Source organism: Teleopsis dalmanni, chromosome 2 (genome assembly GCF_002237135.1).
Source record: "Teleopsis dalmanni isolate 2A chromosome 2, ASM223713v2, whole genome shotgun sequence".
Lineage (NCBI taxonomy): Eukaryota > Metazoa > Arthropoda > Insecta > Diptera > Diopsidae > Teleopsis > Teleopsis dalmanni.
Window position 1 is genome coordinate 124,586,500 of NC_051847.1, and position 70,530 is coordinate 124,657,029.

The 70,530-nt window shown below is 29.2% G+C and overlaps 4 protein-coding genes across 4 annotated transcripts; all 4 read left to right on the plus strand.

The window, feature by feature from the left end:
* Window positions 1-41,756: 41,756 nt before the first annotated feature.
* LOC119684418 (probable serine/threonine-protein kinase nek3) lies at window positions 41,757-45,815 on the plus strand. The gene is made up of 3 exons (XM_038098460.1): window positions 41,757-41,809; window positions 41,871-42,131; window positions 42,214-45,815. The coding sequence occupies exons 1-3, from the start codon at window positions 41,780-41,782 to the stop codon at window positions 45,589-45,591; spliced, it is 3,669 nt and encodes a 1,222-aa protein (XP_037954388.1). The 5' UTR covers window positions 41,757-41,779; the 3' UTR covers window positions 45,592-45,815.
* A 10,864-nt stretch (window positions 45,816-56,679) lies between these two features.
* On the plus strand, window positions 56,680-58,517 carry LOC119681946. The gene is made up of 2 exons (XM_038095259.1): window positions 56,680-56,698; window positions 57,147-58,517. The coding sequence occupies exons 1-2, from the start codon at window positions 56,696-56,698 to the stop codon at window positions 58,263-58,265; spliced, it is 1,122 nt and encodes a 373-aa protein (XP_037951187.1). The 5' UTR covers window positions 56,680-56,695; the 3' UTR covers window positions 58,266-58,517.
* A 1,780-nt stretch (window positions 58,518-60,297) lies between these two features.
* On the plus strand, window positions 60,298-62,801 carry LOC119684607 (polycystic kidney disease 2-like 1 protein). The gene has a single exon (XM_038098684.1). It carries the CDS (start codon window positions 60,329-60,331, stop codon window positions 62,687-62,689), a length of 2,361 nt encoding a protein of 786 aa, XP_037954612.1. The 5' UTR covers window positions 60,298-60,328; the 3' UTR covers window positions 62,690-62,801.
* Window positions 62,802-67,963: 5,162 nt separating this feature from the next.
* On the plus strand, window positions 67,964-68,547 carry LOC119684721 (general odorant-binding protein 56h-like). Its single transcript, XM_038098822.1, has 2 exons — window positions 67,964-68,079; window positions 68,170-68,547. Exons 1-2 carry the CDS (start codon window positions 68,023-68,025, stop codon window positions 68,497-68,499), a joined length of 387 nt encoding a protein of 128 aa, XP_037954750.1. The 5' UTR covers window positions 67,964-68,022; the 3' UTR covers window positions 68,500-68,547.
* Window positions 68,548-70,530: the final 1,983 nt, after the last annotated feature.

The window sequence follows — 70,530 nt, forward strand, 5'->3', positions numbered from 1 at the left end:
TATTAATTAATATAACAAATTAATTAATTAACTATTAAAAATTAATTAATAAATTACCTAATATTGCACTGTTGAGCCAATTTTTAGGATTTGTCGAACTGCTTTTGAAAAATTGTTTCTTAGGTTTTTTTTTAACACACACGCTTTTTATATACAAACAGTCAATCCCAATTCATATATAATAAATTTGAACTTGCAAAATTCATCTAAAGAGGCAACAAGCAAAAACGAAGATCAATATTAAAATGTAAAAAAACAATATGGTTGAGAGAAAGAGCTTGATACAAATTAAAAACAAAAATTTAACCAGTCTTATCTAATTAATATCTTATCTAAATATAATGATAACACAATTTTATTTACCTACTATATATTATACAATAATGCTCATAAATATAACCTGACCCAAAAAAGTATATGAGCATCAATCACTTTATTGAATAATATGATTTAGTCGTACATTAACAATATTGTGTATATAATAATTGTTCTTCTAAATTAAGTCAATAATTATAACAAAATAAGCCACGTTACGGTATACGTTAATATATGGTAACAACACCAAAAAAAGTATTTAAATTTAAATTTAGAACTTAAAATTTAAATGTTCTGAAAAATAAAATGGTGCTAACTAACCTCACATGGTACATGGAATATATATGAAAAAAGGATCTGTGTAGAAAATCTCCTTGTAAACATTTTCAATGTTTAACAATATTGTGAACTTAATATTATATGTACTATATATAAAATCTGTTCAAAAGATATTTTAGAAGTTTTTAGATAATTTAATTAATGTTAATTTTAATAGAACATATTATTAATTAATCGCATCTAAAAGTTTGCACCCAGGTCTCTAGAAATGTTGGTAAAATTGCATTTGTATTTGGTACTGTAATTTATAATCGTTGTTGCTGTAATTAGACGGGTTTGACGAATAACTCGAGTTAGCGGAAATCAAATAGTAATCATATAAAAAATAATATCTCTTGTAGCGCTATACATTATTTAAATGATCCTGATTGTTGTTCTATTTATGTATCATCCGTTCTCTTATAACATGAATCATATCTTTTCCAAATTTTTTAAGTATTATTTAATTTCTCTTTTTTTAAAAGTTTTTATATCACAACTACACCCCTTCATCTAACCATTCGCTCACCTTATCTAATTAATCTTAAAAAATAAGTATTTCTAAACCTTAAATTATTTCTTTATGATCAATTATCTAATCGGCAATAAAAATTAAATCATTTGTGATTACAAAGAATGTGTGTAATTCGTCATACAACTTAACATTTTTCATATATTCAATATTTTTTTTTTTTCGAAGCTATGAAAAATATTGCAGAAGTGTGTAATTTCCGCTTCATTACAACATTACAACATTTTCCTCGTCGGACAGATTTACACTCAACTCACATGCCCCAAAAATATTGCATATTCATGAGGCACAAAGCACACAGTGCCTTTGCCAAAGAAAACTTCAAAAAATTAATAGAAAATTTTTATTTTAAAGCAAAACAAAACAAAATACAAGAAAAAAATTGCTTTCATTTTCTTTTGTAAAATTAAAAACTACAACAATAACATGATAAACTAAAAGAAAACAATAACAATACAAAGCTAATTCACAGGTTCATTTGCACTATTTGTGGCCCCGATGCGGTAATCAAGACGGCAAAGACCAGAAAATATAAAATGAAATACTAAAATACTAAATTAAACCAGTGCAATAGGTAAACACATATATTTTCCAAAAGGTTCATGACTCCACATTTACGTGTGTGAGTGTGTGAGTGTGTGTGTATAGAGTGATCGAGTCGTGTTGACAATCATATGAACATTATATATGTTTGTGTTTGTGGTGCAAAATTACGATGATTGCAGTGGAATAGGAAAATCTCTATAGACCAAATACACCATATTTGGAGCTACAATAGCATACAAAATCGTGTTTTCCAACACTGTTAAAGCCACTATTAATGCACATTTGGATATAATTAATTAGTGAAATGATTATTTAACCAAATGACACCTCCACAAACACTTTGTACTTAATAACCTCAACCAGTAAAATGTACAGTACAAATTGTGTATGCTGTTACAAAGCTTTGTGTACACTTGTAAACTGACACTTATTATATAGGCTATTGTTACAGTTAATTTATTTTCATATGAAATTATGTCGGTCACAATTTTATATATAATTGTAATAACAGCATGAAAATTATATTTAATAATGTAATACCATACATAATAATTAATATTGTTCCAAATGCGCACACTTTTTGTTTCATAGAGTGATTGTTACGTGCAGCAGCTATACATGCGCCGTGATCTTAAATTTATTAGTTGATTTATAATATAATATATAAATATAATTAATATAAATAATAAAATAAAACATAAATATTATAAATGAGTTTGGTTTGTTATTACATTTACCCTGTGACCTGTATGACCGTAAAAAATTAGACTTTAGTGAACAAGTGTTAAGCGAGAAGGATTAGTATGTCAGCATAAGAATATATGCATATCTTCCTTCTGTTAAAGGGTTACTCTACGAGGGGTTTAATGCCAGTCTATTTTCTTAAAAAAACCTTTTCGGAACCTTTTAGGATTTATTGTTGTAAATTTGTAATTGTTTAATTGTAGAAATATTATATGTGCTTTGAATAAGCCACATTAATTGGGTTTAATGTTTTACTTATAGATCACCTTTTGTTTTCCATAAATAATTATAAAATTATAATGCCAGATTATAAAAAGAGAAACAATCGCTATTTTTTGTATGTTCCTATATTTTTTTTAGGAATTTAACTTTCATTAAAAAAATCAATAAATTTGCCTCATGTTCATAGAAAAGCTTTAATATTTTTTATACTCTTCATATAATTAAATTTGTCAAGATTTTTGAAATTCTGTAAAGACTACATTATCTACGCATATTCCTTACCAATCTTAACGAATTTAGCAAATGATTGTTATAGTTTTAGGTATTGATTTTCACTAGATCAGCCTAGATTTTTTGCCATGCAACTCACTATAACCGAACAAAAAAAACACTCAGTCCTTTGAATAAATCTCAAAATATCTCTTGCTGAGTTTTTCATAATTCAGTGAACATTCTATCAGCTTAGAAAGAATCATTTGGTTAACAGTTATTAACACAATTAAATAAACCTATTAGTATACAGTGAACGCAAGTAGATAATCTGCCTATAAATTATTAGTCAACTATGTGATTACTCTAGCTAGTGGTTTCTATAATATAAGCAATCTTTTACATTGAACTAATTAATTCATCTCAACTTATATCATAAATAATAATCTATAATAATTTTTTTCTTTCTAGGTAAGTGATATATCATAAGTTAAGCTGCAATAATAATGGTAAATAAAATAAATAATTATAAAAATATTCATTTTAATTTTACTGTCTTAATCATCACAATAGTACAGTACTGCTATATTCTAAATTTTCTTATGTTTTGAATTCTTACTAACTTTAGAGTTTAATTGGAAAGCACAATCCAGTGTAATAAAGTATTTTATTAAGAGAGGAGTTTCGTAAGGATGACCTAAAAAATCTATTGTGCCCCTTAGTCGGATTGGTGTGTTTTTTCCAAGTCCGATTTCTTTAATAAAGAACAGTATAGAGCCAATCTATCTTAGTCTTAAATCTTTGAAATATACTCGTAGGTGTTTCTTCCGGTTGTGCATCAGTGCCGGATATTTCCTAAGTACATGATATGTAGCTTCTCTCTCTTCTCTACAGTACCAACTCACACTGGTTAGATTAAATTCCTAGCTTCGTTAGGTTATTATTCAATCTATAGTGACAGGTAAATAATCGCAGTCTGGATGATAATTGTAATAATTTATTTTGAATGCCAAATATCAACAATATCAAAACAAGTTAAAAATTAAATTCTAATTATTATGGTTTATAAAAATGTTTCTAGCCACAAAAAATGAAATATTTTCATATGCCTATGTCTATTAAAGGCTTGAACTTTTTAAAAATTAAAAATAGTATGACTTTAAAATCTTTCAAAACATATATTCAAGGTTTTTCTGATTTTAAAATTTACTAAATTACAAATAAAAAAGAATATTGGCAGCTGCAATTTTATAATTTTTATTAACCTTTTAAGATATCAATTGAAATATTATTTTTTTTTTAAAACAAAGTCATAGGTAATTAATTTTAATAGAAATTATGAATTCTTCTATGAGTAATTCTTTAACTTTAGTAAATAAATTTAAACTTTGTATTTGCCATGTAAAAAATAATAATATAATATACAATAATATTGCCTTCAGCATTTTTATTCTTTAAAATTTTTTTTACAAACCGTCATACTAAACAAAAAAATTATTTAGCTGTGAAGTGATGAATATCTTTGCGTTCTTCCACTTAAAATCTTAATAAAACAGCTGAAATTATGCAATTTATAAAGTATTTAAGCTACAAAGTTCAATACCTGAACTTGTGATTTTCATGTCGGCAGTTGTCCTCTGTACGTGATTGGTTTTGATTACCCAATAACAATTTGTATTGATTAAATATTCTTGTGCCATAAATAACTTCACAATATATTGCAAAATATATAAAATCTTAAATAATAACTATTATTGATGAAATAATTATTTTATAAGCATTATTTTATGAGACGGTAGCTTAGTGGTGAGTCCGAAAATGACTCACCTAACTAAAAATGCACAATACAAAATACTACCACTGAAAATCATTAGATAATACACGACTATCAGTTAATCAATAATGTTTTTGGTTGAGTGATCAATTTTGAAGAATAAACTGAAATATTGAAAATAATTTAAATTTAATGAGCTATATAAATATACTAAGTAATTCAGTTATTTGTATTTGTATGAAAGTACATTTAATATTTATACATACACATCCCTTCGTTCAAAGTAAAATCTAAATTAAATTTAAAGTCATACTTTTAAGATGGAATTGAAGTCAATTCCTTAAATTCAATGAGCACAAATACTTGGAAAAAAATTCTCAACCTCACGTACTGAAGTAATTAATTTAGACATGCATTCTTTATTAAGCGTAAGTAGGTATAACCCATCATCGACATGAACTAGTCTTTGACAAGTTTTTTAAGACTCTCACTTTTTCGCTACCAAACACAAATATTTGTTTAAAGACAAAATTCAAAAATAATACTTATTATTTGGTTAAAGAAAAAAAAAACTTGTCAAAGTTTAACCAGTATAGACGCCCAGTTAATGGTGACATTACTTACTTGTATGGAGAACATACCGTTCATACAAACAGTTATATTGCAAATTATTATTTAATTCGAAAATTTGAGTTTTAAGTAAATTATTTGCAACGGAGATTATTTACCATTTCGTACTATCAACTAAATTAATATTTTAAAAGCTTTTTTACTACAAAAGACAACATCGCTGTTGTTGCAAATGTGTTGCTTGTTTTTTGAACCTAATTTTTGCATTTGCTTTGTAGTTTCTTTTTGTCGCATGTTCCTTACAAATGCCAATACTTAATTCAACTTTATTGTATAAATTAAGAAATGAAAAAGAAAATATTAATTAAATTTGATTAATTTTATTTTAATAAGCAGAGAATAAGACTGCCATTATACATAATAGAAATTTTCTATAGAAACCCTCTTTTTATAAACATACATTTTCATTGTTAAAAACAAAATATATAATAAATCGCAGTGTTCCAATATTTAATATTTTTTTTTTTTTTTGCAAATTTGAAAAAATTACTTTAATCAGAGTTAGAAAATTATTTTTAAAAAATTGTTGCAATGATTTTCTAGATGCAATGGCTATATAGATGGGAGATATTTGATTTTTTAATAATTATGTTTGGTCTATAATTGAATATATTGGTAAAATAATTTATTGGCTAATAAAACCTATTTAAATATCAGACAAGTGATTTGGAATGTGCAATAAAGTAATGTACTTAGAGGAAACACAAATATAATTTAATGTTTCTAATTAAAGGGGATTTAAAAACATACAAATTTAAGTATAGAAAAAAATGAATAATATATTAAAAACTAATGCTTGCTAAGAGAGTATGAAGAGGGAGTAGGTCTTATGATGTTACCACATAATAAAAGATGAAAAATTGTGAAAGAATGGAAATACAATAAACAGTAGACATCACCATAGTTTACTGGGTCTAATTGAAACTTGATTAGTTTCAATAGGAAATGAGAAACGTTTTCCTTAAGTTTGTGTTAAAAGTTCACTTTCTCGTGAGATACAACAACTATAGTTTTATTCCATTATTTCTACCATCCTCTTTGTCATCCACCTTACTTGTTTCCTTTTTTTAAGTTGAAGAAGTTAAATTTTAATTTTAGCTGATAAATGTTTTGTTAAATTAAAACCAATATTACTAAAGTTCTATTAGGGTTTTACTCACTTCTTGATATTATTCTTAGAGCATAATAATCTGAATGATGTTTTGCATAACAGCATATGTAAAAACTTCTAATGAAAAGTTATTGAGGGAAAAAAACTTGATCACTGTAAGTAACGCATGTTAGCTACTAAATGAACTAACAAGCAAAATCTGCCAATATCTTGGATAATAAGACAACACCAAGATAGACAAATAAAAGATCTAATGTAAAGCTAAACAATACTTCAGGGTAAAATAATGTTAATAACATAGGCAGTACTTGATTTAAGTTACTTCACAGTTTTCTGACATTAATTGCTGGTCAAGAAACCGCCAAAAACAAATTTTTTGGTTAAAAACTCGACTTTATGTTGCATTTTTGTTCTTGTTATTGTTTTTTCTTCAATAGTGTTATTTTTTCTATTTTTGTTGGAACATGCAACATGCTCTTAAGCCTAAGGTCATAGACGAAGACTGATCTGCTTTGTAATACAAGTGAGCTTATATGTTAGCTTCGGTACAGACAAGCCAATAGATTTTGAGGTCAATTGCAATTCAAAATGTGAAATATCTACAAATGTATAAATTTTATTTAATTTTTGGGGATTTCTTTGTTGCAAGAATTGCTGCACTTCCGCAGTTTGTTTTTAGTACACGAATTGCTTGAAGAGATTTTTGTTATTTCGGACTTGTTTTTAGTTTCGTTTTGCTATTATGGAAATTTTTTTTTAATATATATATTTTTTTAAATAAAATAGAAGCTCCATGGCAACTGTAAGATATGTTTTATCATATTTAATAAGAATAAATTATTTATTTATTCTAAATAAAAATATTATTAAAAATCAAAAATAATATAAACAATTATAAACACGCAGCTTCATTTTAAGAAAAAAAATTATCTCAAATTTTAACCTTTAATCTAATATATGCTAAATGCCATGCAATAGCTTTTGGGTTAAAGCAAAAATTATAAAATAAAAAACTCTTCAAAAGGTTTTAGTACTTATTACATATATTTGTTATATATGCTTACACATATTATAAAAAAATAATTTAAACATTGAAAATATATTGAAAATATATTTAGATTCAAAAAAGAAGAAATCGAATGTGTCAAATACTGAGCTATTAACACACTAAAAATTAAATATAATATGTTATTTTAACGCACTTATGATCTTTTTCTTAAGATTATTCCAATCTTAGTAATTACTTTAATTAATTTGATGGAGTAAGAATTGATTGCTTCACAATTAGCAAAATAAGTACAAAAATTCGTAGCATACTCTAGTAACTTAATGTTTATATGCTAGCTTTAGTATAACTTAGCCCTAATCCCGCAGGCTATGTCTTAAGGAGACAAAAAGTTATATTAGTCTACATAATACACTAGTTTCTCCCTCCAAACTAGTCGTCAGTGCTCCTCATAATCAATGATGTCCTTTTTTCGTGATGTCCTTTTCATGTGCTGTTGTAGACAGCACATTTGGTGTTTGAACTTTGTGTGTGTAGAATATACTCCCAACTTAGCCATTCAGTTCTTGCCTTAGAATTTTATGATAACGTCAATGTTATGATACTTTTAATGAAATAGTTTCACCAACTTAAACTATATTCTAACACTTTATACGTGTTTCATATTCCTAGTAATGCCTAAACGCGCTTCACTTTCGAAGTGGTTTATTAAGGTATAGCTGCAATACATTCCAACTACTAACAGTAAAAAACATATTACATATATGAAGATGTTCGGCGAAAACCATATAAATCACACATTGCTCAATTAATTCGAAAAGACTAATTGCTTTAGCAATATTCGTCGGGCTATGTCTCTCGATATTTGCTTTAGGCTAATGGAATGATTCGTAACATAAGAACGTAGTGCCAATGTGAAGATATTGTCGAAAAAAAATTTATATTTATAAAAATTTATATACAGACTTACGAATATCGCGTTATCGAATCTCCGAATGGTTACAGGCCTCTCAGTTCAGTTATTGCTTAGTCTGATGAAATTTTTTTTTTTAATTTGAATTTTGCTTTTAATTGGATCTTCTAGTAATCAACTTAGAACTAACAATAAATTATCGCTGCTAATTGCTGTATTAGAAGAGATGAAAAAATAGATAATTAATTGTCCTTGACCAAAGCTTCGTCCAATTTCGTTTACATGTCGGGCATTATTCTTGAATAGCCGCATTTATATAGTTTCGTTTGTGTCGCATCTACACTGTTTTTTATGTATCTATAAATTGGTACATAAACAAAGAAATTTATAGGATTACATCGAAGTTTTAGTGCATAACTTTTTTTAAGGGTGATCAATAATTTTAAATCTACTGTAATATTCCTCTGAAACGAAATTCCTCTAATAAGCAAATGTGGTCTATCATGGGCATGTGGTAATCATTTCCTAAAAGAATTCTTAATATTTTTCATCGCAGAAAATTGTACGTCAATATTTTGGCTAGTAGTATAGTCAAAATTGTAAGGAGACACAATTTCGAAAATTTAGTAGATGCATCAATCTTTTATGCCATAGTTTATAAAGTATATAAGTCGTAGTTTAAATGTTTTGCAATACAACCAAAATAAAACATTTTTCATGAAAATGGATTATAAAATATTACTATCAAACAAACAATAAATATGTAAGTTATATAAATATATTGAATTATAGATATTATAAATTAAATTATTTAATAATCTATGTACTGTAATTATAAAAGAGCTAAACAAAGTCTGTAACTAAAGCTCTTTTTAAAATAACCTAAGCTATATGTATTGTTTTCGTGAATGAAAATATCATCAAATTAAATGAATTCCTACTCCAAAAATAATTCAGTTGACGTGTTGTAACGATTGATTCATAAATTGTGTCAATTAAATTTATGCTTACAGCACAATCACGAATGAAATTTTTATTACTTGTTGCAGACAAATTATGTTCACAGGGCAGACACCCGAAAAGGTGTTAAAGTGACGTGCTGTTCACAAGCAGTTTATTTGCATTACAACGCCTCTTTATTGCAACCAATAAACTCGAACTACTTGAATGAACGTATTTCAGCACATCACATAAACACAAAAGAAATTTAAATAGATTGATGTAATAATAGCTATTGTAGCAGAGATGTCTTTTACACCTATACATGTAGCCCTCGAGATAGCAAACTAGATTTTAAGATATTTATTGCATGTGCAACACTACGAGCAGTGTTGCACACGCTATATTGACTGTAATGAATGTAATTTCATTTTTATATCATATATTAATTAAAATATAATAACACAAAATTGTTAATACTAAAAAGTCTAAAAACTCATGAAGTTAATCTTTTTTATTAGCAAAATAAAAAATAAATAAAGCCGTTCCCAACGAAAAGCTGACATCATCTGCTTTGATGAATGTTGCAACTACAGCTGCATTTACCTCCTGGCTACAGTATTAATTATACTTGTAATAGCTTGTAATTAGTTAATTTATATTGCATTTCATATTTTACTATATACTGATATTTTTATCTTATTTCGGTCGTGTGCCTTAAAAGAACGTATTCCTGCTGTGCGTTATTTGTGCAAATGCTTGTGCAATCGTCACAACATTATTATGTTTTTTTTTCGGTATTAGCATTATATCGTAAAAACTCAAAATTACAACTTTATTACTTTTTATGTTTATTTTTCTAACTAATTTAGGGTAACCGTATAATTCAAGTTTATTGTTTTATTGTTTGCTTTTAATTGAGTTTTTCTGGTTTCTTAAGTGCGTTGAAAAATGATTTGAAATTCACACACGCACAGCCAGTACAATGCAGTCTAATTACTGCCACTTCAAAGCACTTTAAATTTATTAGTTATAAGTACACATAGTAGTAGCAAAAAGTATTTAAGAGGGGTTTTTCTGTGTAAATGAGTTCAATCAAGCTTAAAATTCCTTTAAAGACGCGCTAGTAATCATAAGAACAACTGCCAAATTCTTACTTTTGACCTTATCACAATTTTCATACCCTTCGCTGGCAAATACTAACATCAAATTAATACGAGGGTATTACTAATATTTAATTTATAAACTAAACTAAAAATCCAAGTGTTAACTTTATTTTAATTTAATTCATATCTGTCATCAGATAAACTCCCTTACTTACTCATGCAATTAATCAGTGCCTAACTTAGTTTATGGATAGATTAAAAAACAGAGATGTGGAAGAAGATAAAAACAGTCAAGGTGACACAACTTAAGAAAAAAAATAGTGGTTTTCTACACCCAATATTTTCACTGTAATAAGAAAATATCTATAACATTATTTACTTATATAATTATATATTATTTACTTATGTAATTATATCCTACATTGAAAATACTATATAAGTTATATGGCGCAATTTGAATTTACCGAATGCCTTCGTTTGAAATCGGATTTTAGAAAAGGCTGCTATTTTAAGCAACATTATTTATAAAGCGTGGGCTAATGGTAACTTCTTCGGTTTTTAAATACAAATATTTAATTCCTACGTCAAGTCAGTGCGAATTTACCTCATCGAAACGTGGCACTTAAAACAAGAGACGATTTGTAAACTACTAACATTTGTAAATACATATTTATGACGTATAGTCGGTATTTGGTGGCTCCGTATGATAAACAATGCTCGCTTGTGGCAAATATCTAAATAAATCCCTATTGAAAAAGAAATACTGCGCACGAAATACAAGTGAATTGCACATACTTTTCGGAAGGATGCAAACGAAATAGTAAATGTAGCTCTACAATGAAACCCACAAGGTGCAAGAAACAGAGGATGCCATTTTTTAATTTGCAATCAGTTTAAAGAGTTGCAATTTTAATTGTCAACATATCGAATAGTATGTTATATCGGCATACAGCAAACTGAAAATAGTTACTAAAATTTGTTATCAAATTTTTGAACCCGAGAAACCATATTTTTGTATATCACCTTACGCATTTAAATTCATATCAATTATGACTTAAAAATTATTGAAAATATACATTTAAATAAAGAAAATTCAATGTGCCGTTTAAGAAAACCGACACCAAAGAATGCAAAAAACTGAATCAATTAGAAAATGAAATACAATATAGTATTAGCTAACTACAATAAAAAAAACGATAAAAGTTTTTGTACAGAATCAATATATAAACACTTTTTATGTCAAATTCTTATAAGAAGAAATGCTCTCGCAGTCCCCAATCAAAAATTAAGGTGTTGAAATTCCACTACCTATCTCTAACGAAGTGCATGTTGTGTGCAGCGACTAAATAACAATAAAGCGGCAGACGCAGATAGCTTACCTTCGGAATTGTTTAAGGCAGGTGGCGAAATGCTGATAGGGTGCATGCATCAGCGATTGGAGTCTCAGTACCCTTTGTACTGATGTTATCACAGAATGATGAAGGAGTGTTCAAAAGAAAAGTTCTTCATAAGATCTTCGATCCGCTACGAGTTGGCGACGACTACTGTATACGAATGAATCACGAGCTGTACGAGTTTTAGCAGGACATTGATATAATTCAGCGAATTAGCATCCAGCAGTTCGCTGCCTTGACCATGTCTTGAGAATGGATAAAGATGCTCCAGCGAAAAAGGTAACACAATGGGCCTAAGTAAATCCCTTGGGATCGCCGGTGTGACCTAACGTAACCTATATGAATCATATTATCACATTTAATTTATATCAATTATGACATAAACCTCTTCACTTTACGCAAGCATTTAATGATAAAGACAGTTCATTCAAATTGATTAAAATTGCAAAATTCTAAGTGTTAGGTTAAGCAAGTATCAAAATACAGTAACAATTGGACAAACATAGCACTTACAATAACCAACACACCACCACGAATAAGGGCAATAGCTAAATGCTTCAAAAAATAAAAAGAGTCTCGTTATGCTTCAAAATTTCTGCAGAAAATATCTACATAAAGTTATTAAAATAAACTTCACATCACACAAACAACATTATAAACATTACACAGGCATTCTTCACGGTACCATCAAGTCAATATTTACTTTAAAATACTTTACACTAAATTATCGATTTTGATGAAGTTGTGTGTCTAGAGCAACAAAAAACGAGAACTGCAATTTTTGTATGACAACATGACGAAAATTAAACTAAATGAGAATCATTTTTTATATATATGTGCATATATGTAATATTAAAAAAGCTATTAAAGTAAATTATCTAAATTAAAATACTCTTCACTCAGAATTCTTGAGTTTAATTTGAAAACAACTGTTTTTGGAAATGAAGAGCTATTTGAAATATCCCTTATTTTAAGCACTATTCATTACCTAAATAATAAATATTTAAAAAGTAATCTTATTGAGGATACATTCATAAGCACAAAAGTTCCAGTATTGGAAATTGAAGTTTTTTCAACAAACTGCAATCATTTTTAAGTGCGACTCTGCCAGATTTTTATATTTATAGCCTTTATGATATATATTGTGTGTATTGTTCATACTGCGCCTATTAAATGTAAACATTTTTTTAAAAAATTTAACAGCTTTTTAAAGAGCAATTAACATTAGTTCTTTCAGTTAATTAATCTTCTTCAACACATTTGACTAGCTTGTTTAGCCTTGCACAAATTAACTCTTTACCTTTATTAAACGAAAAAGAAGTGAATAAAAAATTTATTCCAAATTATAAGCAAAAAAAACAAAATTAAATCGATTTCTCGTTTTGTTTACATTACAAAAATAGTTTAATTTTATGGAAAAATAAATCCAAAAATAATTGACAAAAATGCTTAATATTACATGTGAGGAAATTTAAAATTTTTCAATGTTTTCCGAACAAAATCAACTGCAAAGGTCATTCTAGTAGAAAGACTTAAGCAACAACTTCATGAAAATAAAAGGAAAAATTAAGGTCGAAAAATATAAGAACTACATTTATTTCTTCAGGTAAATAAAAGCTATTTGTATACTTTAAGAATATTAAAATTTAAGCAATTAAAACTTAATAATTGTACACAATTTGCAATGGTGTCATAAATATAAATTAATTATATACATTAGTAAATTAAGTCATAAAGAGTTTTTATGAGTACTACATACCTTGAAAAATTGACTATAATGTATGGGAAGCAAAATATTAAACTCCTTCTAATGCTCCTCTTTAAGTTACTTATAGGAAAAAGATTACTTGCAAATTTTTAAAAGGTCTTGAGCACTTTGGACCATATTTTTGTTTAAATGTTTTAAAATTTTAATATTTTATATTAAACCTTGAAATCAATAGGCAGAACATAAACTATACATAATAAGAACAAAGGGCAAATAAAAACGTTAACTTTACCTGCCAAAACCTTTACTAATGTGCTAAATTTTTATATTTCTATATTAAAATATCATTACAAAATGTAATTCTTTGTCGTGTGTTATAACAAAATTCAATTATAATTCTCAAAAAAGAATCATATAAAGTAACAAATACTTAAACCACACCTCTTTTGGTTAATTAAAATATTCTTTTAATAATTTTTAATTTCTGCATACATCATTCTAACCATTAACATTTAAATTCTAAATTTTTCATCGAATTAATTATTCAAAAATACTCTTACTAAGAAATATCATTTCCCGGATATAAAAGATACATACAAAATATAAATAAATTTTAACGACTGCTTTGATTGAAATGAAATCACTGGAAAGGTTATAAAAATTATAAAACTAATTAATATTAACATTTTTTAAATATTTTTTAAATTTATCTTATTGGATTTCCTTTTCTTCAAACGCTCTGTTGAGCAAATTAATAATAAACTTAACACGTTTTTATGGTTCAAATATTTTAATAATTAAAAAATTTATCTACATATGTTTTTGTAATTTGATTAACAAACAGTAAAAGAAATACAATAAATTTTTAAATAAATATAGATATTTATTTACTATTATAAATTAAATTTAGTGCTAAGCACTTTTCTTTTGTATACGATATGGCATATATATACCTTATCATTGGTTCCTATATAGAAAGCCTGACTTCAAAGAACATCATTTATGTACGCATAACAAGTCTAGCTATTATGATCAATTACAACTACAATTTGATTTTTTTTTCATTTAAATAAGTTTTATAGACTAAACGTTAAATCGCTTAATAATATATGGTATATAATAATATATTAGTCTCACAGATCGTAGTGATATATTTACATAGTAACAGTAATATATTTTCAATTTTATTAGAACCCTTTACAAACTGAAAACATATTTGATGCATTGAGTTTATCGGATACGCTATTTTTAAAATACTTAAGATCCCTGAATTATATTGTAATGTCGCTCACTTCAAGATATATATCTTCTTTAAATTTAACTTTTTTCACATTAAATTATTATATTCGTTTCCTATCTATCTAAAACACGAATAAAGTATTATATGAATTTCTCTGTTGTACAAAATCTTCGACTCTGTGTTCTGTAGGTCCTAATCTTATCAATTATACTTTGGCAATTCTATATTCAATATTTATAATTCTATTATAATTATGCATATGAGAAGTCGAACGCAGTGGTTTGAACTAAAGATATATTGTCAGGTATATTTACACACACATTCCCATTCGTAACATAAGGGTCATCAACGATCACAACTTAAACACGTTACAGCCTCTTAAGCTCCTTCCACCAAATTAATCCAATAAATATATTTATATATATACATATATATATATATATATATATTCATTTTACTTGTTATTGCATCATTATAAACCTTTTTTTGGTTAATTATTGAAATGTTTCGCAACAAAATCCCAAGTATATTTTTGGCAACAGACTTCTTCCATTTCCCTAAGCAAAACTTAATATCTTTACACTTTGTTTGAATTTACGTACATATAGAATATAACAATTAAAACTATATATGTAAAATATTTATATTTTTTAACGGTTGTAATATATAATTGTTTGCTTTTGTAGATAATAAATTTAAAACTTGATAAATACTTGCTATTACTTTTCTAACATACAGGATGCTAGCAAACCATTCAATATACTTCTTGTTTAAATTACTGACATAAAGAAAATTTGTGCTTAATATAATTTATTTGGTAAATTCAGCCAAAAATTCAATTAATTAATAATATAAAAAATAATAATAATATAAAAAATAAAGTTTTTGTTGTTGTAGTTCACTACTGTTCGAAAAAAACCTCTTTATGAAATATAATAAGTTTCTATTAATATATAATAGTCACTTTCGTCTGCAAAATACGACGTTAAATTACAACTTATATTCACAAAATATTGGTCTCGCCCGTGCGTCTAGTAGAGTAACATTAGCATGGCTTTCTCAGCATTACGTTCCTAGATTAGGTTCTATACATAACAAAGAACAAATCATGCAAGAAATAATGCTTCTACGAACAGAATAGTATTGAAATTTAACAATTAAAAATAAAAATATAATTAATTTATTAATTCAATTATTCTACAACTGGTTCATGATTTCGTTCTAATATAAACATAGCAAGTGAAATTGTTAATAAAAACTCCAGAAAAATATGCGCACATAAAAAGTCAAGTACGGCTTTGGATCAGTTGGTTAAGGTGCGCTGATTCTGAGCTTCACTTTGGCAGGACCCGAGTTCGATTCCTGGTACTTGCAGTCTCAAAAAATAATTATTTACGAATAATTAAATTCAAGAATGATTTCCAAGACCACTGATGAAGGGTATTTGGCAATACTCGAAACAGATGTATGGTCAGCCAAAAATTAAATTAATTAAAATAATATAAAAAAAAAAATTTTTGTTATTATAGTTTACTACTGTTCGAAAAAACCTTTTTGTTAATTTCATGAAATTGTATTTTATTAAAACAACTTTCTTGGTATATAACCAATTTCACAAAAATTAAACCGCAAAAATTATTGCGAAAATTAATCAAATTTTTGTCGATGATAAAAACTGCAAAACTGAAATTATCAATTTTTTATAATCTTATTGACTAAAAACAAAGTTTCAAAATAAGTCTTACTGTTTTTTTAAGTAATCTTCAATAATCAATAGTAATCACTCGGATACTTAAGTACACCTACGAAGACGTGCTTCTCGACAATCAATCAAATTAAATTTCACATCAATTACGGCAACAGTATTTACAATTAATAATTAAGTTGAATATTGAACAATTTATTTTTATAATATTTTTTTAATAATATTTTATCAAGTAACCCACATAAATCGCATGCAACATCATAATTAGGCTAAATCAAAGTACGCGCAATATTTGTGCCTTTTTGGGTACCGCTTTGATAATTTCGTTATCTCATAATTTTAATTTATTTTCAAGTCTTTTTACTGGCAGCCTCTTCAGTTGTTGGCATTTCCAAAATAACAATTAGTAACGAAATTTTATATTTACTTAACAATTTTGTCAAAATAATGAAACTCTAACGAAACTTAATCAGTAGAAAGATACAAGCACGTCTTGGTTTTAAGTTTCAATTTCATTTGCAGCTCAAAATTTTGTAAAATATTTTTTCAGATTTTTTTTTAGTATTTACCAAACTATATACATTTTTTATTTATTGCTCATCTTTTAAACTGTAACCGTTCATTTAACCGTCTGTTTGAGGCTTGTTTGTCATTTATTCCTTGGAGCCCACGTCAAACCATTTTCGGTTTCGGGGAGTTTTTACGGTAATAAATCATCTTAAATACTGATCCCGCTCATCTTATATTTGCATAATAATTACGATTACATTTACAGGCATTTTGTATCAAAATTGCTTGGAAGAGGTGTTGCAAGCCATGTGAATTGGGTTACTGTGACAGTTAAAATTAAAGTCACCTTTTGCATGAATTTCAAATGTTTGCTTTTTTTTTTAAATTTGATTTTTTTAAAATAATAATTAGTTACGCTTTGAAGACATAAAAAATATATTTAAACTTTGTGTTTTGTGGTTTTAAGATGGAATTTTATATCTTTTAGAGATAATAAAGTTTTTAATTGCAATTTAAATTCAAAATAATTAATAATAGTTTAATCATGTTTTTATAATGTCATTGTTGTTATGATTGAGTCGAATCTTTGTATTTATATGCATATTAAAAAATATGTGTATTTTTTTTTATTCCAAAAGTTAAGGGTACATTTTGGATAATATGCAAAAGTATATAACATAATCAATGAACATAATTTTTAAAAATTTAATTTTTTTACAATACTGATTTACTTTGTGTATTCAAATTTACCATAGCTAAAACTAAAGTAATATTGTAAAAAAACAAAAGCAGTGTTTACAAAAGAGTTGCATAAATTTTATATCGAAAATAGTCTGATTATAAACAATACTCATATTCAGATACATTATGTTTCAATGCAATGCACTCCTATTAAGCTGCTGCAGTTTAACATATCACAAGAAAACATTACTTAAAAGAGGACCGTTAATAGTTTAAGACCTCTCAAAACTGTACTTGTTTCAGTTCAATAACAGGGAAAAAAGTAAAATTTTACAGATAATTTCAAATCATAAAATAATCAGACTCAATACTCTACTACACACATGCACATGCTTCGTAGGATGTTTGCCTAAGTAATTTTCAACTCTCTCTCTCTAGTTCACCTTAACTGTCCTTCCTTAAATAAGAATATCGTCGAAATATTTACAGATGTTTCGTATGGTGCTTGTTTAAGTAATTTTGGATTCACTCTCTAGTTCACCTAATCCCAGGCTCAAATTCCGAAGAGTCTTATGTCCTTAGCTTAAAATTTCCGAGTCTAGATTCCAAATCCACAAAAAGTAGCATGATAGCTAGTTAAATTCTGTGCAATTTAACTCATATTCACTTTATGCATAGTGAATTATCAATTATCATAAATTAATAAATTTAAGTAAGGATTATACCAAAAATATATATCGATGTTCACTTTTATAAGTACCAATACGTAATGGTATTGGTAGTACGTAGAACCAGACTACGTATTTGAAATAACAACAATAAGTTTATATTAATTAGAAACTAAATTCCTTCTCTTGTCTTAATTCACACAGTCATAGAGCCAATGACAAGTTTAACTCAAATGTAGAATACTAAAAATTCACATAATTTGAAACAATTACGCTGCCACAAAGTGCTAACCAAGCGTATTAAAATTCATCTTAACTCAACCACTGTTATAAGAAAATTTAAAAAAAAAAAATTTTTTAATACCTATATTAACATTTTCAGTTAAGAATTTAATATTTTAAAATAAAAAAATATATATTTAAACACTACTATTCGCCAGATAAAACTACACAAAGCCAAGTTCTGAGAAGACTTTTCAAGGTACCATGGTACATTAGGACGAATGACATCCTCAGAAACGTCAAGATTGATCCGATTAAAAAAAAAATAAAGGATAGAGCCCTGAAATTATTTACAAAAACTGACAGACTTACCAACACCGCGTTATCGAATCTGAGGTCATGCAGATCTGAGGTCAATTATTGCTTAGTCTGATGAAGTGATAAACAGTAATCCAATCAAGACGTAGAGAGGGGTTATAACCTCTCTCGCAGTTAATAGAGAGTAAAAGTGATCAAGTGCACTGACTCAACTATCCTCAATATAATATAATATACATATTTAAAACAGTAAGAATATTGATATGAATTCTTACATAGCAATGTTTTAATACATATATAGTTTTGTTACGAATCACTTCTTACGATTTAATTACTAAACAATTTTTTCAAATACATTTCAAATTTATTATTATAAACTCATTTAAGGCAATTATTTTATACGAACGGCAGATCATAAGATTAACCATGTTAGGTTAATCAAAGTATATGAAAGCTGGTTTTACAAAAAGTACTTAAACGAAGTTTTAATAATTTGTGTTTTGATAATAATTGTGTTATCCATAATTTATAGACAAACTAATATAAATAAAATTAAAAATGTTTAACATTTTATTGCAATAATTTTATTTCAGCAACAAATTCTAAAAATTCTTCATTTATGCAAAAATCAAGTTTGTTGCTTGAGTCTCTTATTTTAAATAACTTTTTAATACTGTACCACTTCAAATATTTTTTATAAAAATATTAATTTTTATTTTAATATTCGAATTATGATTAATATCTCACATACTTAAAAATCAAACTAATTCTATTTAAAAAAAGTTCTCCTTATACATAAATCAAAGTTATGTTCTAAACCACAAACTTTTTCTTAAGCGTCTTTAAACGCACCAATATTTTCTATAAATATATAAAATTTTTAAAAAATTAAAAAAATTATAAATAAATAAAAAAAACGATTAGAGAAAATATTTAGTTTTTCTGTACTGAAAATAAAACGTGGAATAAAACGTAGTATTAGTTCGTACATAGGCTAAAAGATCAATATACGACCAACTCCGAAAAACGTAACGTTTCCACCATTAGCTAAAAGTAAGCCAACCAGACAGTTTTATAAATGTGGCTTAGTCCCTAATATTGCTGGATGACAGCTCGATCAGGTTGATAAGAAAAGAGGCCCCGAAGATTTAGAAGGACACTGACACATAAGATAAAGAACAGTCTCCTCCTCATCCTTACAGCCATAGCAGCGACAAAATTCGTTATAGGGTAGACCCAGTTTCATAGTATTCCTTCCTATTATACAGTGGCCCGTTACATCACAGATACCGTAGTGCTGAGCAGGTTCAGATACCGTAGTGCTGCGCAGGTTTCGCAGTCGAAGTAGCTGCATATGATCAAAAGAAACAGAATGCATTAGTAATGGCAAGACTGTAAAGAAGAATAAGAAAAAACGCAACATACAAACATTATCAATCTGATCAATCTATGTCAAACTTTTCTAAATAACAATTGCAATTCGCATATCTAAGTGTGCAAGACTGATTATATATTTGAATTTACCTTCTGCTCAAAAAGTATTTGTTGTTTGTTAACTACTCCTTAAGTAATAAACCTTTTTCAAAATTTTTTTTTGTTATATTGGTACACCCTTTCTTGACATATGGTCATCTGAGCGCCATCTGTCAATTAGTTTGTTTACAGCAGCTGTTAATGTGAGACTACCTCAAGTGCATTTAGCGGTTTTTCCTATGGAAAATTCTTGTTGTACGCGATTTTTTGACCAAACACGGCACCACTGTCATCGCTCGGGCACCATATTCGCCAGATCTGGATCCGCGCAACTTTTTCCTGTTCCTGAAACTCAAATTGCCCCTTCGTGGTAAGCGTTTTGAGTCGATTGAATCGGTAAAAGAGAATTCGCCGAAGGAACAAAAATACCATACCTGCACGGGCCTACGAAAAGTGTATGGAAGATTGGGTTAAGCGTTGGTATATGTGTATCGCTTCAGAACGAGCTTATTTTGAAGGAGATAAAATAAATTTGGAATAAAATTTAAATTTGTGTGCTTCATTTACAAAATCCTTTTTGAGCAGAAGGTATTATGTCCAACTGCACTTTAAAAGCTGTTGTATTAATGGACAGTGTTTTGCAAGGCTATGTGAATTATTTACGACTTAAATATAAATTATATATACGTACTAGTACACATGTATATAAATATGTTAAACAAGACATAAATGCCTGCCCATTTGCAATATTTATCGCTATACAAGGTGTTCAGTTAAGAGACATCTACTCAAGATAATATGCAGTTAAAATGCGTGTAATATTTCCCAAGAGTTTCATCTAAGCAGTTTAAGTTAATTAACAATTTGTAAGTCATTATTTAATTTGATGTCTTTCCTGTCTTATCAAGACTTATTCAAAGTTATTTTCAATTCAATAACTATTCTAATATTTTACTTAATTATTGCTCTCACCCATAAGGATCTGTCTCACGTGATAGAACTTCGTCTTTGCTTGAAAGGGGATGAGGTTTTAGTCACATCCTTTCTGATTGTCCGTACTGATCTCAGCCAGCAGAAAATTATTACATCAAGTGTTATCGTCAATATTAGAAGCTCCTCAACTTCTCCAAATTTCATTTAAAAAGTGGAATATGTTCTGGCCTGTTATGGTCACTTGTTAGAAACTCCTTCATTTTCTTATTTACTTATTTTTCATATCTTATACCTTACTTAACATTTATTTCTAATCCTATTGTCTAACATTAGAAGCTCCTCAACTCCTCCAAACTTCATTTAAAAAGTTGAATATCTTCTGGTCTGTTAGGGCCAGTTGTTAACACAAAATATCTATTATAGCTGCAATGCTGCATTCCACTCTGTCAGCTCCACTCTGTCATTTTCTTTTTTATTCTATTCTTTAGACCTTATGCCATTTATTTCCAGTCATTTTGCTTTAAATTCATAAAATTCATAATGTCGTCTCCTTTTAAAGAAATATGTTTTTATTTCATTATTTAATATTATTTATAACATTTTCCAGATAAAAGATCTATGTAGTCAGTCTACATGAAATTATGTAAATTACACCAAAAAGCAAGACTTCTTATACAAGACGAACTAAACGTACTTACACAAAAGCTGAGCCTGTTGATGATGCAATTGAAAGGAAGTAAAACGACCGTCAAAATGAATTTGAATAGAAAAAATTTGAACTGTTTTTTTGTTGTTTTGCTAAAGTACATTGCATCTGCTTTTTCAGATTGTAAATTTATAAATGAGAAGCCATTACTTGCAGATACTCTAAGTGAAACGGACACACATACACCCAATGCCGACACATGTTTGATACAACTTGAATCATTTTGAGATGGTTTTTTGCCATTAATTTTTTTAAGCCAAAATACGTAAATATTTTTCTACATTTTCAGACAATAAAGTAAAGTGTGAAAATGTTAGATTTCAATTTGTTAGCTTTTTTCTCTCAACTTTGATGATTTTAAATACTTTTGAAGCACGTTTGGCTTCAAAGCGTGAATGTCGCTCAAGCAACTGTTGCCCGCTGTTTGTTGGCTGTTGGCTGTCGGCTGTCGGCTGTTGACTGTTGACTGTTCACTGTGCTGTTTGTTGTTCATGTTTCATGTTAATTTTTTATTTTGGAATGCAACAATAGCAATTTGTACTTCTCTGTTATTGTTTTTTGTGCTGCTGCTGCTGGTCTTGCCGATATTGCTGTTATTGTTGCTGTTGTTGTTATAATATTATTAATGTTAACAGACCTTTAGTGCAACATAAAATTTATCCGGTTCCGGTTAAAATCTTATGAAAAAATTTCGCCTAGGCTGGCTTAGACTGGTTGATCTAAAATATTGCTGCAATGGAGGAATTCTTTCATTGTGATTTGCTAGCATTTGTTAGTGAAATTTGAATATCTGATTATGCACAACTGTTATCACTGAAATTTGTTATGCCCAACTGAATGAAAACGTACGAATAAGGAAGCACTTTAGTGACTCGTTAGAAAAATAAATAAAAAATATTTTTGGCATTTTTAAATTGTCATGTAAACTTCACGACTACAGCAGCACCAATGCAACATTTTTTACAGCAACATTTGTTTGCTTCTTCGTTGGTGGTGTTGTTGTTATTACTATTGTCATGCTTGTCATATAATGTTGCTTGTGTTGTTAAGTTGCTAAAATAAATTTCTCCACAGTTATTTACAATGAGGTGCAGATTACCCATAACAACCAAAAAAAACTGCAACTGCTACATCTGCTTTATCTGCTTTATGCTTATTGTAAAATTACCACATTCAATTATTTTATTTACTAATATTTACTTTTTTGGTAATTTAATTGCATGTAATGTTATTGGTAATTTTTGAGAGTGCTGCATTACTTTTCCAAATGGTAATCCTTAATACAACTATTAAGGAAGTGTTTTACGTTGACTCAAAATTAGCACAACCAAATACGAAATACATGCATTGACGAATGATACGTGATATATTTTATGGCAAACATGATTAATCTATATGGCAGATCATCTCATGAAAAAGTTATGACTCACTTTAGCTGTGAAGAGGGCACTGTTTTAGGTACTTGCATACGTGTCTACTTGCATAAGTAGACTAGGCTAACTTAGGCTCTGTAAAATATTAGTCATTGTCATTTTTATTATTCAATGGAAATCTATCTTTCCAGAAAATTCTACTAAACTAATCTAAATAAAGTAAACCATTCGATTAGCATAACGATATTACTCAATACTGTAGACTTTAGTTAGTATATTGAAAGTTAGATGGATCTGTTAGATGGATAGACAGATGTTTCACTTAGCATTTGTTTAAATCTGTTGGCATCACTTCCTCTTATTTACTAGTTAAAAGATAATAGTTAACAGGAAAATTTATAGTTATTTGCTAGTTTTCGGTCCAAAAATAGTAGGAATTTAAAATTTTAAATCTAAATGATCTGTTAAATTGTTTTGGGTTTCGTCACAATCAACTAATTGTTATGCGTTGAGGACTGGTATAGCAGATTAATTGAATTAATGAATGTAACTAGTTACAAACTACTTTCTTTGCTAAACAAGTAATTTAATTAATTCCTTTAAATAAATTATCTATAAAATGTATGGCTTTGTTGAATAATTTAGGATAGACAGTTAAGGAAAAGATTAAATAAAATATGCAAGCAAATAGAAATGAAAGTCTACTGTCGAAGGGTGGGCAGTAAGATTTTGTTCCACTCTTGCCCGCAATTTCAAAAATAAACATTTGACAGAGTTCTTAATAGATCGACTTATATATATGCCCATAACTCATTACCATTTTAGTACAGCAATTATATTAAAGAATCACAGAAGCTCTAATCCAAAAAATTGCTTAGTTATGTAGTCATATGTAAGGACTCATATGAGTAACAGTCTCAAAATAATTATTTGATTAACTAAAAAATTATTTACTCTAATTAATAGAAATTAAATAATAATTAATAATAATTATATATGTAAATACAATAGATTAGAATAGATTTTTAGTAGATTTCTGAGCCTCCTGGCCAGTGTATTGACTTTGTAACTGTCTGGATCTGTACATCCATTATATATTTATTTGTTTGTTGGAAAATACACCGACGCCATAAGAATTAACGGTCTCGGATATAAACTTGCATATAAGCTTACTTTTGTTAAAAGGTAAAAAAGTTGAAGAAAATGATTATATCATTGTTTTAGACCAAGTTATATTAAACATATGAATCAAGTATATGTTTGATCAAACACTACTCTAGCTGTAAATTATACAAATAGAATGGAAAATTACAAATGGAAAAATTACGTATATATAAATTAGTTGATATTGACTTTAAAAGTTCAGTAAAAAACAATGTTGGTGATTATTTTAGTAATGGTTCTGATAGCATTTTACCTTCAAATACAAGTATACAGATATAAAAGCTGTTCAATGTTAAAAACAACATAAAATAATCTATCTTAAAACTATACTATGTATATATAATTAAGTCATTTCTTTCAAGTAAGAGACTCATTCAAATTCATTGACTAAATTGAACAACTAATTAAAATATAAATAAAACTTTAAATTTGAAATTTTTATGTTTAAATAAACATTAAATCAAAAAAAAAAAATTATACTCATATATAAAATTATAGTCGACAAGAGAATCACATTTGTTATTAACCATTTTAGCACAACTCGAAAATCCATTGTTAAAACAGACAAAACGATGATGCTCGATTCAAAACAATACCAATTTGCATTTATACAATAAAAAGATTAATTTCAATAAAACATAAAATATCAAATATAAAATAAAATAAAATATGCCATAAATTTTGTGTAATAATACTCAAATATTGATTATATTGTTAAATATATTTAATAACAAATTAAATTAGTCAATGCATCATCAGTTGAGTAATTAATGACACCATCCTATACGGTTACTATACCATATCATACGTTACCATACGTTGCCTGCATATATTGAATCTCTTGATTTCCTTCAACCATATCAGAAGATACTTTATATGTTAGGTTAATGTCGGAAAAATTTTTATAAATTATACTAGTTTCATAAAGTTAGTAAGTCTAATAGGTTGAGTTCTTACATCATAGCTATTAAATATGCAAATCTTGAATGTCTATAAGCCGGAACAGAAATTTCAGTTATTTATAAATATTAAATAACATTTATTTTAATTCTTTTAATTAATTTTATTCCTTACTTAACTGCTGTTGCAATAAAGCCGTAATACGAACATAATGAACAATACTTATACTTATACTTATACTTATACTTATACTTATACTTATACTTATACTTATACTTATACTTATACTTATACTTTGTAACGACACACTTTCTGTCGCTGATGATGCTGAGGTATACTCAGCCGTCGTCCAGGGGTCGTTGCAATAGAATTTTTATTTTGAAAGTCAAAGACAATGTGATGTAGTAATTCAATTATTTATTTAGGAGAATTTAAAATAAAATAAGGTTTTACAATCTAATATAATTATAATATAATATGGTTTGCTAATTTGATGACTACGATTATTTGGAATAATTGTGCTTCGATGATTGTTCCGATTGTTGTTTCCACGTGCCTGAAATGTTGCTGTCAGACGACACTACTTGTGCTAATCTTGGTGTTTTGTCAGAAGACGTCGTTATCTAAAGATTAGAAGTGTTATGCTGGGTTACAGCCTTGGTTAGCATTAATGTTAGGACGTATTACTACCCTAACTCAAACCTACAGAAAATTCTACTAGTCAAGATGTATCATGACTACCTTGGCTTGATTTACATATAAGACTACATATACAATCTACTTGTCAAGACGTATATACTACCTTGACACTATAGTTCTACTGACTTGTTTCGCAAAGACGTATTACTACCTTTGAGAGTTTCCCAACAAGTGCCCTTGCTTGTACAATGTGCGCTTATTTATACTCAAACGACCGAAGCTTTTCCTGTAGCGCATCGGTACATTTGCCGTTGGTATTTTTGATACTTGTTGTCTTTTGCTGCTGTTGTTCGCCTGGGTGTAATTTCTGTGCTTTGTGTTTTCGTGTGTTCTTAAATTCGCCGTGCTTTGTATTTAATTCAACCAAAGCTTTCATGCTTTGACATTTCTTGTTTTGTTTACAGACGTGTTTATGCCGGTGTTTGTGATTTATTATTTATTAATAAATTTATTTATTTATAAATATTTTTTATTATTAAATATTTATATTAAATAAATATTACAAATATTAAAGGTGAGTGTATTATTTATTTGTTTAAATATATTTTATATTACTTGCATTTTCAATGTAATCTCAGGTTTGTTCATTTGGTGCAATTACGTGCATGCGGGGGTGGGTTTATGATAAGTTGTTTACGTTTTATATTTACAATAAAAATTAATCAGTTTTCATTGTAGATATTAACTCCACAGTGATTGTATGTAGGTTGGAAATTAGTTAAAATTTCCATCCTTACATTTCCCTCCTTCTTCGGGAAAGTGAACTATGACGGGACGCGCTACCTGTTAGCATGGTTTCTGTTCCGTTTCTTTGGACTTTTGAATATTTTATAGAATTTGTCTTGGTCTGTAGTATTCTGATCGTAATCCTGTTGAAGTTTACTTCGGCCTTTCACTTGTCGTTGCTGATTTTGCGAACTGGATTGTTCCTGCGGTATAAGACAATATTTTCCGACTTGATTTAATAATCGGTTTACTTTTTTATTCAGATGGGAAGAACCAACTTTATCTAGATGTGATTGCAGTAGTTGTTCTTGTTGAATGGTGCCTTTCGCCAAAACTTTTTGTGTAATTGGTAATAGCTGCTGCGATGATTTACTTATACTTTGTGTTTCTTGAATATTTTGAGCTTCTCTTGCAGTAATTTCTATGATTATATCGTTTTGTTGACCTTGTTGTGGTAGGATGTCTTGTACCTGCTGTCGTGGAATTAGCGAGGTTTCTCTTGGTGTTGATTCATGAGGTACGGATTCTGATGAGGTTCCTACCAATTCTGTCGATGATGTAATCGGATGTTCTTCGTGCACCTGTAGCTCTCGTGATTGTTGTACATCTTGTATTTGCCATTGTACGTTTTCTTGATCTTGCGTAGAATATGTATTGATAATTCGATGTTTACTAAGTCCTTGATTATTTTCTTCGATAGGCGTAACCCGTTGCGATTCTTGCTGTGGTTGTATTTCATACACTTGAACTTGTTCTTGTATAACTCGGGTTGGATAAAATACTTCTGGGTTTTCTTTAATCGACATAAGGCGCTGCAATTCTTGTGGTGGAGGTATGGGACATTTACATGGCGTTTGTGAAATTTCTCGTAGTGGTATCGGATGCTGTTCTAGATAATTTCGATCCTGCATGTTTCGCTTTGTTGTACGTAGGTTGGACTGATTCTGTTCCTGTTTGCTCTGCTTTTTTCGTTGGACATGTGACTCGAATTTTAAACTATGTGTAACATTCTTCGGTATTTTCCTAGGTTGCGCTTGCATCATAGTATCATGCAATGGAATTGCTTGTTCATCTTCAACTACCAACTGCCTGATACTCGTTTCTTGTCCATGGCTTTGACTTGCTTTGTTCTGCTCTGTTCGAAGTGCTTCGAAGTCACCAACTACTGTTATTAATTCATCTAAAGTTTCGAAATCTCCTCGTCTGACGTACCTTTGGTAATCAGTGCTCATATTGCGATATATACGTTCCAGTTGCGACTCTTGAATAATACAGGCTCGTCGCATTAGAGTTTTGATGTCAATTAAATAATCTCTAAAACTTTCTTTTGATTTTTGAAGACGTACTCGAACCTCGTTCTCTAGTTTATCAATGTATCTGGAGGATATAAAGTACTTTAAAAAATCAACCTTGAAACTTGTCCAGAGCTGCCAACGACAATTGTTGTTGCGATACCATGTCAGCGCCTTATTTTCGAGAAGCAAGGGCATCGTGCGGGGAATTGAGTTTACATCAATACTGTACATGTCCGCTAGTTCTTCTACGTGTTCGATAAAACCCAATGGATCCTTGCCACCGTCATATCTGCAGGACCATTTCTGCACTTGTTCCACTATTTGAAGGTATGAGTTCACTGGAGGATTTATAGAACGTTTGTCCTTCTCTGGTATTTTACTTGATCCCGACAACATTGTTCCTCTTGCAACATTCGTTGATTATATCTCCCTTATCTGGTTCTTAAATTTTCCCTCTCGTTATAGTCTTGACTTCAGTGACTGACCAATTAGGTCCTTGCCGCCATGATTCCTTGATATGATTAGCGCTTTGATATTCCTTGAATTATAAACTATATTCTCCTATTATTGTCTTGACTTCTGAGATTGACCAACCAGGTCCCTGCTCGGGCGCCAATTGTAACGACACACTTTCTGTCGCTGATGATGCTGAGGTATACTCAGCCGTCGTCCAGGGGTCGTTGCAATAGAATTTTTATTTTGAAAGTCAAAGACAATGTGATGTAGTAATTCAATTATTTATTTAGGAGAATTTAAAGTAAAATAAGGTTTTACAATCTAATATAATTATAATATAATATGGTTTGCTAATTTGATGACTACGATTATTTGGAATAATTGTGCTTCGATGATTGTTCCGATTGTTGTTTCCACGTGCCTGAAATGTTGCTGTCAGACGACACTACTTGTGCTAATCTTGGTGTTTTGTCAGAAGACGTCGTTATCTAAAGATTAGAAGTGTTATGCTGGGTTACAGCCTTGGTTAGTATTAATGTTAGGACGTATTACTACCCTAACTCAAACCTACAGAAAATTCTACTAGTCAAGATGTATCATGACTACCTTGGCTTGATTTACATATAAGACTACATATACAATCTACTTGTCAAGACGTATATACTACCTTGACACTATAGTTCTACTGACTTGTTTCGCAAAGACGTATTACTACCTTTGAGAGTTTCCCAACAAGTGCCCTTGCTTGTACAATGTGCGCTTATTTATACTCAAACGACCGAAGCTTTTCCTGTAGCGCATCGGTACATTTGCCGTTGGTATTTTTGATACTTGTTGTCTTTTGCTGCTGTTGTTCGCCTGGGTGTAATTTCTGTGCTTTGTATTTAATTCAACCAAAGCTTTCATGCTTTGACATTTCTTGTTTTGTTTACAAACGTGTTTATGCCGGTGTTTGTGATTTATTATTTATTAATAAATTTATTTATTTATAAATATTTTTTTATTATTAAATATTTATATTAAATAAATATTACAAATATTAAAGGTGAGTGTATTATTTATTTGTTTAAATATATTTTATATTACTTGCATTTTCAATGTAATCTCAGGTTTGTTCATTTGGTGCAATTACGTGCATGCGGGGGTGGGTTTATGATAAGTTGTTTACGTTTTATATTTACAATAAAAATTAACCAGTTTTCATTGTAGATATTAACTCCACAGTGATTGTATGTAGGTTGGAAATTAGTTAAAATTTCCATCCTTACAAGTAATAATATAGTATATATAGATAGTATGTATAGATAAACATATTTTATATGCAATTGATATTTTCTTAACTTAGATCTACCATAAATGAAATCGAGAGTGTGTATAAATTGATATAACTACTCATGTCAGAATTACAAATACAATTTTTGTAAAAAAAAAAAATATGTTTATTATAATTTCAATAAGGTAAAGAAGTCAACTTAATCGGTACTCCTACAATTATATCCTCTTATTGAATGTCTTAAGGTTTATAAATTAATATTTGCTGACTGAAAAAGGATTTATAATTGATTTTAAAAGTCATAAAGTAACCTTCCTTAGAGTGTAATTATAATAAAATTATTAACTCTTATAATATTCTTAATATAATACACCATATTTTCTTTAACTACTCTTTTCCCTCGTAAGCATCACTAGTTGAAATCAATAAGCTATAATAAACTTTAAATGTTTTTGTTATGTCAAAATGTTTTTATGTTTTTCTTATGTTTTTTTATTATATAAGTCAAAATATTATGGAAAGAAAATGCATTTTTAGTATTAACCGAGGTACCAAGTATCGGTCCATATAATATATTATATGATTTTTTTCGTTTCCTGAACCAAAAAATCAATTACCTCATTTATGGTGATAAGTTCGAAAACACCTTATATAAATTTCAAAGAGTGACCCTCATTATGATATCATATATGCTGATATATACGAAAACTTTACTCCGGACTAGACAATCAGTCATATTGATATTAGAAATTTCAAATGGTTTCTAAAGAGTCTGAGGTTTATTATAGTTTATTCTTGGTAGTGTTGAGCAACAGTAACTCAAAAAATCTATTATTTTTCCTTCTTTAAAGTTAAATGTGAGCAGATATTGGACAAAACTCCTAGTATGACTCCCCAAATGACAACGCACAGTCAATAAACTGGCTGACTTGAACTGTTTTTCAAGATGAATAGAAGCAAGTATCAAGCAGTGATGAAATTTAGTTTAAGGGTTTTGTGATGTCATATGCAGTAGAAACTTGCACAATTATGGTCGTATCATACTGCCCCACTAAAAGAGCCCTCGAAAAAAAATATTAAATGAATTTACAACTAAAAATAAAATAAAAATAAAATTAACGCAAAGTTAACCGGTCAAATAAAAACTAAAATATAAAGTGAAAGTGACTCTAAGCTTTTCACTTAGTCACATTTAGAAGATCTTGTATGAAATTGTATGCATAAAAAGTTTTCAATAAATTCGGCGCTTATTTTACTGATTTTAGACCAAAAATGCTCTCACCTAATTAATTCTCATCCCTGAATAAGTAGATCTTATACTTAGTGTCAATTTTTCTTCGGACCTGATAACAAACATCCAGGTAAGGAAAAAATACTTGCATATTCCAAGCGGAAATGTACGCAATTTTAAAATGCGTACTCATCAGTATTGAACAGAAATAGCAGGGTAAAAATATTACAATACTGACAGACAGCTAATCCGCGATCAAAGCACTAAACTCGTATCAGATGACCTCAAGACTGGTACAAGACTGCCTTGATAAGCTAAGTCTACTTGGTGAATCAAATCGGGTATCGATTCTTTGGGTAACGGGATATACTAGCGTACGCAGAAACGAATATGCATACAAACTAGCCAGGAAAGGTGCAGCCCCACTGCTGATGGGAAGGGAACTTTATGAGGACTAGGACATAGTACGCTCCTTTCTCTCATAAAAATAAAGGAGAACCAAAATAAAAAGGATTACTGGGATAATACACCAGGATAAACACAATCCAAATCACTTATTGGTAGCTACAACAACAAGAGATACGAGGATTGTATGAATTTATCAAAAGAAAAATTTAAAATCACAGGAATCCAAACAGGGCACTGTAAACTAAAATACTACCTTATGAGACTGGGAATACATACGGATGCAAACTGTAGATTCTGTGCGGAGAATGAGGAGTCAGCTAATGCACATGAGGAATAGGCTCCTGGTAATGTGTATTCTTACGGAAGAGACAATAAAACTCTGTATAGTAGGTTCTAAACCACTTTTTATTGACGCAATAGGGCTTAGAGAGCTACTCTAAGTTCAGAAGTGGGTACAATAGATCCGATAGTCGCAGTGTCATATCCCCGAACAATAATAATAATACAATAGCGTCATTTTTTTATTTCAAAGCTTGAAACTATGTATAGTACTGCAAAGTTCTAGTCGAATCAACAAATAGTAGCCAAATAAACAAAACTATATTGGAGAGAGTGTTTCAAAGTAAGAAGAGATTATCCAATCCATTGTTATCATTTAATGTAAAAGGAAACACATTCCAGTGTTTTAATTGAAATGAAACCTGAATCAAAAGTCGCAATTGTGAAATAGTGAGCTGCATCTGGCATCTTATTTTAATAATGTATTATAGTATATAATAATAATGTATTTGCCAATATATTTGATTGAATAAATTGCTAATTGGTCCATAAGGAAATTTGGCAATCAATCATTAATTTATCCACTAATAAAATAAAAAAATTTTTTTTCGAATTTAACTTGTAGTAAAATTTTATATTGTTTTCCATAAATTTTTTTAATAAATTCGCCTTGTATGGTTAATTTAAAAATACTAAATTTCAGCAAGCCGAAAACAAATCTTCTCACACTTTTTTTATAAGTTTTAATGTTCAAAGACTGAAGACAAAAAAATAATAAATTAGTTTACGAATAGTTTTGCAAAATTTGTTATTTATTTTTGGTAGTTTTGATTAGAAAAATTGCAAACTACACGATTTCAGTTTGCAATTAACATCGTAAAAACTTTATTAATGATTTCAATGCAATTTTTTTTTATTTAATACAAAGTCAAGGTATTTTTCATAAGTTTTATGGAAAGAAGGAAATTGATATAGGAAGTTTGAACCGGAAAATTAAGTAATAATGCAAAAAATTAGTCAATTAAATAAATATTGCATTTAATAAAAGGGGAAAGTGATAAATAATTAAAAATATATAGGAGAGAAAATTTAAAATATAATTATATTAAGAAATGCTAGTAATTATTCCTTAATACATTATTTTAACTACTATGGTATCTACGACAAAATATTATTAGAGAATATCAAGTTTGAATCTGACTTCTAAGATATATGTCATCAAATTATATCTGTGTATTTATATATATATATTTAATAGCATTGTTTTGAACATTAGAAAGAAATCCCACAGCGAAATATATGGTATATTCTTCCCCTTTTCTTCTATTCTTCTTCTTATGCATTAATTATTGGCCATATTAATTAATAATACACCTGTATATTATTTAATTTGGACAACATGATATATATACGTGAATATATTTACAACATAAAATATAAATAAATTTAAAAATATATACATATATACATTTATATAATATAAATAATATATTCATTTAAATATTTTACTTTATTTTTCAGATTTTTTCTTAGTTAAAATGCGGAAAATACACTGGAGTCAAAAATATTTTTTTAGTGGTAAATTAAATTAAAAATTAAAATATTTTAATATTAAAATTTCAAGGTTTAAAAGGTGTTATTTATAAATAATTTGAATATTTTCTTATTATTAAATCTCATTTTGACTAATTTTGACAGCCATTTTTTACAGCCATTTAAAATTTCAAAGATAAAGCACAACTCTTCTATAATTAGTTTCAGCTTGCATTGTCTTTTGATTTCTTCAAAATCAAAAGATTTTAATGTACTCGTATTTAATATATTAAATATAATATATTTAAAAATAATTAATATATTTAAAAATATATTAAACTGATGAATATAAATACATACATATCTTTAGAATAAAGAATTGAGATATTAAGAATAAAATTGATCAGGAAGAAGGTGGATTAATAATGTAGAAGTTGACTTAAGACCAAAAAATATGAGAAATTATGCTTAAGTAATGCATGACAGATATGCTTGGATGTGTGTATCGGTCCATATTAGGCTATGAATATGAACACAGCCGAGGCGTGAAACTGTTATCTTCCAAAAATCTGTGATCGACATTATATTTCAACACTGTCACTGCGACGAAACAATATCATAAAGTAATTAATATTTATGTACGGTAGTTTTTTTAGCAAAAATAATGAAATAATTTAAAAGAAGTGACTAGATAGAGAAAATAGTGTTATTGTTTTGCATTAATTTCGGCCAGTATAGGCCAGCAACTTGCTGTTTTTTGACATATTTGTGAGCCACCAAAAACGCCTTATGTTGAATATATCATTAGTATAATATTTTAACATAAACATTGTACCTGTATTAATATATCCCTGTTACGTTCTGACTACAAAGCTCAAATAATAATATTAAAAGTTTAACATATTTATATATAAATATAGTAACATCATAATTTAAGGTGTTTAATTATAATTAACTGATCAGCCATAACTGTTATGTTGACTTTATGATCAGTTATAACAAAATTCGATAAAAAATATTTGAATTAGGGTGAACTTCGATAAAAATTTGTAATACAGAAAAGATTAACGAATGCTTAACTCTATCGTTTTGAATATTATTGTAGAAATAATCAATTTCTACTATTCATATAGTAGTCATATATGGTAGGATAGACCATATATCCTACATATATCTATCCTACATATATGTAGGATAGACTAATAAACTTCACTACATAAATTACACTTATAGTTCACTTTAAAATGATATATAAGCGAGCACTTGTAATATATACGCTCAATAACTTCAGCATAGCGATAATCCAGACACCTTCATATTCGAACACAATTATTATTGTGATTTCTTCAATCCAAACAAAACGAAGAAAACATTATCTGAATAATACGGGATTAAAACTTTTTATTTCTTTCCAGCATTTTATATTCTTAATTCTTTTTTTGTTTTATATGTATACGAACATTTTCGTGAAATATTTTTAAATATAGCCAGTAATGTAGAGTTATTTGAAAGTTTGTTATATAAATGATAAATATATAGATATCTTGCACAAAGAGATATAATAAATTTATTATAAGAGTTACATATACATGGTAGATGCAATCATTTCGGTAATTCAGACAAGCCATGAAACATAATTATGCGGATTATGAATAGCAATGATATATTAATGTTATGCGGTGAATTTAAAAATGCTTATACAATTCACTTATTATGGTATTAACGTTCTTAAAATGATGTATCAGTTAAAAGTATGTTTTGTTAAATTGTGTAGAATTATTTTAATTCAATATAGATATATATATATATATATGGGTCCCGAATAGTATTAACTAACTTCAGTGTAATTAATCTCAATTACGTGAAAAATAATAGATAATAGATAACAAATGAATAGACATCAAATAGCGCAATGTAATGTATTTAGTGAAATCTGCCCACAAAAAAGAATTACTTAATTGTTCGTACTTCAAGTGTTACCAAAAACAGATGATGTATCGAGTTGAATAACTATAGATATTATAATATTTTTCGTGAATATCTGCTAATTCAATTGGATTAAGAAGATATAGCTTAACCTCATCAAAGTCAGTCCTCATATTGTTCAATTTATGCTGTGAATAAAAATTGTTTATACATCATCTAGTTCTGACACTTGATGTGATATTAATTCTAAAAAAAAATATTATAAATATTAATCAATGTCAGTTAAAAGCATAAGTTTGAGGGTTTTCCAATAATAAAAATTAATCAGAATTAAAATCACTAGGCAAAGCTACGAGACAATAAAAGCTACCAATCGTTGTTTGTAATAAATTAAAAAAAAAAAAAGAAATTTCCATATTTAAACAATAAAACTTCACGCACTTTATAAATCATTTTGTATTCACTTAAAGTAAATAAATTAATCAAAATTCATAGTTTTTTTTAACAAAACTTCAGACAATAATTTTCCTCTTAATAGACGAAGACGAGCACATGAAATGCTTTTTTACCTGCGTTATAAACTGCATTGCGTGCAGTTTTTTATCTACATGCAACGCGCCGCGGCGCTTAAATGTTGCGTGCAATTTGTGTAAATTTTGTGCTTATTTTGTGTGAATTTTGTGTCTGCGTTAATTGCATATGTTTGCGCGAAATTTCCTTGACCTTATTGTCATTTTCTGATTTTTTTTATGCTCATCTTTTAATATTTATAGTCACGTTAACTGAAATGTTTAACTGCTTTTATTCGTATTTATCTATATTCACTAGTAATCCATAATCAAGATTTTTATAATGCTAAATCAAACTTCAAATGCATACATAATGATGGTATCTATGATCACCAGTAAGTATCTCGGTAAACGGGTAAAATAGTAATATTGCACAACGACAAGAACAAAAGATATTTCGAGTACAGCTATTTTGTTAGGTTTGAACTTTTGCTAGCAATAAGATTATCAAACCCGTTGTATGAGATCGTCAATATTCCTAATTGTACTTACGTGGTATTAAAAACTCTGTTATAATTATCAACGAACATGTTATCAGAATTTTATTCGTTTATTTCTCAATGAAAAATACTATAATTTAACTTAAATGATGCAGTAATTTAATATGGATTCTTGCTTATACATTTTAGCTTAATCATCAATAGAACACATTTATAGGTCGCCAATTAAAACATTTTAACTAACGTATATGTCTGAAGGAACAGGAACTCAACTCCCTTTAGGAGGAAATAAGACTTCTAAAGATATTATTTGTTACTGTGAAGATTTGTAATTGTTAATCCAATATGAGTATACTATGATAGGAGCTTCTTACTCGAACGATATCATTTATTAAGACTAGTTAACTAACTAGACTTAATTGTGGGCACTTTATATCATCGCCTAATCACCTAACCTAGATGAATTTATTTAAATAATATATTAGTCATCCAGACAATAGTTTAAGTGCACCGTAGACTTAATAAGCTCTATTTGGTATTATTTATCAATTTTCGAAGTCTTCAAAGCTACTGACAAAAAACTATTATATCAAAGTAATATATAATAAATATAGGAGTTTTTATCATTAAACAAAGAAACTGAAACGTAAAAAATCTTTGTGATAGTAAGAGTCTCTCAAAGAAAAAGTTTTTGTCTTATATTATTTACTCTGTTCTAAGTTAATGTAGAAGGGGAGCTTATAAAATACAACATCGAAGGTATTAGTATCGATGGAATAAATAATTTACTGTTATCAATTTTTATGGTAGCTGTGATCATCTTTTCCGGGTTCATATCGTTCTGGTTTTTGGTTATTATTTTCTCGAATAATACGAACAAAGTTAGCAAAAAGTAAATACTAACAAAGTCATCATTCTTTACTTCAATTTTCATTTTCTAAATAATAATTTCTATATATGATTAATTTCTATATGGATTTATTAATATGGACTAATTGATAGTCAATATGAAATTGTTCCAACTGTAATACAAACGACTAATCTGTCTTCTTAATTAAGAAAGTTTAGTATAAAGAAGAAAAAAGGAGTTATTATGATTATAATTTGTATTTTTGGAAAAGTTTGAGGAATAATATTTATCTTTCTTATTATATGTAATTATGCGTTCCTACTAATTATTATAAAACATGAGAATAACAGAACATGATAATAATAAAAATGTATCAATAACTGACAATAATAATAGTTGTTGGAAATACGAGGGTTATTTGATAAGTCAGTGACTTTTTAAATTTCTCGCGCAGTTATTCCAAATGCATCAGTGCTGCCGTCAGCTGTAATGTATAAGTGGGCAACTTCCTAATTTTGAGCAAGCTACGTCGTTCAGTTGGTATTTGATAGCCGTTCAAAGCAGACAACCTCGTGAATTTTTACGAAAATGGAAAAAAGTGAATTTCGTGTGCTGATTACGTCACGATGGCCAAAATCCACGAATTGGGATACGAACTGATACCCCATCCAGCATATTCTCCAGATTTAGCCACCTGCGACTATTTTCTGTTTCCTAAAGAAACCTAAAGAAATGGCTGGGCGGTAAGAGATTTGAGTCGAATGAAGAAATCATTACCAAAACAAACGCGTATTTTGAGAAAATTAGAAAAACGCTGGACTAAATGTATGGAGCTAAAAGGTGGTTATGTAGAAAAATAAAATGTTTATTTGCCGAAAAAAATTTGTTTTATCCAAAAAGTCACTGACTTATCAAACCGCTCTCGTATTTTTTGTTCTTGTTACTGTACACTGTTATTATGTTACCGAGTTACCGGTTTCCGAGATAATTACTGGTGATCATAGATACCAATATTATGTATGTAAATAAGCCTGAAGAATACAAATATTTATTTTTGTATTTAAAAGATTTATTAGCGGCGTCTGATCCTTAGGGGGCATTTACTATTTTAACTAATTAGTTGTGTAAGGAATGAAATGTTTTATGTTATTTTTTATGAAAACAATATAAAACCAAAAATTGCTTAAATGTGAAGAATAAAGTCATTACTTTTAATGAAAATAATTATGGTTTACTCAAAATTATGGCCAACAAATTTTCGGAAATAAAAATCGCACAAATAACTTCGGGCGTAAAATTTTTAATTATACACAATTTTCACAAAAAGTATGAATTAAGAAAATATACATATTCATAAAAAGATTATCTTTTTAAATTAAATGCAAATTTTTTTATTTATATAATATATATTTTTAATTTAATTTTATTTTATTTATTTTCGTACAGTTTTTAGCATTTTTATTTACTTTTTTAATTGCGGTTATTATTTGCTAAGCAGCCTTCAAGTTTGTTTTGTTTCGGAAGCGCATGAAACTCTTTTCTGTTTTTATCTCTTGCAGAAAATCCAAAGCCACGAAAACCAATTGAAAGATCATCAAAATTTAGTTGGTAAAAAGGTGTTACTGATATGTAATTACCTTAGTGAGTAGTTATTGTAATATGCTTAATATATAATTACCGCAGAGGTCATTAGGTTTATTGGTTAAAATTTTTTGGTTTCACTAACAAGAAAAATCAAAACCTTGAACTGCCAGAAAAGGTCAGAATTTTGGTAAATTAGTTAAGGAAAATTTAAGTTTTAATAGAAAATTTATTTTTATGTGCTGTGAAATACAATTATTTGTATGAGTTGTGCAATATTTTCTATTTCCGCTTAAATTATCAACCTATATCATGCATTTTAAGGCGTTAAGGAAATCTATAAAGCTGTTAAAAGAATTAATAGTTTTAATATTGCTGCATCTTCCATCTTACTGCTATTTTAATAAGTATAAAGTACTATGTAATAAGAATAATAATATTGGTTGTATCCTATTTTAATATGTTTGAAACTTACAGTCAAACTCGAATTTTCTATAACTCCAACTATATAGAGTACAACAGGGTTTAGAGAGCCAATAACATACAATTCTTTAACTCGAAGTCTCCATAAGTCGAACCATTTCTTTGCAAAATGCAGATTTGAGTTATGGAAGTTTGAATGTACATAAATACATACTAATTATATATATATATTCCTTAAATAACAAACCGATCTAATTAAGTTACTAAATTTTATGGAAAGTATAATTACATTATTTTTTGTAAGCAGACTTTTTATCAATCAATAAATGTGAAGTCTGTATATTAACGAAATTATCTGATTCTGTTATTATATATAGTCTCTACAAAAAAAAATATGTTGATCTGTCAACGAATTTAAATAAAGACAATTGTGAACCACTTTTTCCTTTACAACAATACAGTGCTTTACAACAACACACCTTCAAGGTATTGAATTTTAAAGTTAAAAATTTTTATATGAATACTACCAATAACTAGACTAGACCAATAACTATAAATGTTTGGTGTTTATATTTCGTCAAATATGTTTTCAGTTTTAACATTATTTTTTATCAAAAAAAATATCAATGGTTCACAAAAAAACACATTAAATATTTTTCCGTTATTTTTAATAAATTGAATATTTTTCCGATACGTTGCACGTTTTCGGCTGAGAAAAACTGGTCCAAATTAAGCTTACATCTGTGAATTAAACATTGATTCTTTACTGAGATATGAAACATCTTTTTCAATGTGCCGATCTTTTAACATTGTTTCTTGTTCATATATGTTGGTTGTCCGAAGGGTATTAAGGCTTCAGTAAAGACTAGGGTAACTTTTTAATTTAATTTTTTTTATATTGTTATATGTATTGTGTATTGTATAATATTTATTGTATATTGTTGTTTTGTATATGTACGTCTTGTATATATACGCTGGGCACTTGCATAGAATATGTTCTTATATTGTTTTGTAGGAAGTTCAATGTAGAGTTTAATATCATTTCTGCTGATCCTGAGGTGTTCAGGATCAATGAATCTTCTTGACTGCGTATACCTGTTTGGGCTCTTCAGTGTAGATTTTGTTATTAATATTTTGATATTAAGTTATTTATGAAGCTATTTGTTACCCCACAGCAGACCTTTGGACTAATGAAAGGAGTATATGCACCCTCTATTGCTAGGGAATCTAACATTTCATTGCGCTCATAACCCTCATATCACGTTACCAACATAAGAGTAACATAGTTCTTTAATGCTAGAGTATTGAGAAGTTGAAAGCATTCCCAGACTAACTTTGATTGGAATGAAGAGTTTGCCAAAGATTTTAGAGCTGCTTGGGTGTCTAAAAGAATGTATATTTTGGTACATCAGGTATAACTGCGTAGACGGTTTTTACCACTGCGATGACTTTCCGAAATTTCGGTCCTATAATTTCTGCACGGCCATCTTCGATTTTGGACCCATCAGTACTATAAAAATTTGACCCCTGTTTAAAGGTAATTTCGTTATTTCTCCAAGTTCCTCGGTCACTGACACCCACTTCCTTTAAGAAATGGAGAAAGCTAGTCTTATATTCATCTTATCAAAGACCTTAAGACACGGATAATTTCAGATTTCATCCAGAATCTTTATGTGCCTTACTAAATTGCCCTCTTTAATATTACATAGATAAGGGAGCCTTATTAAGAAGTAGAAAATTTACCATCTTGTATTATTAATCAAAAAATAATGATTAAAGGCTAAAATGATTATAGCCACACTATATAAATTTAATTTTAAATTGAGTACAAAAACTCTATATGGTCAAAATATCACCACTACTATTAAAATGAGCATTTACGACTTTACGAAAATTTGTGTTTCTAAAGTATCTATCGTTGCTACTAATTATATGATTTTAGACAGAAAAAAAAATTTAATGAGATGATCTTAAAAAATATACTTCACTTATAAACATATTAATGCTTGCAAATTTCTAGTTAATAGATCCAAAATTCATTTGGATCTTGAGACTCAGTTAATTTCTTTCACTCTGCAAAGAGAATCACTAATAATTACATGTTAATTTGCGTTCAGAAAACCAATAGGGACAGCTTTGACGAAACACTCACCTGTAGTAATTAAGATTCCATATCATTGTAAAAGATAATTTAGCTGATTTGATCAAAAATTCTACAGCCCATTTAGCACAAAATAGGCATAAAAGGATTTATATACAACAAAGTCAAGACTTAAGAAATAGCCACATTGTAAAACATTTAATAATCAGGGAACCGGAATATCAGAGATTATAAACAAATATCTTCTAAAACATAAGCTACAAAGTAGATTGTTCATCACAACGAATGTAATGGTAGTTCTCTACTCAACATAATTTTTAATTGTAAAAATATATATCATATATATAAATACTTGAGTGAAGAAGTTTTCAGTATTATAATAATTAATATAGGGATTACATATAAGATCAAGTTCATCTGTTCAAGTTGGACTAGAAGTGTATTTGTTTGCAGATTTTTATGATGAATACAACGATTTAAAATTTATATAATACATATATGTTACCATGTTAATTTATTTTTTGTCTTTTTATAAAAATAAATTATAAATTTTAGAATTTTATAAATCATCTTTCCTTAAATACTAATATATTATTATTTTTTTATCATAGTGTTAATACTTCTTGTAATGCTGCACAGCACTTTGGCCGATTCTGGAGTAAATATATCAAATCATTTATAGATTCAATATTATATAATTTACAACTTTCTTTAAATAGACACCTGCACGTGCTTTAGCTAAACGAACTGGAGCCACACAATTCGAAGAGGAAATATACGAAACGAGTCCCGACTCTAATGAACACAAGCACCATCTTAAAAAACGTTCGTCAGATGAGGATGTAGACTATGAAGTCTACCAAGGTGTAGTTGGTCGACCTGGTATAGATTTCCCCATATATCCACGGATACCAAAAACTTCATTTAGTTGTAGATCATTCGGAAATGGATATTTTGCTGATATGGAAACTGATTGTCAGGTAAATAAGAGATTTATACAACAATTTCTTTTATTGTTCGGATAGGTGAAAATGTAATATGCATTTATATCATTATTTTTAGGTCTTTCACATATGTGAAGAAGGCCGCAAGATATCTTTCCTATGCCCGAACGGAACGATATTTCAGCAAAGTGAACTCATTTGTGATTGGTGGTTTAAAGTCAATTGTTTGGGTTCATCTGGTTTTTATGCTGAAAGCTCCGAAATTTTGAATAAGCAGAAAGTCCAACGTCTACGCCCATCGGTACCTGTGCAAGGCTTTAATATCGTGGGCGGCGGTTTAAATATAAAACCAAATATAGGTAACAGTGTTGGACTTGCAAGACCACGTAATAAATCAGAACGTCGTATTGACTCCAATGAAGAACCATCTGTAGAAACTATCGATTTTGATGATATTTCTGCCGAAAAACCAAAAGTCTTAACAAATATCGATAACAATAACAACGAACATGAAGCACAAGAGACTGCCGAAAGCGGTTCACTTATAGGCGCCAATAGACGCAACAATTTCAATTACGATAAAGGTAATACCGATCCCAGTACTAATAAAATTAAGCAAAACAGTCGTGCCAATACGACACCAAACAATAGCAAACGTTCTAACAATGAACGGGGAGCACAAACTAAAAATAATTGGAATCCACCAAATGGTGAGCCCAGCGAACGCGCACGTAATGGTCAACGTGGTAAACAACGCTACAGAGAGGACAAAACACCAATTACAGCTTCCGTAGAACTTAATGGTAGCGGTGAAAAAACCACCGTATTACGTGTACAAAAACCATTGCAAGTTGTACCATTCGATATAAGCGGCAGATCCAATGGCAAAAGTAGTATTAGTGCGGAGCCAGCTGACCAAACTGATTACTATCAAACACAATCTACACGCACTATAGAAAAGTCGAAGAGTACTACACCATCACATTCAATTGGCACTTACTCCACAGCTAGACGTTTAGATTCCACAAAAACAACTGCATTCTATACACCAACAGTGCCATCGGTTTCCAAGCCAAAGACTACAGAAGGCAAAAGTTATTACGTGAAGGGTAAAGGTGGTGTAAACAATCCAGCTACTACACCAAACACAAATCGTTTTAACAGTGCGACTGGTACGAGTTTGGTACTTGAATCAAGCACTACCCGCAAACCTACTACATTTGTTGCTGAAACTGAAAGCACTATTTCAACTACTTTCAAACCAATCGTCATAGGCATGCGTCATAACTATGATACTCCAGCTGAAATTCAAAGATTTAGCTTACAATCAGGTAATCTATTGGCCTCACAGAAAGACAAAAAAAATTTTGAGTTTACAACTACAACAGCTGCACCTACAGGACCTACATACTTGCCTAAGAGCGCTGCATCACCAACAGGTAACGATGATGCAGGTGGCGATTCGGTACTATTTGCACCCATTCCTGCAGTAGGTGATACGATTTCACGCAATGTTAACGAAATGATTAAAACAATTAATTTAATAAAAGATGAATTTGATGATGTCTCGCAAAATAAATATCAAGGCGAAGTACGTGCTGGACTTGAAATTCCGCCATCGTCCGGTCCAGATGCATTATTCTCGCTTGCTAAATACTTTGCTGCTGAACAAAATGGTTCATCTGCAAACGCTTTACCCGCTGATGTTAAAGAGAGTAAAACTAAAGCGTTAGGAAATGTAAATGTGGGTTCAGCAAGATCAGCTACAGGCTTGAAACCTTCTGATACTACTGCTTTATTAACCACACCTGCCACAGATAAAGTAAATGTCAAATCTGATGATATAGCGGCAGGGTTACTAAGAGAGAAAACTGTAACACAATACAGTAATCTTTTCGGCCTTAAAGACGCAAAAGGCAAACAACAAGAAGACACTGAAGTCAGCAAAACCGAAACCACTACCAGTTCACACTCACAATTCGACAACACAAAAACCAGTCTTTTTCCACAAATTGGAAGCACTGATGCTACCATACGCCAACTAGCTGAAAAAGCCGACTCACGTAAAATAGCGCAAGTGTTTTCAAATGCACTTAATACTTATTTAGAAGACCCCAAGACATTCCGCGCACAATTGGCATCAGTACGACCAACAGAGCCGTCCGCGCATAAACCCAACTTCGAAATTGTAACAGTAACAGATCCCTCATTATTTAAGTCAGGTACAGGCGCTTCATACTTACCCACTAAACCTACACCAGCTATTGAAAGTACAACTAAACGAGGCAACATCGCGGCGGAAATAAATACAAACTTTTATTACTCCACACGATTTGCTGATTTTACTAGCACTACCGAGATTCAGGATGCCACCACTTATAAGCCAAGAACCGCTGGTTCAACACATAAGCATAGTCTACAATTCTCCGGTGAATTGTTGCCACCTGGTGCTGATTCCGCAGAAGGTGACGCCGATGAGTTCTTACAACGTGAGCAAACGCAATCATTTGTGAAATCACGAAACAACTTAAACTTATCAAGCCAAGAGACTAAACACAAAGGTGACAAACATAATGCATTTAAACCAACTGAACATCCTTGGCAGCAAGTATCTCAAGCAGAGTTTCTTGATCCATTAACTATTAACGATGGTTTAATGAAAGGAGCTAAAACAACCACATCAAGTCCATTCACATATTTGCCCAAGGAGACAACTACACAATTTAGTACAACTTCTGAAGGAAAACTGCAAGTACTATCCTCGTCTTCACATCGTTTCAATGGTCAACGCAATAGCATACAACAGGGCAATGTGGATAGCGCTAAACATAGCAATACTGTCCAACATTCAACTACCACAGATTCTTGGCAAGAAATCTTCAACAACTACGACATACCACGCGAAACTCTGCCTTCAAGCAGCGGTTTACAACGAATTGCTAATAAATTATTTGGTGGACTTAACGAATCTGAGGCCCTACATCTCAAAAATGTAATGCAACAAGCAGAACATAATCGTCAAGTACTCAGTTTATTACTTTTACTTATACAAACCTGCGATGATCATAATGGCAAAGCTTTGGAACGATCTCGTAAACAACTTCTTAGTGCGCTAATAGATATGGATGGAAAGATAAAATATAACAAAAATCAAAATGGCAGCTATAAGGTATTGTCATCAGCTGTCAGTGGAACTACAACACGTGTTCCGGTGACCACTTACAGACGGGGCAGTGATGATATTTTCACACAAACTACTACATACTCCCCTACAAGCACCACTACAGACTTGTCAACAACAACAATTTCTTCTACTTCATCAAGCAGTAGCCTAGAAGAGACAACGAAATTCGAAATACGCGTTGAAGATCCTGAAGAGGAGTACACTACGCCCTCTTCAGGTACAGTGAACAGGAACTCTACATCGGATAAGAGAGCGCTTGAATTACTTAAGTCATTATACTCCTTAGCTTCAAAATTCACAAGTAGACGATAAAAAATAGTTATGGGACTAAACCAAAATACTCAATTCCTATTAGCAAAGATGGAACACGAAAATAAAAGGAACACAATAAATTAAAAAAAAAACTGGAAAAAAGAAGAAGAGAAAAATAAATGCAGTTAAGGTTTGAGGTATTTTTGCTTATATGCTGAGGCTAACTACGCTGAATGTTGAAGATGTGTTTTCTAGCAGTCAAAATTAAGTGTAAATTTTTATCGTTCAGACTTTATATTTAACTTTATTTAAAATTAAGATTTATATTTAAATTACATAAATATTTGAACTTATTTTTTTTTATTATAAAAAACTCAAATTATTTGAACTGCTAAACCTTTCTCCGGTTCTTTGATTCCCGGCGACTATTATTTTAGTGTATCCATCTTTTAAAACTGTTCTTATAAACAATTTTTTATTTTAATTTAATTTTTTATTTTGCTTTTATTGTATTATTATATTTAGATTTTAATATTAAGCTTAAACTATTTTTATTTTCAAATGCTATTGCAAATTTTTATCAGATCGTAATTTATTTAAAATGAAAAAAAAATATTCGAAAACACTATTTAATTTGCATAATACTCAATTTTTTTTTATTTTTATAAGCTTAAATATTCAAAATATTTTAATGTATTTATCTGTCACTATTTAACTTGAATGCTGCCTTGTTTTTATGTAAATATTTATTTTTAATTATTTTGTAAATTTATGTTTTGTAAATTGATTATTATACAATAAAAAATAAATAAAAATAAAAAAAATAAAACAAAATAATTTTTAATACAATTTCTTATTGTTCCTAAAAGCAGGCAATATTTTTAATCAGATGGCAAATAGGTTTTTCCAAAAAATATGCTACATGCTTAAAACGCTGACATATTATGAAGGAAAACGAACTAGAAGTTTCTCGCTGGTATCCTTATAACATAAAACGTCTTACACTATGTTCAGACAGACAAATTTCATGTAGGTCCATGAGTCATCTGGCTGCGCTCTATCAACGCTGAACATCGGCAGTTTGGTTCATGGATCGAAATTAAAAGGCTCTTGACAGACATTTTGTGGAAAAACTTCGTCTCCACCCTATGCTCTTACTCACAGCGGTGTCTTTACCCAATATATTATAGATAAATACATTGTAAATACACCAAGGAAATAATAATAATAATACACTGCCGGACTTTAACGGTGCCCTCCTGTGGTCCATACGTTCAAATGTTGCATCATTTTTGAGTTGTATTTGTAGAACCAAGCTTTATCACCTGTTACAATTTCGTTAAAAATGCAGGACACCATTTTAAAATTTTTAAAAAAAATATTGAGCAAAACACAAATGCCTCTCTTTTTCAACTTCAATTAGTATTTGAAAAATCCATCGCGCTAATTAATTTACATCGCGATTACTTAAAATATACAAAAATGCCACGACACTTAAACCCAGTTTATTAGCAATCATTTCTTGAGTCACTCTTAGATTGTCATCAATCTTAGACTTCATTAAAGCGACACTAATATCACAAATCGAAGATTTTAGATGAAGTTCGTTGAAGTACCCCGTATAAACATTTGCGACTTGGAAACTCCGAAACATCTTTGAGATGATTATAATCGATGGATCATTTTCTCCATATTATATTTAGTACTTATTAAATATTACTACATTGAAAGAATTAATTACAAATAATACGAGGGCAGTTTGATAAATCAGTGATTTTTTGTATAAAACAAATTTTTTTCGGCAAATAAACATTTTATTGTTCTACATAATCACCTTTTAACTCGATACATTTAGTCCAGCGTGTTTTTAATTTTCTTATTCCCTCCAAATAATAGGTTCTCTCAAAGCTCTCAAAATACGTGTTTGTTTTGGTAATGACTTCTTCATTCGACTCAAATCTCTTACCGCCCAGCCATTTCTTTAGGTTTCTTTAGGAAACAGAAAATAGTCGCAGGTGGCTAAATCTGGAGAATATACTGGATGGGGTAGCAGTTCGTACCCCAATTCGTGGATTTTGGCCATCGTGACGTTATCAGCACACGAAATTCACTTTTTTCCATTTTCGTAAAAATTCACGAGGTTGTCTGCTTTGAACGGCTATCAAACATCAACTGAACGATGTAGCTTGCTCAATATTAGAAAGTTGCCCACTGGTAGATTTCAGTTGACGGCAGCACTGTTGCATTTGGAATAACTGCGCGGGAAATTCAGAAAGTCACTGACTTATCAAACCGCCCACTTAAATTCCGTAAAGAATTGCAAGCAGATTTCTTACTACGATAGCGACTATTCATCATTAAGTTTATGTGATTTTCCTGCTTCCATTTTAAATGCTAACTATAAATCTTCAAAGGAAATATTGTAATATCAGAATTCGAATCTGGCTCAAAGATTCAAATACATTAGTAAACAATGGACATGGCAGGGACCACTTTGAGTCGAAATTTTTCTATCTTTCTTTTGGCAAGCTGTGAAATTACATTTACTTATAAACTTATCTAAATGATTGGTTACACTTCAGTATTTCTTTATCGGAGTGAGTACTCGTTCCGCAAAATGAATACTGTAAGTCCATAAAGGTTTTAAAATAGTTTTTTTTTTGAAGTTTTTTATTTATTTTGAACATAAAGTGCAGAGTTTGAATTAAACAACCACTCTAACTTTTTAGCTATAATTTTTGTTACATTTATATGATTATCTGCAGGATAAAGTCTATAACAAAATATTTGCTTCAATATTTTGAAATGTCCTATTGCCAACAAGCCCAATTATCCTTTTGAAGTGATAAGGTGGTTTAGGTTGACTTGGTGGATTTGTCTTTTGCTGCTTAATGTTCAAGAAAATCATTTTTATAAAACAAAACATTTTATAAAAAGTTTTTTTAAACATTTTGTAAAATATATCAAGGCTTGAAACGCCATTAATATGACCTTGAAATGTCTTCGTTAACATACTCTTACACCTATATTTATTGATCAATAAATATTTAAATATTTTAAAAATTAAGATGTATTTGTCTTTAGTTTATTATATAAAACAATGAAAAATTAACATTTTATTTTCATTTTTGACTTGGTTTTGTAAAGATTTAAGCAATAGCCAATCAAGCATAGGATTTCAAGGTTCCAATCAAATTTAATACCCGAAGGATATAATCTAACCTTAATTAAAATAAACGAAAAAAGACATCATTATTTTTATGATAGAAAAGTAGTACATTATCTATGAATTTGTATATGTGCAATTGTCAAATAAATTTTTGCACTTGTTAAGTTAAATCCAATTATTTCCAAGTTTGTTTCTGCGATCTTCAAACAAAAGAACAATAAAGTTTTTAATCGCAAACCAATAAATCTCAAAGCTTTGCTAACGAGGCGCCTAAGATGCGCTCGCCAAGCATTGAGGTGCAGAATTTGAATTCTAAGCCTCAAGAACCGCGATGATATCGCCAAGAAACATAAATTTTGAATATGAGAAACAATGCACTCTGATAATACTGCTACAATGTGGCATAGTTCATTTTGGAGGAGCACACATCAAAAATTCTGTATTGGTCAATCTTGCCACAATAGACCGCCGCATGAGTGGAATTGATGAAGAAGCTTTTATGTCACTTGGGTTATATCATTTTTTGATATAAAAACCAAAACTTTTGAGTAAAATGCAGCAGTTGATATTAAGCACTTCGGTTGAACGTATTTACTGTGCGTTAAGTGTACGCGGGAGGTTACAAAAGTTCTGAATCACATAAAGTCTTGAAAGTGGTGCTAATTAAAGTTGTGAAAAGTATAATAACTATGAAAGTGGTCAAAGAAGTTTTTATTTTATTAGGTATGTTTGTAATTTCGCACCAAAAATATATATACGAATTACGTGGTATATTGTAAATCTTATGTAGAATATATAATTTTTTAATATTTATAATAACTGTCATTTATAATTGTTAAGCATAAATCGGATACAATATAATTCATACATAAGTTTTAAGTTGGTATTATGAAATTCTAATAAAAATTAGACAATTATTTAAAGGAATAAAATTAAAATTAAGGTATCGCACAAACTTACCTTATTTATTTGAGTACTTAGGATTCTGCAAGTAAAAAAATTGAAATAATTAAATAAATTTTTTGAAAAAGTTCAACACATTAAATAAAAAAATCCACATTAAGTGTATAAAATTTACAATTTTGTGTATTTTATAAATGACATATGCCTTATTAGATGAATACGTTATTTTAGATAAACATAATTCGGGATGGTTCATATAAATATTGTATAGAATCAAATTTGAAGGTATTTCAAGGAATCCACTGAGGAAGTTATAATATTTCTTATAAAAAAATCTTCAATGGAATAAGCGAATCCAGTTATTGCATCAGACGAATACAGTAAATAATAATTGATAAATAAACTATGTTCAAAAAAGTTCTTGGTGGAAATACCTGGAAAAATGCGTTTTCGAAATTAAACTATAAGATCTTATGCACTGGAATAAACTTGCATAAACAAAAGGAACTTTCTCTAATGGAAATACTCTAATGGAAAAGTTAAGCTACAAAATCAAGGTTCTGTAACCAACACTGATGCATAAACGAAAGAATTTTATATACGGGTATCTCATATCAAATAAAGAAATAGAACTCTGTAACGAAGGTTTCATACTACAATTTATAGAAGTATTTAAAATTAAAGAAATATTCTAAGTTCATAAAGGGAGCGCAAGGGATCTATACATAGTAAAGCAAGTTCCACGACATAATAATTATACTACTGGGTACATCTAATACTGGGTACAAGTACATATTAGATAAATACAGAGAAAAGAATAATATCATGATCATAGAAAATACTGTATACGATTTTCAACATTGTCAGTATGTTAATTAAAAATAATTATTAAACTCACATAAATGAAACCAACTATTTATAATCTCCTATTTGTTCCATTTAAAATGTAAAATTTTGTATTGCATCATAATTTTCTAAAGTAACAAATTCTAAATTAAAAAAATATGTCTGCGCAATACATGTCTGCCTTACAAAATTAAATTCATTTCGATACAAAGTTAACTCTTTCACTTCATTCACGCATGTTATCCGTAGAGAACTTAGTTGAAATATACTTACATATATTAAAATAAACAAAAATCAAAGTATCAAATAACAGTAACCAGAAGCGAAAAATAAAAAAAGAGATAAAGATAGATAAAAATAGATAACAATAGATAAAAAATAGATAAACACTGAAAATAAAAATTGGAATTAAGTGCTAAATGTACGGAATAAAATTGAGAAGATATTTATGTAGGTAATCACTCTGTACACATTTTCAGGGTAAATAGAATAACTATTTTACTGGTTAAAAGCAAATTTTCGAGTAGTTTTATAAGAGTACATCCAATAATCAATACTCTTTAATCGCAATGGAATACAGCATTCTGAGAGTCAGGATTAATGTATCTATATGCTAATTGGATGTCGAAGGTACTATATATAATTTTAAAGATATGATTGTTTTGGAACAAGTTTGCAGTAATATTCTTTGAAGCTTAAAAGTACTTTCATCTGTACTTTCATCAATATTCTATCACTTTTAATTTTAAAAGTTAATTTTAAATTATAGTTATAGATATATCAATAAAAAAATATATGTCAATATAAAACACTTTCAATATTCTCTAGAACAGACATCACATTTTTATAAGAACTTCAAAACTAGAACAATGTTTGATACTTCTTTCAGAGAATGTTAACAACATATACACATTGTTGAATATGAAAGAGAAGCTATGAATATAACGAGGGTTGGCGAGCAAAACTAGTAATGGGCAGACCACTATAGTCTTTTAAAAAAACAGAGCTTTGCGAATCAATAGCAGTTATAGCAGGATAAAAGCAGCCAAAAGATTTAAATGTTGGATCTTAAATCATTTAGAGACCATATAAAAATGGACTTTATAGGCTATATGACTATGAAACAGGTGCCGTTAAGTCAATAGTATTCGATTATCACTATATCTTAATATTATAGTATCTAATTTCTAACAGCTCAGATTGTGTATTTTCCTTACATTTAATGTGATTACGAATGTGATCACATTTATGTTATTATGAATTATGTTATTAATACTCGTAATTTAATTAATTTTTAACTGATTAAAAGGATTTTTTTTTATTTGAAAGCCAAAATATTGAGGATTAAAACAAATTTAAGAAATGCGTAAAATTTAATTTTAGATTGAAGATTGAGATATATATATATATATATATATATATGAGCTATAAGAGGATATTGGAGACTTACTTAGCAATTGATATCAATTCAATTTACCAGAGTAATTCATAAGTAGTACAAACACTTCTAATATATGACTTAAATACTTCAGTAAATCAATTTTTCGATTTCGTTATAATTTATTAAGCTAGCCTAAATGCATAGAAGCAATATGGCAGTTACATTTAACAGCTATTCACGTATTGTCACTTTCTATCCATAAGTATATTTATCATATTCAGTTTACTAAGTACTTTTTCTCATTTCAATATTTGGCTTATGTACATAATTGTATTAACTAAGAACTTTTTATTAAAGACATCATCTTCGCAAAAAAATTTTGATAGAATATACGTATGCGAGCTAACAGACTGGAATGCATTTTCATGCTTCAGCAACTCAAGCTCTACTGGCATTTTATGTAAACTTCCTCTTTAATCCAAACTACATAGAGGTAGTATGTACCAAGTTTTCTTCTACATAATCTTCCTAAAATGCAGAAGATATTTATATAGAAAAATTCATTTGCCGTGAATTTTTGTATATTTATGTGGTATGCAGCCACGACTTCTCTTTTAATATTTATGGCCCAGACCATACACAGTTATCATATTGAAAAATATCAAAGACTTATTTCACGAAGCCGTAATAATTAAAAATTTTAAATTACAAAAAATCATTTCAGTTTAAAGATGCAATTGTTTCATGGCAATAATCTGCCAGTGTAAAAGTGTACTTGACCTTAAATTTCTTGCAAAGGCTAAGGGCTTCAAAGTAGTTTAAGTTCAAATGTATTGACTGTTTTTCAAATTGGCAATATCAATATTATTATGCTTATAATAACATAATATGCATAATATGCATATTATTATATAATAATAAAATAACAATTTTTTTATAAACGAGAAATGGTTGGTCAGTTACAGTAGAATAAAACATGCTTATATTATCTTTAAAAAATTTTTGTTTCCAATTATAAAAATAAAAACATTTGAGAATCTACTGTATCTGTTAAGAAGGTAACCCAATAAAACTCAAACGTTTACGTAGATGAAGTAAGTAGATCTTTAGGATACATCCCAAAGGATGATCATCAAAAATTCGTATTGTTAATTTTTTAAATCTCTACTGTTTTGCCGTAGTAGTAAATAAATGTAAATAAAAAAAAATATTTGGGAATAGGCCTATTAGGATAATAACGTTTTTTGAACTGGTTAAAAGTACTCATATAGAAATTATCTCTTAATAATTTATATTATTAATTTTATGTAACATAATAATTATTATTATATTATAATTATATTATATTTTTGTTATTATATTATATTACTACGTGATCCCGCGAACTTCATGCCGCATAACAGTCAATGAATATTATATTAAATTGCAGGTAAACTAAATTAAGAAATTTTTTAACGTAATAAAATGAATACAAAAAATTTATTATGTTCAATAGTTTCAATAGTTAGGATATTAATATACAATCAATTATTTCAATGATCTGTCAGCAAGAAGCTGGGTTGCACTCCAATTGATTCTCTTCACTAAAGTACCTTGTGATATACGATATTTTTTTTTTATCAGGCGCAAGAACAAATAAAGCGCTTAAAAACAAAAAGAAAATCAGTATCACTCAAACTGTTATACTGTCAACAGTTTGAAACAGAATTTATAAATTTATTATTTATGTTAAAATAAGTGCATTTTTCCAATATTTTATAATATATGTATTCTGCTATTCGGATAATGGCAAAATATATCAAAGATAATTAAAAATCGGTTCGGCCGTTCTTAAGTTATAAGTGGTCTAACTAACACGACTTTCTTTAATGTATATTGATTAAATTAATATTATTATATTATATTATTAGTTTTTATATTTGTTACTGCGCTTAGGTCGTTTATTTAACACATAAATTTATGAAAATATTTTTTTTTAATAAAATAAAAAATCACACTTTTTAAATTGTGTTAAATATTTAGTTATATTTTAATTTTTATACAAAATTATTTATATTACGGATATTTTGATCCACTTCGTAGACCATCTTCAGTGTACAGCAATATTAAAAAAATAAATAACATATATAAAAACTAATTGAATATAATTAACATAATAATAATTTATAAATATAGGAGTGTGTATAGTGTTTAGTTTAAGGAATGCTATTTTTCAATACCTTCAATGTAGAGTATCTAGTATAAGTTTAATACTGTATTAAGCAAATTTTGCAAATTTTTGCGTAGCATTAGATTAAAATTAATGAGATTATTAATAGTAAGAACAAAAGTGATTTTATACTGCTAAGGTCGTGTGCGAGTTGGAGTAAATTGAGGTAAAGTAAATTGAAATTTTCTAGGGATTTTTTGTACTGCACTTAAGTAAATATGTATATATTTATTTATTGCACTTATTTATTATTTTTGATTAAAATTGTTCAAATTTATTTATTTATTTTTTAAATATCTAATTTACTTAAATTTTATCTACTTTATCCTACTCGAAATTCTGGTAAATACCAACATTTGCTGCCATACCGACATAATTTACTATTTCCCTCAATTACTCGTCAATTTACTCGAACTCGCACACGGCCTAAATAATTTATTCTAAATACAAACCATTTTGACATTTTTAATGGCTTTAATGCATACTTTTAGGTGCCATAAAAATATAACTACTACCTGAATGAGATTTAATTAATTACTCCTTAAAGTAGACTAAATTTTTATATTGTAAACCTATAATTAAACTACTAGATTAGAGTTTTAATCGCGATACAAACTCAAATCTACTCTTAATCTCATGTAAACAAATTGTTATATATATTTTATTTTATTCATATTGATTATTATTTAAATGTTCTATGTACACTGCGAAAGAAATTAATTAACCTCAGCTAATACTTTTTTATTAATATAAATCCGGTGTCGCTTTAATTTTTTAATTAATTTTCACAAATAATTTTATTTTAGGCATTCTACATCTATGTCACTATTGTTTGGTAAGTAAAATAATTTTAAATACATCAACAAATTTGTTTAAATTATTCATTTTATTAACTTTTATTTACGTTTTATGTTTTTTATATTTACGTTTTTTATGTTCATGTTTTGAGCAGTGTTTAATTACATTAATCAGTAATATTATAGTGGAATTGAAACTGAATCTTAAGATTTTGTTACAGAAGTGAGAAAAGATGCTATTTAAAAGCTGTCAAATTAATAATTTGGGATAATGTGTTTTCATCTGAGTTTCTTACTTTTTCAAAATTACTGTTAATCACTAAAAATTTAATTTTAGAATCGTTGAAAACAATTAATTTCAATTACTTCACTAACAAAACCATTTATTTCAATTACTTCACTAGCAATTTTTACCATTTTATGGTTAATGTTAATGGTTTCTATTAAAATACATTTCATATAATTTATTATAAATATTTCCTGAGGTTTTTTCTTATTCATATCAACTATAATTTGGTTTTAATTATTTTTTGATTATATTTTTATGTTTAAAATATTAGTGTAAATATTGTATAAAAAGGTTTTCAAAAAGTAGTAAACTATAACAACAAAAATTCATTTTTATATTATTTTAATCTAATGAATTTCTAGCTGACCATATAGCTGTTTTGAGTATGGAGTTGTGTTGGAAATAATTCTTGTATTTAATTATTCTTATATAACTTTTTTTAAGACTGCAAGTACCAGGAATCGAACTCGTGTCCTGCCAAATTTGAAGCTAAGAGTCAGCGCCCCTTAACCAACTGACCCAAAGCTGTACTTGACTTTTATGTTCCTCCATTTTTCTGGAGTTTTGTTAATTTGCTGTGAAAGTTTTATCAACAAATTCACTTGCTGTGTTGTATTAGAACAATATTATAAACCAGCTGTAATTAATTGAATTAATTAATTATATTTTTATATGTAATTGTTAAGTTTCAATACTATTCTGTTTGTAAAGGCATTGTTTGTTGTGTAATTTATATATTCTTTCTCATGTATAGAACATAAATCTAGGAACATAATACTGAAAAAGTCATGCTAATGTTTTTCCACGACTCACACGGGCGAAACTGGTTATTTTTAGGACTAAAGTGACTGTTATATTTAATAGAAACTGGTATATTTCATTATGAGGTTTTCGAAAAGTAGTAAACTACAATAACATAAATTCATTTTTATATTATTTTAATTAATTGAATTTTTATAAAATGCAGTATTATTATATTCACAATATATAATTCTCAGTACATTCGCAATGTAAACATTTCAGCTGCGGTTTCAGCTATATCAAGTTGGAAAGACCACAACATTGGGCAACTCGAAATTTCGAAATCAAAATACATGAGATATGATATATATTGAAACATAATATGAGGAAGACACATTATATTACAATTTTATTAGTGTATTTTAAGTTAAACTTTGTTTCCCCGTAAACTCACAAGCTGACTCAATTTGCCATCGGTCACATAAAATATCCAAGCAGCTTATTATCTATTCTTTATATAATAATTTAAACCTACATATTGATTTTTCTTTCACTCTCAATTTTATAATTTGCATTGAACACAACAACAACTTTGCTCATGACGAGCCCATGACACTCTGCATAACGTGGCCTTAAGCATTTTGAAGGCACCATGAAAAATTAAAAACATTATCTACTGTATATTTGTTTAAAAAACATGATTTCTAAAATTTCAACTTGTCAATTTTGACCTGTCAAAATTTTGAAAATATTTTCTTATAAGTAAACTATCATTAAAAAAATTAGTAGATTAATAAATTAATTTTTCTTGATTCTAAAAACATAAAATATGGTAAGAAGGGCTTGAGTATTAAAAAAAATAATTATACATTATATATATGTAATACCTATATATCTTGAGCACATACCACAATAAAATAAATATAAATTTTACAATAAAAAATGCATACACCATAATATGTAGGTTTAAAATTCCGTGGTATACCACTCTTTTTAATAGATCAGTTATGTAGAAATATAAAATAAATTTTAAAAATATCAACTAATTTCTATTTTACTTTCTTTTTAGATTGAATAAATGTTTTGAATATAAACTTGATTTTTCATTTGATTCACTGTGAACAAGGCAGATATTTTAAAACACAGTTGTCTTAACATAACTTCCACCTGCCAAACAAATATATAAATTACAAATATATAATACTATGAACATATAATATAAACATATATAAATTTTAATTCAAACACCACTTTGCATTATACAAATTTTTGTTTTTTAGTCTCAACGCGGTTACAACTATATTGGTCCTGAAGTTGCCTCTGCTGGTATTGCTCAGACCAAACCATCCACGATACTAGCAGGAGGTGGTCAAGGTGGTTTTTCTGCAAATGCACCGTCAGTTGGATATCCAATAACTCAAACCGGCAATGAAAATTCACCGTATGTTGGCGGTTTTGTTGGACAACCACAAACACAACTAACGCAGCGCACAAGTGCCATCGGTGCCGGTAATTTTCCTACTGTGCTGCCAACTGCAACTGGAAGTGTTTTTCGTACTGGAAATGCTAATGTACAAAGACCGGCTGGTGCCGTTTTCGGTGGTACACGGCAATTTGCTGGTGCTGGTACCGGTGTTGGTGAAAATACTGGTGTAGGAATAGATGAATCAGAAGGTGACTATTCTGCTATACCAGGTTTACCTGGAGTAGACTATCCCATTTATAGCGTCGTACCGCCCACAACATTCGATTGTCTACAACAACCATTACCGGGATATTACGCTGATGTTGAAGCACAATGTCAAGCATGGCATATTTGCGCACTCAATCGCACTTATTCTTTTCTTTGCCCAAATGGCACGGTTTTTAGTCAAGAAACTTTGGTATGTGTATGGTGGAATCAGTTCGATTGCAGTATTGCTCCAAGTCTTTATGGCAATAATGCGTATATATATGACTATGGCAATGAACGTGCGACAGCTCAAACTCCACAAATCGGTGCAGCTTTCCGTCAGCCTACAAGCTTTGTTAATCCAAATACTGTACGCCCACCAGCACAAGGTTCTAATATCTTTACTAGTGGTGGATTGCGCACAACTATTACTGGTGGTAATACTTTTGCTAATACACCAATGGGTCTACAAGCGGGTTTTGCATCAAACGTTCCTGTAATTAGTAATACAGCTTCAGCAGCACGTTTTCAACCAGTTAATGCTGTAACTGCAGTTCCAACATATCCCACGGCGGCAGCAGCAGCAGGAGTTGGTGTTACTCCTGCAACGTTGGGTGCTGTCATTAATCGTCCTTCTGGTGCCAATGCTGGTGCAGCAACAGTTGCTCGACAAGGAAGACCGGGAACTACGGCTAACCGTGAATATTTACCACCAAGTAGACGTTAGAACGATTTTACTCCAATTTTTTCTGATTTTTAGTACTAATGTACTAAAAAATGGCACACGTTTATGATGTTCCTTTTAAAACACGAATAAATCTTAAAAAGTGTACAGATGAAATGATAATTTCAATTCTGTTTCCACTTTATGTATATTAGGTTTATAGTATATTTTTAATTTCATAATATGCTTTACTACTTCATTTCATCCACTCTATGTAAAACAAGGCATGCCTTTATGTATCTTAATCTTTTCTTCATTTTACTATACATTATATATTTAAGTTTTCAATAAAAAATGTTTAATGGCAAGTAATTAATATTGTTTTAATTTTTGTAAAAAAAAACTACAACAATAAAAGTTCTTTTTATATTCTCCAGAAAAATGCGCGAACATAGTACGGCTTTGGATCAGTGTGTGCGCTGACTTTGAGCTTCAAATTTGGCAGGACACGAATTTGATTCCTGATACTTGCAGTCCCACTCATGATGGATATTTGGCAATACTCAAAACAGCTGTAAGGTCACCCAAAAATTCATTAGATTAAAATAATATACAAATGAATTTTTGTTGTTGTAGTTTACTACTTTTCGAAAAAATCTATATATTATTTTAATTAATTGAATTTTTGGGTGACCATGCAGCTGTTTTGAGTATTGCCAAATATAGTACTCAAGCTAGCGACTGTAATTTAATATGGGGCAGTACTACAATAATGCATATACTCGACTTCATTTTTGATATTTCTACTTACGCTAGTTTAATAGTAAGCTTTGGATTTGAAGAATTTGAAAGTATCTCTCTTATTGTAAAGTTTTGAAGTATTTAGAAAGTTATATTTAAGACACATGCATACTAGAAAGTAGTAACTATTATCTTTTCAACAGATAAAAATATCTTTGTTTTTTTCTAAAGAATGTCCTTCAGAAAAAATCCTTTCCTTTGTATAAAGAAGCAGATATTACTAGGAAATAACATGGGTGACTAAAAATTATGCATATTAAATTGATGTCAAATTGAAAAATCAAACTAATCAATCCTTATAATTTTTAATAATGCCGAAATAAGTTTTAAAATATCTTTGTGATATTTCACAATTATTATTTTCTATTGATTTTTTTCATAAAAAAAGAGAGTGTAAGTTAATGAACATCGCCCTGGTACATTGTTTTTATTACAATATATACCCATAATTTATGATAAAGTTACACAATGAAATGTAACAGTACAATTATTGTGTATTGTATTGTGTGTTATACCAGATGGACTGATAAATACCCGACCTAAGTAATAAAGACCCATTTTTTTTGGAAAATTATATTTTATGATTCAATACAGTCCCCTTTTAGCTCGACATACATATTTGGATTCCTTTTAAATAATACGATTTATTAAGTCCTCAAAAATGTACCTCTTTACACTTCATCATTTGATGCAAGTCTCATTTCCTAGAGCCATCTATTCAAGTTTAGAAACAGGTAATATAGTCACTGGAATCCAAATCTAGAAAATGCGCTGAGTAAGGAAGCAATTCGTACCGTAATTCATTTAATTTTGCCATGGTTTTCATAGACGTGAGAACGGATAATTTTTTCTTCGACAAATGTGTGTCGTTTTTTCTTGATATCCTCATCAAATCGATCCAATGTTATGCAATGGCAGTCTGATGTTAATGTTTTTCCTTTTTCCAAATAGTCCATGAAAATTATTTCACTTGAATCCCAAGATACGAAAGCCAAAACTTTTCCAGTCGATTGTTGAGTTCGTGACCGTTTGGGAACACTACCCCCGGACTCTACCCATTCTCTGGCTTATTGTTTCCTTTCAGGTGTGAAGTAATGGATTTATGTTTTATGAATTGACACTACTCGACGCTCACAGTCAGCTAAATTTTGATATTAGATCTTGCCTCTCTAACTGTAACCTTATAATTTATATAACCACTTATTTTTACTTTTAGAAAAATTTATCACTTGAAAAATATGTCAAGTGATTTTTTTATGTAATTTTAAAACTAAGCGAAAAATGTATATTAATTAATTAATAATAATATAATAAGAAATAAGACAATGATTCTAAATAGATTCCAAAAAGTATGCATAAACATTACGATTGCAATTATAATCCTTGGAATTGTAATAATTTTGTTGACGTCTAATTTTAAACATGAAAACGAAAAGCTTAAAACTGTATTGATAGCAATCGCGCTCGTTTGGCTGATAAAATATGTTATATTTGATCTGTTAATCCTTGTAGCATTAGCATTCAGTGATGTTTATTGCAAATGTTATAAGAAATTAAAACGAACTAGGCAAGAGGACAAACCACAGCAAAATGGACATATTGAGACTCTCAAGTTACAGGTAGAGAGCTACAAGTCAAAAGTACAATTACCAGAAAAACACACACATGAAACCACCAACTTAAAGTATAAACAAATAACCGCAGACTTGTGGGTCTACGGTAAACAATTTTTACTGCTTTTAATAGTGATAATGGGAATACATAATGGTCTAACCTATTGGAATGCGGTCATTATGAGACGAGTGCTCACAAAAAATGAAGAACGAGACTATTCATTAAATGATGTCAAAACTCCAGACCAAATATATGAATTTATACGGAACTTACCGATACTGCAATTCAATGATGGTAAGGATTACAACAATATGGAAATTAAGGAGCAAGGTTGGATATCATATGAGCTGGGAAAACTGATCGGTGTAGTACGTTTAAGACAGTTTCGTCGCACAAGTGAAAAGGATATAATTCGTAATCTAGTATATGAGTTTCGTCATTTTATGCCTGGTTGGCAACTGCCTTACGAAAAATTGCATTATGTAGATAAATTTTGGCGTATTACTGAGCCTTGGTTACCAATGGAGGCAACATCTTTTCAAACTCATAACGATTTCTTCGCTTTCACGCGTTCGGGGGTTTTGGATGATTATGATGATGGAGGCTACGTGGCAGTACTAGCTAGAGACGTAAACAATAGTGAAAATGTTGTACAAATGCTAGAAGAATTTAATTGGATTAACGAAAAAACATTAGTGGTGTTTATTGAGTTCACAGTGTACAACACCGATACGAATATTTTCACTGTTTCTAGCATTATGATGGAGCAAACACCTTTTGGTATTATAATGTCCTCTTGTAGCGTACTCAGTTCAGCTCTCCTACTGAATATTGACCAACTCAGCTATATAGGGTTAATAGTGTTATTGCTCTACATACTACAGTTGATAGAATTCACAACAGTTATTTTTCTAAGAATTTGGCATGCCCCAGAAACAATTTGGTTACCATGGAATTTAGTGGATATTACTATTGTTGCGCTAAATTTGATTGTCGTAGCGCTCATTGTATGTAGAGAAGCTTTATTGGAAAAACTGATGGATTATGTATATGAAGCCGAGAAATTGCATTATATTGATTTTCGTGTACCAGCAGAAATTGACTATATTACTTTGTTTGCATTGGGTCTGCTAGTTGCCTTGACAACGATCCGGCTTTGGAAGATATTACAATTCGCTAAAGTATTTAATGCGTTTACTACTACACTTTTTGAGGCCAAATATGCTTTGATCTCAACAACATTACTAATATTTCTTTTCATATTTGCTTTCTCAATAACATCACTAATTATAAATGGAAATAATGTTGAATCGTTTCATAGATTTTTCAAAAGTTTTTCCTGCTCTATAAGTATAGCCGTTGGTTTTAAAAGTGATGGTAACCTAAGTGATGTGGAGCATGACAGCCAATTTTTAGGTATAATATTATATATTATACTTGTGTTCGCAGTTAGTATTGTGCTAATCAATTTGTTCATAACGCTGAGCCTTAGTTACTTTAGCACCATTAAAGCCAGCAGATCAATGGAAATTGACGTCGATCTGAGTTTCTTTGAATATCTACGAATGGAATACAAATCATGTTGTCAGCGCTGCAAATGCTGCAGGACAAAAGCTCAGAAAACTAAAAGTCAAATGACAGTAAAGGAAGATGTTGAAAGACAAATAGAAGAGCACGAAAAACTCAACAAAGGTGAAAAGGATGACAACTCTGAGGAAGCTGATAAACCTAGTGAAACAATAAAACAAACAGAAGAAAACATAGAAAAACAAGCTATGGAAAAATATGTTGATGAAATTAATAAAATAGAACGTTTACGAGAAATTGCAAGAATATTAACTTTACAAACTGAGTTACTAAGTCGAGTTCTAAATGAAGTAGACAGTGATTTCGAGACTGACGACGAAAATGAAAACGAAGGACATTCAAAAAACGGTAAAATTATTGAATTAAGGATATTCATCTGTTTAATTAAGTTGAAAGAGAACTGCGAATTTGACTATAACTATCCACAAAAACAGCTATTTTGGATTTTAAATTTAACTAATAGCGCAATAAATATATATAGTTAGTTATTTACATAACATCACTTTCTATAAAGTGATTCATAATTAATTCAAAATTATTAAAATTATTATTATGATTAAAAAAAATAACCGAAAATTCTATAACCGAAAAGATCGTCAGTCGAAGGTTAAGTTGAAAATTGTTTTTAAAATAAAGTAAAAAAAATTCTAATAATACATTTTTGTTTACATGTTATTTATATTTTAATGCTTATCTAGTTTTCGATAATGTGCTAAGTTCTTGATTTAGATAAGCTTTTCCAAAATAACTTATTCCGAATACTTTTTCTAGAAAAAAACTGGAAGGAAACAGAAAATATAAATATATTATATTTCTATATTAGTGTTTAAAATCAGAGTTCGTATTTGCGTACCCATGGGCGGCTCATTTCGGCTCATTTTGCTCACGGCTCATGAGCCGGCAAAAAACTCTTTTCATACGATGGCTCACGCTCACGAGCAAGCACAACTGCAGAGCTCACGCTCACGAGCAAGAGCCGCCATCACGGTTGCCACTTGAAAATTTTTTCCTGTACCAAAATTGGTTTAAAAAGGTACCATTTCTGTAAAAAAATTTCCAAAATTTTTTTGGACCTTTTTGTTTTTTCGTTCTGTATTTTTCATAGTGCTATAAATGAACAAAATATAAAATAGTGCAAAGTTGAATTTATAAAAAAAAATTAATTGGAAATATCCACAATAAAGTTGGGTCGTCAAAAATGTACCATTTTTTAAACATGAGTACCAAACGAAAAAAAAAGTACCAATTTTGGTACTAAAGTACCATAAGTGGCAACCGTGGCCGCCATTAAGTTATAAATGGGCTTACGCTCGTGAGCAAGAGTATGAGCTGCGGCTCATGAAATCTTATGTGCCCAATTTAAGATTTTGCTATGATTTTTTTTTTTTTCGAAAACATGTCATTAAAAAGATTAAAAATATTAATAATCTTGAACTAACTAAAATATGGAAATAATCAAAGTTCCTAAAATAAACAATAAATATATTTTTATTGTTTATTTGTGGAAAATAATAATATTTTATAAATTTGTTTTTCAAATTCAAATTATTGTTTCATTATATTGTTTGAAGGCTCACGCTGGTGAGCAGCTCTTCAATATGAGCCAATTATGGGCTTACGCTCATGAGCCAATTTTGGGCTCACGTAAGAATTGGCTCTTGCTCGTGAGCCTGAGCTGCTCATGAGTGAGCAAATACGAACCCTGTTTAAAATACAATTTTAAATTTCCTAAATGTGTAGTTAAGAAGCGAACCTTAAGTATTTTACAAACTGGATAAAATCGGAGATGTATATCTTACAGCTGCTATCAACAATCAGAAGTTATTTTGTTAATAAAATGTTTTCTATATAATCATAAAATATTTTTTTTTCTTAATTTATATTATTTTTATATTAATTATAAATATATTTATAATTATTTATTATATTTATACTTTTATATCAGAAATTTGTTAAGCATACCGATTTCTTAACGGCACTTTTTGTGGTTGATTGAATTTCAAATTGTCTTCAGACAAATGTTACTAATTACAAAAACAATCAATGTATAAAATGTTTATATTTTTATATATATATAAAAAATATATATGAATATATATTATAACATATATTCCATATAAACTATGTGAACTGTTGGAGCATTTAAAGTTTGTGCAGCCTTGGCTTCTTGTGGATAAACACGATTAGTCATCGCTTCTAATTTGACAGGAACGAGTTCTAAGCCTGGCACTTGCAGTCCAAACAAAATTATATACGGACTATAAACTAATTAAATAAAAATTCGATTACTCCAAAGACCACTGATGAAGAGTACTTGGCAATACTCGAAACAGCGTTGTATGGTCAGCCAAATTTCAATAAAATTAAAATAAATTTTTGTGTTTGTCCTTTATTTCTTTCTTTGCTATTCAAAAACCCCTCTAAATTTTAATAAAGCTTCTTTGTCCCTACACAAAGAAAGTCTAGCTTTACAGCAACACAAATACTTTATTCAATAATATATATATTTATTTTATTACTTTCTTGTTTGGGTTCAATGTCTTCAGCAATTCTCTAAACAATTTTATCAGAAGTTTTTACATCAACTAATTATTTAATCATTTTTATTTGTAATATAAAGTACAACGACGATATTTTTGAGCTCTGTACAAATGCATATAACATACATAGTATAATCTATATGATCTTCATAATTTTAAAATGTAAAAATAACACAATTAGTACTTTTTGACCGTGAGAACAGAGAAAATAAATAAAATGGCACTCTATTAACACTAATTGAAGTTGGGAACTACAACTCAATTTCACCAAATTAAATATGTCATTATATTTTATATATATATATATATATATATAGATGTATACTGAATAAATAAAAATTTTTCATATAGGAACAAAAAAAATTGTAGCATTCATCATTAATTAAAAAAAATAATATAATTATTAAATTATATAAATTTGTATCACTAAATTAAAATCAGGTAATAACTCGCCAATTATTATTATATATATTTAGTAATGAAAATATCAACAAATTATTTAATTTGAATATAATTAGACTAAATACAAATACTCAAAAAAGGTGTTATAATAGAATTAAATTTTATAGGTTTTGAGGAAATGCAGAACAATTTGTTACATTGTTTAAACAATTAATTGCAGTTATATTAGTGGAACTACTGAAAATATTCCATTCATGAGTTCATTTATTACAAGCGTGTATAGACAGAAATTCATAATAACATAATATAATTTTGGTCCGGTACTAAAGAAAGAATCGATGTTAAGAACGACTATTTATCTTTATTTTATGTTAAAATTTTAAAGAGTTCGATTCATTTCTAATTAACTAAATATTAACTAACATATTTATAACTTTTTGTTACAACTCACCTAATAGGTGCTTCCCTCAATGACCTAGCTATGTGCGCTAACGTTCAACTTATCTGAGTTCCTGGTCATAGGGATATTGCGGGTAACTGTAGGACGGATGAGTTTGTCAAGACTGGGGCTCGTCTCCCTGATATTCATTTATTAGAAGTTGGCGTTCCACTTGCAACAGCTAAACTGGCAATTAAACAAAAATATCTAAGCATTGCTCAGCAACAATGGGCAAGTGAGCCCAGTTGTCACATTTCTAGGTCGATTTGGTCTAACTTGCATAAAAAGCGTACGAGTAAGCTGCTCCAAATAAAGATAGATCTGCTCAGTACTACGGTATCGGTGCTGACGGCTCATTGCTTAATAGGGAGGCATGCTATGAGACTAGGGGTTCCTTAGGACGAGGAGAAAACTGTGTTCCATCTCATGTGTCAGTGCCCATCTTTAGCCAGAAGAAGATCAAAAATCTTGGAGTCCCCTTTTCTGACCGATCTGACTGAACTGTCATCCTACAATGCGGGTTGGTTCTCCTTCACCTAATTGGGGAGTCGTTGCCTCTCTGTTGGGCGTTGGTCGTATACTGATCACCTTGTCTATATACGAACATTGCTTCTTCCTTGTGGTACCACAACGGGCCATTATTTGTGCTCAAGTGGGCTTTCTTGGTAAACAAGGCTGCCACTCCAACCAACCAACCAACCAACCTAATAGGTTTTCTTAACTGTTCCAGAAAAATAATATTACAGAAAAACAGATTGTTTAAGAATATCTTAATAAAAATAGATGTAGTAACCAAAACGAACGAAGGCACTCTTGAACGAAGTCCCTCTACTTTTTTTTTAACTTAAACTTCTTATAATACGACTTGTAATCTTACTAGAACTTTAAATGCTTCTGGCGTCTTCGATTGGTAAATCTGGGGTTATTTTTTAATCGAATTTCACTGTTAGTGCAATTTTATTTTCGATTGGCAAATCTAGACCGAAATGTATAACACTCGAGATTAATTTTTTGCACTCTAGATATTTTGCCAGAGTATCAAAATTACTCTCAAATTAACAATTGTTTTATATGACTTATATATCAATCGATATATGCATTTATGAAAAATATAAATGTCTATGAAGATTCTATAAAGATGTCTATGAATTTCCTCATACATAAGGCACGTTTTCTTCCAGTGATCACACTTAATATATTTGGCTAAGCTCTTTACAGGATATTAACGTTGAAAGCACTTGCATTGCCATACAGTTGATAACCATATGTTAAAATTGGTGTAATGATGCTGTTATATAAGATAACTTCATATTTTCAATTTAAAGGCCTTTACCTTTGGCTGTTGAGAAACCAGTGTAACCTAACATTTCAAAGTTTGTGTCTATGTGCTTACGAAATTTTAATCTTCTACTTAAGTGAACAGATACTTAAGTTATCTGTTTGGGGAATTCGATGAATCTATTTTGTTCATTAAAATTGATACGCCATAGGGAAACTATTTACCATTCTTTGTGAATCTTTCAAATATCTTCAGGCCAATATACTAAACGTGTTAAATACCTCTAAATATAATCATTTTAATTCTTCAAAAAAATACAAAGTTCCACTTTAAAAAAAAAACTTTAAAACTGTTTTAATACTTCTTTAGATAAATTATCTATTCTGAAAAGAGACCGATATAAAGTTTCATTTAATTTTTGTCTATTAATATCTGTTATTGTTTTTGCTTAAGATTGATTAATAACGTGATAGTAATGAATAGATGGAATTTCCAGACAAACAGTATAAGAAGAAACCTTGCACATATCTTGAAGCATTAAATTGAAGATAAACAAAAGCTTAACCGATGGAATAGACTGACACCAAGCAGCAGTACCGAATAGCAACAATTTGTTGTGCCCTGTGCTTCAAAATAGATTATCGGAACCTTTATAAGAGTTTCGTGTTATCTATAATTTGATAACTCAAACTGAGTACGTAATTTATAATAAGGTATAAAAGTACAGATTCTCTATATAACAACTGATAAGTTGGAAAAACTGTGGTTCTCTGTGTTGATTATACTTTATTATAGAATTATAGATGCCTTTATTATATTTACCTTTATCCATACAGCTACAATAATAAAGAAACCAATGATCTAAAAAAATACTCCAATTAACTTAACGCTCTCCCAATCGAATTGCTAATTTGTTATAAAAAAAAATTAATTTCAAATAATAGCAAAAATAATATTAAACCACTTTGTGAAGCGTAACCACTGTATTTAGAAGAGCGATGAGTTAAAATATTTTCAAATTGAAATTAAAATTAAAACATATGGAATGTATATGTATGTATCTAATGAAACAATATTTGGGAACATATATAAAAGCCTAGCTCAGTAGTTTATAAGCAAACAGTTCTCTTCAGACCGCAAAGCAATAACTAATCCAAAATGAGAGCTGCAAATTTATGGAGTTTCGTATTTGTCATTTTTATTGCTTCTGTTATGGTATTTAATATTTTAGTACATTAAAATAAAACAAGATATTAATTAATTTACTTCTCTTATAAAACGATTTTATTATATGTATTACTGCAGTCGGGGGAGTTACACCCAGAAATGGTGAAAATGGCACAGGATTGTCTTAAAGAATATAATCTCGAGGAAAATGAAGTCAATAAACTACAATGGGATAACATTGATTTTCCGAGTGTAAAGGATGACATCAAGTGCGCAACTAAGTGTTTCTTCGAAAAGAGTAAATACATGGACTCAGCAGGAAACTTTAATGCTGATTCCGCAAAGAAAGACTTCGAATCTGATAAAAAACTGGTGCAAATTATTGATGAATGCAAAGTTATGGAATATGACAACTCATGTGAAAAAGCTTTCCGAATTTTGGCTTGTGTAGTTCAGAAAAAAATGTAATTTAAAATGTGGTGAGAAATGTGTTTAAAATAATTGATTTACTAAACAAAATATTGAAAAATAAAAAAAAAATGTGATAATACGACGAAAATCAACATAATTATTTTGCTTTTATATTACACTGCCTATTGAGAGTAATGCTACATTATTGATATCTGCTGTTTCAGCTTCAAATTGGTTAATATTGCTATTAGTAAAAATCTTACAAAACAATCCTAATACCTAATATCCTAATATTGAAACAAATGATTCGAAAGAACTTACATTCTTATTCGTTTTATGCATTTCGTTCAACCACATACAGCATTTAAAATTCGTATTTAAGGATCTAGTTTTTTAAAGACCTAATTGAAAATAGCTAATGACAAGAAAAAAGAATAGTGTTCACCCATAAAGTGTCTCATGTCCTAATTAGTTTATTAGAACGCACAAACCACAGCTATATAAATTATAGCTTATATATATTATTAACTATATATATTATTATTCACTAATTAATTAATGTTATTTTCACAAAAATACTTTAATTTTAATTTAATTTAATTTGTTTGTACAATCAAATCTCAAACTTTAACTTTATGATATTTATTGGATTTATGGCATTAAGCATCAGGTAGAACTAATTCGAAATGCCAAATAATTAGTCGCATATAGCAAAGCTGCCGACTGTACTATCCAGAAGCTGCAAATTACTCAAAGTGAGGCTCTCCAAAGACTCTTAAAAATGCCATGGTACATCCGCACGAGTGACATACTAAGAGACCTTAGAATAGATCCGGTCAAAAAACCCATAAGGAACAGACCCCTGAAGCTATATGCGAAAACCGGCAGGCTCTCCTACTTAGCATTATCTAATCTCAGAGTAATCACTAACCGCAGAGGGCGGTTTGCCGAACTTAGATCAGTCATTGAATAATCACGAAGCTTACGAGGAATACACAAGTTAGTCAGTGAGATGGGTGGGACTTTGTAGGTCAAACTTTGTAGACCTCTCAGCTATCAAAGAGTAAAAGTGCCCAGATACACTAATTCGGAAAAGGCTCAACATAATAATAATATATTTCCGATATCTTGTTTCTTAGATTTTTTAACTGAAGATAATATTTAATAATATTTTCAATTTATATTGAAAACTTTGCAAATACCTATGTGTGTATGTCACACTATCATGCATCAAAACAATAGATTTTTGCATTTGAAATGTTGCCTCTCAAAGTAGTCCTTATATTATGTTGTCTTTTTCAGTATTCTTACAAAAGATAAGTATATAAAGAAAAGGTTAATGCATAAACAGAAAAACAGTTTTCTTATTATTATAACGGAGATAATGAACCACCAGCAGTACAAACTTTATTACTTTATTATCATATTCAACGAATGAACTTCCAGCAGTTTCAGCAGTCTCTTGGTATGTTGTAAGAATGGATAACGATGCTCCAGCGAAAAAGGTGCTTGAAGCCGCAATTTGAGAAAGAAGACGTAGGAGAGGACAACATCAAGTTAATGGAGTACTAACCGGAGAAGTGCTAACCAGAAAGAAATGCTGATTCTAGGCTAAAACACAATAACAGGTTGTTCGGGACAAATAAATAGATGAGTAAACACACTAAACTATACTATAAAAATGAATGCATCTCTTAAAAATATCCAACTGAACGAAGTAATGATATTTTTGAAATTTTCAAGAAACATAATTAAACATGGTGTTGCGCCACTTATTTTATCTACAATATAGTTACGTTTTTAACTCAATACACCGAGTCCAACGATATTTCAATATTTGGATACCTTCATTATCATGTTTCATTTTCAAGTTTGGAAACATGTCAGTGGAAACCAAATCTTTTAATATTTGGATACCTTTTAAATAATACGATTTATCAAGTCCTCCAAAACATACCTAAGTTTCCTAATCCATTTCATCATTTCTTGCAAATCTCTTTTCCCAGAGCCATCTATTCCAGTGGGTGTAGAAGCAATTCGTATTGTAAACAAGTGAGAGGGTGCATTATTCTGCAAAAACAAAATTTT

What these genes read in the sequence shown, in the direction of transcription:
- LOC119684418 (XM_038098460.1), top strand. Translation starts at nt 41,780, where the DNA reads ATGCTGCACAGCACTTTGGCCGATTCTGGA. An exon ending in GCACTTTGGCCGATTCTGGA is followed by an intron (nt 41,810 to 41,870) that starts GTAAATATATCA and finishes TTCTTTAAATAG; the next exon opens with ACACCTGCACGTGCTTTAGC. An exon ending in ATATGGAAACTGATTGTCAG is followed by an intron (nt 42,132 to 42,213) that starts GTAAATAAGAGA and finishes CATTATTTTTAG; the next exon opens with GTCTTTCACATATGTGAAGA.
- LOC119684607 (XM_038098684.1), top strand. Translation starts at nt 60,329, where the DNA reads ATGATTCTAAATAGATTCCAAAAAGTATGCATAAACATTACGATTGCA.
- LOC119684721 (XM_038098822.1), top strand. Translation starts at nt 68,023, where the DNA reads ATGAGAGCTGCAAATTTATGGAGTTTCGTATTTGTCATTTTTATTGCT. An exon ending in TTTTTATTGCTTCTGTTATG is followed by an intron (nt 68,080 to 68,169) that starts GTATTTAATATT and finishes GTATTACTGCAG; the next exon opens with TCGGGGGAGTTACACCCAGA.